Source organism: Paramisgurnus dabryanus, chromosome 17 (assembly GCF_030506205.2).
Source record: "Paramisgurnus dabryanus chromosome 17, PD_genome_1.1, whole genome shotgun sequence".
Taxonomy (NCBI): Eukaryota; Metazoa; Chordata; class Actinopteri; order Cypriniformes; family Cobitidae; genus Paramisgurnus; species Paramisgurnus dabryanus.
In genome coordinates, this window is record NC_133353.1 from 36841623 (window position 1) to 36913711 (window position 72089).

Consider the following 72089-nt stretch of genomic DNA (forward strand, 5'->3'; position numbering starts at 1 on the left):
TAGCTGTAAACGTTTAATTCGTGAATCACTTTTTTTACAGATCAGGGATGTCACAATATCAGATTTAAGCTGTATGGTTATCACCGTCAGATCATGGTATAAATGCTTTACTTTTTTATTTTTTAACTGAATCACACAGGTGAGATTGCGTTAAATTCATTAATCATAGAGACCGATTTTTTTATTGCACATGTATGTCACACTGTACATGCCTGACACCCCTAATAAGACTAATGGGGCATACACACTTAACACAAATTCAACGATTTGCGCAAGTAGATTACATTCAAAGTTGATGCAAAGACACGAATGGACGCGAACAAGGCAAATACCAGAAAACGCACTATTCACCTCAAATGCGTTTTCACGCAAGTTGAAAATATTCAACTCAAGTGAAAAATTTGCATGACACAAAGTTAAATCACGCGAGCAATCTAAAGTGAGGAATGCAATGCATTATGATTGGTGTGTGTATGCAGCGTAACACAGTTTGCTAACCAGGCTTTCAGTAACAAATAATTACAAACTTTTGGACCAATGATATTTCACAGTGGGTGGGGCTAACCAGAATGACAGAATAGTTTCAGTTACAGAATACTTTGACAAAACTTTAGATTTTTAGAAGAATTAGTGCAACAAAGTCCTGATTTGTCCTTTTTCAAAGTCCTGAAAAAGACTTTAGAAACAGCGACAATGAGATAACGGTTTTAAAAAGTCTAAAAGTCATAATCTCACCTCTAACACGGTATGTGTGCCGTTTTAACTGCTGATATTTTAATTATACAGTGTAAACATGATTGTATTTATTTGAGTCATCTTCAGACCGAGCACAAATCAGTGTTTTTTTTTTCATATCCGATTAAAGCTAATAAACGACATTGTTTTGTGGGGAAATGATGCACATCACTTAAATGAGGTAAATTCTCAGTGTGGGCATGCATGACTACAGTCACATCAATCTCAATTGCTGTCATAGGCAAGTAAATTGAAAAGTAAAGAAAGTCATTTTGTACCCAATGGAAGTTTTCCTCAGTAAATTTTCTCGGATATTAAGAAGTAAATTAAGTCCTGGACCATTGCTTTGATAGACTACTATTAACCCAAACCTACTGCAACACACACACACACGCACGCACGCACACGCAACTGATAAAGTATCAGCATATATTCTGTGGTCTCTTATAGTGATGCACATTTCTCTATGTTTTGCATGTACAGCGGGGTGTGCAGGGTGTGTTTGTGGACACTGATTTAATCATCATCTGATTGTATTGTGTGGAATTTTAAAAGCATCTAAATGCTACCAAACGCTCTCAGCATGTTTTATACATTCATCAAATACTTTGGCTTCAAATCTACTTAATCCCGGCCTCAGGTCATTCAGAAATAACACTTTATTGGCAGAATCCATTAAGATTCTGATAAAAATGCTCATTTAAAATAAATCATTTCAGAAGCACATAGGGGCAGTTTCCCAGATAGGGTTTAGGTCAGGGGTCTCCAACCTTTTTGTGAGCAAGGCTACCACAATAGATAAAACAATGATGCCTATAGTCTACTGAAAAGTTTTTATTTTATTTTATTTTACTTGTTGATATGTTTTATCTTGTTTAAAATGTAACATACATAAAAGAAGCCAAGCTAATATAAAACATATGTAATATCCAGCCTGAAATGCTTAATGAAAGAGTTACCTAAATATACCCAAACATATTATTAATGTGATTATTTACTCATCACCATCATGTCATTATAAAGCAATGCTATCTTACTTTTTCTCATGAAGTTTGAAGAATCTTGACGCAGCTCTTTTCCACACAGCAGCTTATAGTGAACACATCTGAACTGAAAAAACAAAAACAAATGTGTTTTTAATAGTTGTGCATCGTAACTAATGACTTCTGCTGTCAGCATGATGAAACATAATGAAAATAAAACACAGTAACACTTTTGTCTTTTTGAGTGACAGTAACAAAAGCAGGTGTAAGAATGTGTCTGTGTTTCTATCACAGGTTCCTGACGTGGCCACAGGGTCTTCTGTTGAGGAGCGTCTCTTATAAAGATACGTGTGATCAATAAAAGGTGCTTTCCAGTTTCTCCTCAGGCTTTTCATTTCTCTTGTCGTCATGTGGAGATCTGAGTACATGCATACGCTCGGAGGAGGAGATTGGTACTGTGGGCCGTCTCCAACCCCTTTATCAATCAGGATTTTAATTATACACATCCTGGCTGACAGCTAGATTAGAAACCAATCGACGCTATCGGCCACTAAATCTAATTACTGTTTATTGACAGATAAGGACGTGCTCCTTTCTCTTCCCCAAATAAGATAAACCTCTGTGCCCCCCCTTTGTGGTGTAAAGAGGGTCTGACATGCTTACTGTCCATGAAAGGCCTTCTGCTGACCTGTCTGTTATTATGGGATAAACCGTTTTGGTGTCAGGTGCAGGGACTAGAAAAAGAGTCCACTTCTCTTAATATTATCAGTCATTTTAGCTGATACTGAAAAAATGCAGCATGAAGTTAAAACTCAATTGAACCTACTATTTAAATATTTGGCTTGTGATTAGTTGCCATAACTTATAAAATCAAGTTGAACTTGTTTAACTAAATTTTTTAAGTTAAAGTCAAATAAAAATATATGTTAAATATATGCTGCACATTTTTTTACAGTGTACAGTAAAGAGCTTAGTGTCCCATTGCGTAACACATTGTTATGTTGGTCAGAAGGAGGTGATCATAAATGATTAACACTGTTACCGTAATTTTGCATAGTAAACTATTTAGAAAATATCAGCATTAATTTCTGTAACTAGAACTGTCTGATCATTTCACTAGATAATAAACACTATGAAGTAATGTACGGTGAACACTGTTATCTCTTTGAAAGCATACTGTATGTACATGGCATAAATGATGATTTCGATGAGCTGGACTTTGGTGTAAAGGTTGGCACATTTCACAGTCTATATCACGATCTCGATTCAAACACCTACATGATCTTATTCCTAAATTATAACGATTTTTCTGTCTATTAAACCTTCGACATAAAGGTAACACTGAAAATGTCGCAGAGTCACAGCAGTCACCGTGTAAAGGGGGATTTTTAACAATGGGTTGCAATGGCGTTTGTTCATTGGTTCACTCGTTTAAACAACTCTTGTTCTTTGTGTTTTGCTTTCACAGATGCACAAGTGGTGCATTTACGCTGGCCGCATGTGTCGCGGCTGTCTGTCTGTATATTGCAAATACAAGTAGTTTGCTTTACTATATTTGCAAACTGTGTTAAAATTAACAACCAAGAAACCTTCTTGAAAATGTTTATTGTATTCTTGTTTTGTTTTAAGGAAAATTAAAAGTACTCTTGAGATAAATTATACCTGTCTAGGTGGGTCCTGGATTGAAAAAGTTTGGGAAACCCTGACGTATAAGTTATTATTTCTTTCTGCATTATATATTTTTAAAATAGTTTAATGATCACAGAAGTACTGAGATAATGGTTTACAGTTTACATATAAACACTAATGTCTACGATCGAGGGCAAACCCCTTCTTTCACACAGTAATAAAACATATATTTATGAGTCATTGAATCTTTCAGATGTATAAAAAAATATTTAAACCAATTATTAAAATAATTTTTAAAGAGATTTAAATTTTGTCAGTAAATTATGTTATTTTGTTTAGTTGGCATTCAGAATTGTGATAGAACTGTTTTTGTGATTCTCATTTATCCAGAATCATTCAGCCTTAGCATTGACGCTCACTGAGTCTTCCCCGCTCACTCACTCTATCATTGCCACATTTAACAACATGGACTGTTTAAAAAACCTGTGAAAGAGCCTCAGGTAAAACGGGACTAAATGATTGGATTATTGTCCTTCCATTTGGCGGCGAGATAATGGCTGAATGATAAACATTGCAGTGTATAGATTTCCTGTCAAGTCCCATGAAGCAGACATCCTCATTTCTCCAGAATCCCCCTCCCAATTTCTCCAAAACACAGTCAGAAAGACAGAGAGACACAAAGAGAGACAGATAGAGAGAGAGAGAGAGAGAGAGAGAGAGAGAGAGAGAGAGAGAGAGAGAGAGAGAGAGAGAGAGAGAGAGAGAGAGAGAGAGAGAGAGAGAGAGAGAGAGAGAGAGAGAGAGAGAGAGGAGCACACATGTACTTCAAACTCCATTCAAAGATTCAGAAGCACTTAAGCCCCGCTGTCCATTTTTGTTAAGTGAGTAAATGTGCAGCGAGAGGTGATCGCAGCGCAGGCCGCGCGGGTGCCCGCTAGCATTTTCCAAATGAAATTTGGGGGAATGGAGTGAACCGAGAGCAACCAAGTGCACGGCAGACCGGACGGTGTCTTATTTAGTTTAGAGATAGAAAGAAAAATGTTGGGTTTTGAATTATGCAATGTTCAGAGGCACAACTTTAGATTAATGCTTGATTCTTTTAGATCCGGGGACATATTTTACTGGGTTCGGTCTGTCTGCTCCTCACGATGTGAGTGACTTTAACTGGGTTTGCCATGATGTTGTAATTCATTTACAGAGCGGCCCGCGGCAGCAAGGGAAAATACGTGGCTATCAGAAAAAAACTGGAAGTCAGCGTCTGCACATAAGACCGAGAGCCCACCGAAAACCCTACTGTATGATGAATCTGTCTGTATTGGATGAACATGATGTAGGTTTATGGGAAGAGCCGCTCTCCACGTTTATTAACCCGAGTGTTTTTATATTCTCTGTGATTCTCTGTGACTCACGTGAAGCATCTGTAGTTTAGCGTTCAGTCGGAGGAAACGTCTCTTCTCTTTTCCTTCGATAACTCACAGTAGATTTATATCATAATTCAGATGCATTAGTTATAAACAGTCAATGTGATTGGTTAGAGATGTGTCTAGCGTGTCAAAACCACACATTTACATGTATGCAATTGGCACTCACTTTTGCCCAAAGCATCTCACAGTGCATTCAAGCTATACATGCGTGTTCACTGGGATCAAACTCATGACTTTTGAATTGCTAGTGCTGCAAAACTGAAGTCCTGTAGTTTAAATGGTTGAGAAGATATTAATAACTTTACCAATATGTAAAACTCAATGCAAACATTTTAAAGATCCTTAAAAAAAGATGTATTAACTCGCCACTACTACGGTATGATAAGTTTAGATTCTTTAAAGGTATTCTGTGGTATTGCTGTGATGCAGTTGCTAAGGTGTTGCTGATGGTTGCTAGGACATTAAGTCAGATGATCCCACTGTGATGCTCTGATCCCATGTAGAAAAATATGTGATTTTCTGAATGCTTTCATAATAATAAACATCAAATAATAACCTGCATCATTCATGTCCATAACACAAACAGTGCAGGTTATTTGTGTTATGGACATGAACTTCAGTTTTAACAATAAATATTGGTAAGCAACTAACTAGTGGATTAAAGAATACTCTTGACATGTGTTGCCTAAGGACTGTAATGTATTCTTTAACTTTTGTACAAAATCAGTTTACCATTTTCTGATTTGTCCTTAAATAAATAACTTGCTCTAAATGCCATTAGATTTAATACAATTGCAAATGATATTCTTGAAGTAATGTTTTGGTTTTAGTGATTAGTGGTTGGTTATTTATTTATTGGTGTTTAAGTTCTGGTGAATCAGTGCTCCCTCTAGTGGAGTCTGTCTGATTTACACTCTCAGAGCTTTCAGATGTCTTATTAATATGATTAATGAAAGTCAAATGTCTCTCTGGTCACTGGACAACCTCTCTTTTTTCTTTTTCTTGATACATAAAAACAACACATTTCTAAAGTCTCTGAGTAAGTTTAACAGCTGTTTTACTTTTGTTATAAGCAGCGACAACTTTACATCGTGATGTTACTGTAAGCAATGATGTGAGCAGTCATTTATAAACACACATCTCCACCATTCTTCAGTGTAATCCAAACCAACACTTCTACTAACTAGTCCTCGATTACATTCTTGTGTTTAGTCTCTCTATGGGCCAGTTGTTTAAAAGTAATCGTATCTAATTAGATCAAAATGTCAAAATAGTAAAAATTAATTCTGCATTTGGACTGGATCACAAAATACAATCTAGGTTTTGATCTGGATCAAATCAATACTTTGTGTTGTTCAATACTTTTTAGTAAGATTGTGATCTGTTTGATCCCAGCAGAAGGGTGGATTTCAGGAACAAAAATATCATAAAACTTTTAAAATACAACATTTCTATCATGTAACATTTATAAATATATTGATCACAAGCATCAAAAATCAAAGTAGTTTTAACAACCAGCATCTCTACAAATGTTAACTACAGGACATAAAGCCTCTTTATGACTTAAAATGCATGTGTTTGTGTATAATTTATATTTGTTTGTGTTTTTTGTGGGCCAGAATAAAAGACTGAATGTTGAATTTAAAAATAAAGAGTTAAAGGGAAAGTTGTGTTGTTTTATTGTCTCTTCAAGTGAAAACACTTAGTACTGACCAAACTACCTGCTGTTTTTTACATAACTAATAGTCAACACTGACATGTGATCCCATTTACAACACTAGTAATCCAGATTTGCTAATCTGAAAAAGTGTCTATGTGGATCAGGGTGATCCAATCCAATTTTAAACAGGAAAAAGTGAGATAGTTTAGACTAACTGATCCTCGATAGCAACCAATGGGGTTACCAAATCTGACTCATTTTGCTTCGGATTAAACTTTTTGAACAACTGTCCCTATTACTGTAGTATTACTGTCACACAGTTCCTGTTTCAAAATATACAGTCCTGGAAAGTCATTAAAATTATTACATTCGTTTCTTTACCTGTTGTTGTGGCCTGCTGTCTTAAATTAAAAGACGAATTAAAGATGTAGCGTTTCAACATGAGTATTTTAGTAAGCTAACATGAGTTAACAGGTTAGTGAAGTGGGTCACGCGCTTGAGTCATAGCCGCTGTCAGTGTGTGTGGAGCAGAACGAGTAAACTTTACTACACATTTACCCATCACGTGTTTACCACAGAAACATTCTTACTGTTTAACAGTTGACGCTTGACTAATCCAGCAGGTTATGTGCACGAGAGATGACGCCCTGAGGTAGAGATGAGAGGAGTTCTGCTTTAAAACACAAAGTTTCTCCGTGCTCGAGCCGAGGAGGTCCACACCACACAGTAGGAGGAGTCGCGCGCACACCTCAGTCTCTGTGAAACGCGCGCGTTCAGATGGAGATGGAGGCGCACCTGAGGATGAACTGCACGTGTCTGTGTCTGCAGGTACACATCATTTCTCAAATATTCTCTTCACTTCTCCTCTTGTCTGCTGTCTTCTCATCTGACTGTTACTAAATGTCTGTGTTGTGTGAAAGTTTTAACATTCACATCTTGCTTTATCAGTCTGTCATGTTGGTTAGTTAATTTGTTTAAGTTTGTTAATGACATAACTAAGCAAATTACACAGCGAATCAACCTCAAGGCCAACACACATCGTCAGTTTAACACACAAACCTGTCAAAACCTGTGTTAAGTTTAAAATTAGAAACACTTTGAGATTAATCGCGATTAATCGCATACAACATAAACGTTTGTTTTTGCATAATATATGTATGTGCACTGTGTGTAATTATTTTGTACACATGGATGTATGTATTTAATAAACATTTACATTGTAAATAGCTATATACATTTTTTAAGGCCTATATTTGTATTTATAATAATTACACAAAACACACACACAAATATATATTATGCAAACACAAACCTGTATTTTGTATACAATTAATTGCAATAAATCTTTTGACAGGCCTACTGTGAGGTCATCTTTATAAAAAAATATTCAATATAAGTAAATTACATCAATTAATGATGCATATATTCTTTCTCTGTCTTGGTTTATAATGGAAAGTTAGTGATCAATTCAGAAATCTTTGAGAAAGAAAAATGTGTAAGTTTGAAATAAAAAGCTTTAAAATTGTTTGACATATTAAATAGAAGGGATGAGAGTATGCAATAATATATAATAAATACTGTAAATAAACATACACGTTATATAGATGTATAAAAGAGCACTTTAATGTTTTGTTATTATAATGGAAAGAATAAGCAGTGGTAGATTGACTGTATATCTGTATATGTTGAATCATTATTTTAACTCTTCTCATGGGTCTCCTGAGATATTAGATGTGTCTATAATGCCGTCTAAATTAAATCTCGAAACATCTCATCATTTAACACGAGCACAATATCAGCGCTTGATATCAAATCCTCTGTAACATAAGACCAGACTTTAATAAGAATTCCACAGGGATTGTACACAAACGCTATGGATTAAACTTGTGGATGAATGACCTTTAATTCAGTGTTTTTCATTAAATTATAGTATGTTCCTCAATTCCAGAGATATCAAATGTCTATTCCATATCAACCACATAATGATATAGTGGAGAAAAAACTCCTTTGTATTTTTACAGACAGTTTTGTTTTATTGCTGTGTTGCACTGCTCTTATTATTTGTCTGTACATTTACAGGCATCTATATATTTAGCTGCAAGTCAGACAAATGAGAATATTTATTATGCTTACAGAGAAGTTAACGCTGGTGATTTCCTTGTCATTGTTTCAGACATTTTTCTGTTTAAGGAATTTTTTTAAAGAAAATATGATTTAAAGTTGATCAAATGTTAATATATGAGGAGATCTTATATGTAAGGTTTATATTTGAGGGATACAGTAACACCCGAGTGAATCCTGTGATGATCAATAGGGATTGTAGGATTTTTTAGTATTGATTATGGAAACGTGAGCCGTTAAATAGAGCAGGGTGGGGTTTCCATCCGTCAAGACTGTGTAGAAGTCCAGGAGCTTCTGGTGTGTTCTGTCATTTGTCCACCAACACAACGAACAGTCTTAAAATCTCAGGAAGATTTATTACACATTTTTTTGTAGCTGCCCACAGCTTCTCATTGTGTGTTTCTGTTCAGTACGGCCACTTGTCATGCTTGCAGTTTTGTGAGTCTGCTCAGATTGTCTGCTGTTACACGCTTATAAAATGCAATACAGTAACACTGCGAGTGTGAAACGATATCTGCATTCCCTGCATTCTTCATGGCTTGATCAACACTGTTCACACACAGACATCTATTTTCTGCTGCTTTACACCCTGATGGACTTACCACTTGAAACACTTCGGCTCTTGCTGTCAAATGTTCACACTGGACGCTTTTTAATAGACCACTAAAAATTTTGAAGCAAATCTTTATTTTAGGGGAAAAGTGTTTCACTACTCTAACCATAACATCAGGTCTGATTTGTAAAATTCACATTTTCCTTTTTTACATTTCTTCACATTAAAGGAAAGATTGTTCATTTTAATCAACACACACAATAAATATATTTAATTGAAGATATCTAACATAATAAAAAAGAAATTGTAAAAATGCGTAAAATTACCAAAAACTGAATGCTGACAGTAACTAAATTAATACTAATAAAATGTTTTGTGTTAAAGATGGACTGGAATTATTATAAGGTGCTTACAGAAAAATGTTAACAAAGAAAACAATTAGAAAGACATTTTATACAATAAATAACTGAGCATATTTTTTTCAGACTGTTGTTACAAATAAAATTCCTGATTAAATTAAAATAAAAATATGTGGGAAAAATAATACCAAGATTTCTTTAAATAAATATCTGTTTGGTCATATATTATATATATATTTTTATAAAATAAGATTTCTTCAGTCTGTTAAAGACCAGCTGTTGTGTGTGTGTGTGTGTGTGAGTCTATGTGTGTGTGGCAAAGTGTGCGATCGTCTGTGGGAGTATTTCAGCTTATCTTGTGTCAGCCCCGCCCCCACTCACATCCCCTCCCCCTCTCCAGCATAGCCCCACCCCCTCTGTGTCCTAAGCCACACCCCTCCGAGGCAGCAGCCAACAGCAGCTGTTCCATATTCATCAAGTCCTCCAGTCTTAAAGAGCCCGACACTGAGCATGCAAACACTCATTTCTGCCTCTGCGCTGCTGGTAGCACGCTTGTCCTGCTCTCTCTCTCTCTCTCTATCTCCTCCTCTCTCTCTCCCCCTCTCTTCCCCCCCACTGTCAAACACGTGCACACACACGCACACACACATGTGTACCTGAGCTGTCGGAGGGGCTTTCGCCGCAACTTTTCTGAAGGTGCGCGCTTGTGGTTTTTGGGGGAGAGGCGGGTGCCTGGCGTTCCTCTTTCCTTCTCTTTCTCCTGGAATGCTAAAACTGGGCTGATGGACATTTCCGAACTTTGCATCCCTGATCCTCTCAGCTATCATAACCAGTAGGTGCACCTTTCTCTTTTCACATCCTAACCCATTGTCTTTATTTCTTTTCTTTCAAACCTATTGAGATATGAAATATGCTTTCGTTGTGCTGTGCTGAACTTTTCCTGCTAGTTTAGAAACGAGATGCATTTTCTGCTGCATGGATTCACTTGAACTTTTCAGCACAAGTTTTGTGTTTCTATTGTTGTAAGTTCATCAGAATGAGATTTAAAGCACAATTTTTGTGTGCGCTGTTCTGCATGAAGCATGCGTCCTGTCAGCTGAACGCTCCTCTATAGAGCCGTTTACAGTGTTGTCTGTGTAAGCGTGTTTGTGTGTTTTGAAACAAGTTCTTAAGGTTTCTGGCTTCATGCAGGACAAAAGAGTTTGTTTATTAAACATGAAGTTGTTTTGGAGACTGAAGTGTCCCTCAGAGGAGCATCTGAAGGGGACGGGGGTCCCGGGGCTGTGTATAAAACACTCTTAGTCCCAAATGAGATCTCAGCACACATTACCAGACACAAGAATAAATTAAAAAATGAAAGTTTACAGAAGTTTTTCTTCTTATCAGAATGATTCTACAATTCATTGTGTAATGACGTTTGCATTTAAATCAGGATATTTTTTTGGTAAACATTTTATTGCAATTATAATTACATGAAAGTTTTATTTATGTTTGAGATCAAATTTAGTCATTTATTAGGGGGGTTTGTTTGTTGTTTTTGTTTGAACACCTGCTTTAATTTCAAACAATAACTCTTAAATATTAAAAGTTCATTCAGGTAAATAGTTAAGAAACATTTGGTGTGGCAGAGTTAAGGACTGATATGATGTGCGATCGATTAATTGATGGATTTTTAATATGGATTTTTTCCTTAACTATAACTAACGTGTAATGTTACACCAGTAATATTAGCAGACATGTCCTGAAATGCACTAAAATACTGTGTGGGACACACAGTGTGTGTGTGTTTGGTGTTTGTAGTACATTTTAGATTTAAACGCACAGACATTATAATGTGTTTGTAGTTTTATGTTAAGCAGGATTAGATGGGTTCAATACGGCTCAGCTCCTCTGACACCGGCATGCATGCGTGACCACAATGTCAGTGTCCTGTAAAATTACTGTTTAAAATATTACACAGTTGTGCATGTTTCTGTGGAGTAACAAATGATTTATTATTTTTAAATTATTAGATTTAATCTAAATTGGTAATTTTATTTTTTAACTGTTACTTAATTCTAAAGCTTCTCTCTTTATAGATATAAATGCAGTTTAATTGCCTGTTGTTGACTTTAAATAATACAGAAAATCTAAACTGAAGGATTCTTCTTTTGATTTATCAGATTCCTTCTGTTATTAAAATAGCATTTGCTATATATTTATAATATATGATTTGCTGTCAGTTTATAAGTACATATCTGTAAGTCCTTAACCGTGAATCTGTTCTTAATTATATATAAAAATAAAATAAAAATTGCATGCATTTTCTATTGTGCACTTCTCCTGTTTATAGTGAAATTAAAGAGGAAAATATTTAACCACACTTTATTATCTTATTATGACACTAAAAAAAGAAAGTATTGTTTTTGTGGAGGCAGCTTTTCTGTAGTTTTGTGTCTTCCATTTTCTCAAAATATATGAATTGTGGTGATTTAGGTGTGTGGATTTTTTTTGAAATAATTTGTAAAATGATAAGAATCAAGTCTAGTATGTGATGAACAGCAGTGTTTTATTTGGGCTGGTTTGTGATATATTTCATGGCTGATGGGACTGTGTGTCTATCATGACCTCAGATGCTCCGCTGCTCAGACTTACGGCAACAGTAAATGTTTACCAGCAGCACATTGGTGCTGTTTACGTGATGTTCTGCTGAAATTTGTGCGTCTGATGTGCATTAATGCGTGTGTGTGTGTGTGTGTGTGTGTGTGTGTGTGTGTGTGTGTGTGTGTGTGTAGAGGCATTGAGAAATGCAGTGATACAGTGGGTCACGTTCCCTCCTCCTCCTCCTCACTGGGACATTCAATATGACCGGAAGCAAAGATTGACTAGACGTACAGTATTCCGTCTTCTCCCGGCTCCATTTATAGTTCTCGCTCACAGTTTTCTTCTTTATGGAGATGACAGGTCGATTGTGTTTTTATGCAGAAAACCTCTATAAGCACCCACGGACAAATTACATTTCCAAATTGTTTGACTTCATTACCGAGTTGGCGAACGGAGCGCGTGCGGCCCGTATCTTTCGCATTTCTTTGCCGCCGTTTTCCTCCTTCCGTTTTATCGTATTAGCTTGAGAAAAGAGCAGCTATGGGAATTGCATTAGTGTATCTTAAGTTAAAAGCTCGGCGCTCTTTGAGCAAGTGTCTCAGTGCTGCGGGCTTAATCAGATTTTTGCTGTCTGTGAAGAGATTCTATCGCGGGTAACCAAAGCGGCCGCCTCTGACACTATCCAGATGGGATCAGCTTACAGTAATTTGGTTTCAGAAAACATTACTCACACAGATCCATGGCTGTGGTCAGCCCACATATTCATGAGCTCTGAAGAGGGTTTCGGTTCTCACCGGTAGCCTTTCGATGACCGTCGCCAGACGCCTGACCTTCGTGCCCAGAAGTTTTCAATTCTCTTTCAGAATGCTGCACATTTTTTAAAGCAAACAATTAACCTGGAGACCGCCGGGCCATCCAGAGCTTCTTTTCAATGAGCAATAAATACAGCACAGTGTCTTGCAGTGTAAATGCTTTCACCTGCGGGACAAACTGGGCTGTTTTGAACGTGTTTAGTGCAGTTCTGAGTACAGTGCTTGTCACAATGCTTTCCAGATGTGTGTTTATTACAAAACACCATGGGTCTTCTTTGTGTGTGTGGTCATTGTTTGACATCAAGTCATCTGCATTCAAACAACTTCATATCTGGAGAAATTATAAAAAAAGAAATCACAAATAAAATGAATTTTTTTATTTGCAGAGTGTGTGTGAGTCTCAAAGTGTCTTGACCGTAGGGTCACTTTCAGCCATCTCACACCCCGCGGCAGCGACTAAACCGCCCAATGTCGCCCATCATTCCCGCAATTTTCACTGAGGTAACCTTGGCCCCCGCACTGCACCATGACAGCAGGTTTAAAAATAAACGGAGCTGTGTTAGCGTGCAATCCTTTGATGCAGACCGCATGAGGGGCCGGTGAAGGTGTGGTTTAGACGAGACCCCAGATGATTTCAACTTAAACTGATATGAGGGCTAAACTTTACATTCATGCCATCCAAAAGAAAAGTCTCACGTAATGCTGCATATGCAGTTCAATGCAAACATGCATCTCGCACCGTTAGCTTGCCGTTCGCTCTTTATTTGCATGTGTGACAAACAGAGATGTATAGTAACGAAGTAGAACTACTTCACTACTGTACTTAAGTACTAAAAGACAGTATCTGTAGTCTACTGAAGTATTTTTTTTTTCTCCTACTTCCACTTTTACTTCAGTACATTTTTTCTTTGAGTTTAATACTTTTACTCCAATACATTTTTTATGTGCTGCATAGTTACTCGTTACTCTCAAATGTTACGAATCATGGTCACATGGTGGTCTGAACCAATTGGAGATAGTAAAGGGCGACCCCTCCCAACCTCTCACTCACAAATATGAGCCAGGGTTGTTGACAAATGTGAAGCGAAGAGAGAACCAAAGTGCGCGAGAAAGACAGAGAGAGAGAGAATGCGCAAGAAAGGGCGAGTGTGCGCGAAAGAAGGAAACCTAAATTCAATGAAACACCTTGTACCTTTACCTATTACCATTTTATCGACTAATATTTCATTAATTCTGAATTCTCTATCGCCATATCAGTTAAATTAATCTGAATTATCTGAACATTCATGTCCTTGTACTCCTGCTACAGCCAAAGGAATTGTAAGTGTCCTTTAGCTTAAACATTTGAAATAATATAAACAATATTATATTCAAACTTTTGACTGTTTTCTTTAATAACTACATTACACAATACTTGTACTTTTACTTTCAGTACTTGAGTAGTATATTTTAAAATAAACTACTTGCAATACTTAAGTACAAAGCATGTTTAATACTTTAGTACTTCCACTTAAGTGCTGTGCTTAAAGAGCACTTCAACTTCTACTCAAGTCACTTTTTTGACAGAGCACTTGTACTTTTACTCAAGTCTGGGTCGCTAGTACTTTATACATCTCTGGTGACAAACAGCGAGTAAAGGATCCTGATATGCTCGATAATCAAATGTCGTGGGGGGGAAATGCTAAGTCTGCTAATTTACACTTTAGAGAAAGGGGAAGAAATAACGTCAGGCAGAATGTCGGCGGGGCGACACGCCGGCGTTTATCAGAGAATGGTATTGGTATTGAGCGGGCAGTCGTTTGAAGGTTATGTTTCTGAGCAGTAATTGAAATCCAAAATAACATTAGGATCGATGGTTAGCTCTGTTTATTTATGAAATCAATATTGAAACGGTCTGTCACCATTGCTGCTCTGATTCCAACTGACAGCACTGTGTGTGCTTCATCCACGGCATGTTCATTATCTTCACTGTGTGGAATAACAGGACAATGCCAGGAACTGGGTGGGATTTGGGAGGAGAAATGATGGCGTTTGTTTTTAGTTTAGTTTGTTTACAGGTAAACACTATGACACACTGTTCGCAGACAGTGGGGGGGGGGGTGTAAACCTGGTATTATTTTGGCTATTAACATTAACTTGGTTTGTAGTTAGATGTAGTAAAAGTGTTACTTTATATTTTCATCTGTATGTTTAAAAAGACACAAATATATCCTCTACTTCAGAAACTTTCCTAAAGATGAAGTGTGTCATTTCTGCATCACCAAACACAACCGAAAAAAATCATTCAGTTTTTCAGGACACACTGCTTGTTTGCTATTGGTCAGACAGAATGACTTGCTGTGATACTATTGGTTGAGCCAGTGTTACTGTGTCAGGGTGACCAAAATGATCAAAGCAACAAAATAGTCACATGAATGACTCTGCATATTAAACTGGAAATTATTTTAACCCGTTCAAAATATGTTAATCATTTAAACGGTTAATTTCAATAACTCATTTTAAAAGCCACGTCTCAAAGAGTATTAAATAAATATTTTATTTGGTGCATAGAATTAAAAAGAATTCAATAACTCTATCTGTCATGTAATGAAAAGCATGTCTTGTTTACCTTAAATCACAGCGGTTTAAATGAGAGGAGCGCTGGGTTATAATCTAATATATTTATACTATAAGAGTAATCACATTTAGTTTGTTGTCTGGATGAAGTTATTTCAAGAAGTATAGCCTGAGTATGCAGGTGTGTGTTTGCTGTCAAGCGTTTTGACAATAGGATGTGTGGTTTCTGTTTTTATTCTAATGAGGAAGATTTATGCATCTACTGTACACACATTATAATGATGTCATGCCGTTTCTGTGTTTACTGTAACAATTTTAAAGAATATTATAAAGATTGTTATGTACAATATAAACATAGAATAAAATCTTTATTATTATTGTACACAGTACATCGAAATTGGGTGCAATCCTAAGGCACAGTATAAACACTTAACAAAAATTTAGCAATATAAGAAAACACATAGACTTGACATATTACACACTGACAGACATTCACAATATTGCACAATGCACATCATGATTTTGTAAAGTGTTGCACACTGAATTGTTTAGTTCAGTATTGCACGTTGTGATTTTGTAAAGTATTGCACATAAAAAATTGTCCAGTATTGCAAATCAAGAGTTTGTAAAGTGTTGCACACCGAATTGTGTACTTTAGGATTGCACATAATGACTTTGTAAAGTGTTGCACACTGAATTATTTAGTTCAGTATTGTACATTATGGTTTTGTGAAGTTTTGCACATTAAAATCTTTGGTCCAGCATTGCACATCATGATTTTGTAAAGTGTTGCACACCGAATTGTTTAGTCCAGCAATGCACATTATGAATGGTTTAGAACAGTACTGTATTGCACACTGAATCGTAAAGTAGTAATAGACATTATAAATGTCCTGTATATTTTAACTACACAACATCACATACTCATTAGACTCTCTGTCTTACATTAGGAACATATTTGATCCGGCAGCTAATTATTTAGCAAAAAAATGAAGAATATGCATTATTTCTAGTGTAAAGTGAGAAAGAAGGGGAGCGATTTAAAAAAAAGCATCCCAAGTGTGTTCCACACGAGCAATGAACTACTTTTTCATATGATGAACTGTTCAATTCAAGAGGGAGCATCACCGCTGGGCTTACACACTTTTACATATTAACTCTTTCATAACCAGACGCTTGGATTAACATCACAACCAGTGCTGAGAAACCGTACTTTAAAAGCTTCAGGCCAGTTTCACAGACAAGGCTTTGCTAAAGCTTTAGTTAATGTTTAAGTATTTTTTGTAAAATGTCTTACATGTCATACAAAATATCTTCCTGATGTGTAAATTAAGACAAATCAATGGCATTGTCATATTTTACGATCTGTCTGTGCAAGTTCCTTTCAATTGAGACAGCTCAAACGTGTGTTTAGCCTTAAGTCTTATCTGTGAAACCGAGATTAAAGTCTTTAAATATAGTCAAGCATTTTGAAAGAATCATTATTTAGTAGGAACAAGAAGTAGCAGTCATATAGTTTAGGTGTAATGATTCAGAAAGCAGTGTGAATGCTATAACAGACGCTGTAGTTGTTAAATGAGCGAGGTGTCATTGTTGAGTGAATTGTGAAGCTAACAGTTTTATATGTGAGGACCCATGGCTCTGTTCAGGACCGTTAGTGTCCTCGTCCTCCTCCTCCCCCCTACATCCTGAACTCAGGAAGGGCGCGCTGTGGATCGATAGATGCGATCTGTTTCTGGACCTGCAGTAGGACGTGGTGTGCTAAGGGTTGCTGTTGTTGTCGTGACTGATCTCATAGTTTTATAAAGCCTGCGGTGATGATGCAGGGCAGACGGGCTAAATTTAATCCTCAGTCAGGAGTTTAATTGCCGGTCCGAGTCGGTCCGGTCTCCCTCCCTTAAGTTACCAGCGAGTGCCTTCGCTCCACGTCGAATATTGATCTGTCTCTCTTTCACCTGCTTTTCTTTCCTCATTTTTCTTTCTTCATCTGAGAAAGTTTCTCACAGCGTCTCATCACTAAGAATAAAAGCAGCTCAATGTTTAAGATTATTTCTGCTAACACAGATTTATACTAGTCCTGTTATACTGGTCGAGTATTTCTGATGGGACAAATCACAATCTGTCTGAAAGAAAAGGTGACTATGAAATACTCCTGACACTATTTAAAATATAATTTTACTAGCTCTCATATCATAACTGTGCTTACAAATTTTGAAAAAAAAAAAAGATTTCAAATAAACTAGTGAATGCAGATGTTTTAAATAGTGAAAAACTTGAAAGCTACAGTATACATTTATAAACACACACTAGCTGTAAAACTACGGTCAGGAAAATAATGTCAACGTCATGAATTTGAAATAACAAAATATTGTTTAATGAAGTGATAACAGGGCATTGGGTCTGGTCTGTCATCTTTTTCTTTCAAACGATCTCTCAGTTCATCTCTTATTGGCTGAATTCCACCTCCATCATAAATCCACGTCAAATTCATCCTTCACTTTTTAACATAGTGCGCGTCTTCACCTCTCCTCTGCTCTCTGTTTATCTCAACGCTAATAAATGAGGACTGAACGTGGTGTGCAGATTAAAAGGGCTCCAGGGAGGGTGAGCGAGTGCTACTTACCCCTGATTCCTGGCTTCACACACATAAAACAGCCTCCGGGGTCGCCCCATATTCCCATGATAGCTGTTAACCCGAGGCCCTTTTTGGACAGACGTTTCCATGTGGACACTCGCCTGAAGCCCTCCTCATTTCATTTGCATTGGTGAAATAGTGCTCTCTCTACTCTAATGACACTGTGGTGTCCAACATACAAACTACTCATAAATAAACCCCAGCAACAAATACTACAAATGGAAAATAATGCACATTCTTTTTTTTTTAATAATGATTTATCAGGATATAGTGAACAGAGTAAAGCATGCAGTGAAATGAACAGACCTGCTGTTAGAATAAAGCAGTGTTTTTATGAACTTGACGTACAGGACTGACACAGTGTGACCGAACCGCTGGGCTCTCTAACAGGCCGCCCGACTGTGACCCGTGAGATCAGAGGAACACAAGAAGATGTCGGCAGTTAATTGAGTTCCTTCTCTTCTGTCTGTTCCTTTATCAGCTGCTCTCCCCTCCAACCCACCGGGTCATCTGATTCTGACCCTGTCTCTAACATACATCTTATATCACAGGATCAGTTACTTATAGTTTTTATATTTCTCACAATTTACATACATTGCAGGAAATTCAACAAAATGTTTTCAGAATTGGAAACCTGAATTGAATGCCAAACAAAGAAAAAAAATCTGTTATTAATGACAGACTTGATTTTAGTGTTGAAAGAGCATCAGGTTTTGAGTTACAAACAATAAATGCACAATGTAAGATACACAATTAAATCCAGACTCTCAATTTTTATTTGGAAGATGCACATTTTAATTAAATGGGTTAAATGGTATTCACTCTTGAAAGAAAGGCAAGATTGATGGACCATTTTTGGTAGAACCATTCACTCAATAAAGGAATTTTCAATTTTATAAAAAATCCCGATAATTTACTCACCCCCATGTCACCCAAGATATTTATGTCTTTTTGTGTTCAGTCACAAATAAGAATTTTTTTTGAGGAAGACATTCTAGGATTCCAGTTTCAATGCAGCTTGAAAGAGGTTTTAAACGATCCCAACCGTGGCATAAGGGTCATGTCTAGTGAAGCCATCATAATTTTCACCTAAAAAACCTTGCACTAGAAGTGTGATGCGCGAGTGTAACCTTACGAATTACGTAATCATGTTGAAAGGTCATGCATGCACAACTATCACTTTAGTATTTACAAGTGTGGATAAAGGGGAGTGTTTAGACGTTTTTTTATGTGGAAAGATAATAATTAATGTCTTTATCTCAGTTTATTGTTTAAAATGGTCCAAGTGTGCATTTCACATATGTAACACCTTTTAACCTGATTGTGTATTATCTACGGTCACGCTGACGCATCACATGGCTAGTGCAAGATGAGAAGTTGTGGTTAAAAAGTAAAAAAAAATATTTTATTTTTTTGTGAAAATGAGGATGGTTTTGCTAGATAAGACCCTTACGCCTTGGTTGGGATCGCCTTTGAAGCTGCACTGAAACTGTTAACTGTTGAGGTCCAATAAAGTCCTCTATGTGGAGAAAAATCCTGGAATGTTTTCCTCAAAAAACGTTATATCTTTTCAACTGAACAAAGAAAGACATAAACATCTTGGAGGACATGGGGGGGAGTAAATTATCTGGATTTTTTTATCAAAGTGGAGAAATCCTTTAAACTAAAGAATCTTTATTCACTACAAAGAACAGAAATGTTCTTCAGATGTTTAATGTTGTTTATGGAACCATTCAGCTAAAAATGGTTCTTCTGTGGCATCTTATTAATGTGAAGGGTTGCAGCCATAAACCAGTGTAGTTTTGTATTACACCTTTCAATAACAATTTCTGTTTCCTGAACAAGGGAAGACAAGTATGTGTGTGATAAGCAGTTTTGAAAATAGTCATTTTTGGTTGTGAAGTCTTGTTTTGCTGCTGCAGAAAGACACCTCACCTTTGAAGTCTGCAGTCTCTAGTGACCTACCTGCGATCTTATTAGGGAACATCCTTACAGAAATAGAAAGAGACTCAACTCAATGTTGCTATGCTAGTGGAGTATTTATAATATTTGAGAGAGTAAACAAACTGTTGCATGGATGTACCTGCCCGGGCCAATAACAGCAGTTTGTTAAATATCAGAGACTGAAGGGAAGGCAGACGGTTCAGGATAACTCAGTCTAGAGCTGCAATCATATTACAGCATCTGAAATTCTGTTAGTATGAGCGACTGCAATCAGATTACAGCCAAACCGAACATGATGCTTTGTGGGCACCACTCAGGATGAATTTCAATGGGGGCATCGTGAACAAAAGCAGGCGGTGAGAGAGATCAGCGGGACAAGAGAAGGGTTCTCGCCCCCGTCTGACACAGCGACAGGAGACCACGCACAACCTAAAATAAGCAACACTGCCCAATCAGTTCTCAGTGGGTGAAATCAAGTCCCGCCCTACATGTTTTCCTCATTTCAGAAGTCGTTTTACTCGTGTATATATATTACCATACAGAAAAGAAGACCATTGCTACTTCTGTTTCATGGCGACTTTAATATAAACATTTATGGCTGTCAGATATATATTATATAATGATTGACTTTAGTTGACTTTTTCATAATGAACTTTAGTTCACAATTATCTCAATCTCAAATCTATGAGTATCAGTTAAAATTGGTTTGATGTACTATAAGGTTTGTGAAAGTGAGTTTTAGTAAGCAAGTAGTTTAAGTATAAATAAAACATTGTTTTTGTCTGTTGTTTTGTAAAGAAAGTAATCAATAAGGAATCAGAAAGGATTAGTGGAATCTGTAAAGCTATAAGATTTCAATGCCTAGGCTACTAGGTCTGTGCAATTACTCGTTTTATCTATTTCTATTTTAAATTTTTCTACAAACTATTAAAAAACAAGATAATCGAGGTAAAGCAAGTATTGTGTGATTAAAATATAAATTGCGTGCTGCTGGAGTGATGTGTTTGCAAGGTACTTTGAAGGCACCACTGCTTTGACACATGTAGCCTATTGCAATACTTCCTTAATAAAAAGGTTAAATAAATGGATGTTTTTAAAATCACAGAGTAATTGTGTTAAATAATTGTGATTTTTACAAAATAATCATGATTATGAGTAAAAAATAATTAAATAAATAGCCCTGAAGTTTTAACAAAATAATTGCAATGAGTAAAAAAAATGTGATTATGAGTTTTTATTATTTTTATTATAATAAAATGAGTAAAAATTATAATAATAATAATAATAATAATAAAATAATAATTGTGATTATGAGTTTAACCAAAATAGTTGTGATTCTGAGTTCAAATAAATAAATAGCCGTGATTTATAAGTTTTAACAAAATAATTGCAGTTATGTGGAAAAAAAATGTGAATGAGTTTAACCAAAATAAGTGTGATTATGATTTTGCCCATAATCCAGCAGCCCTAATGCCTACTCATGTTTATGGCATAACAACATTATACACTATTTAAAATAAAATGCTTAAAAATATTTTCACAGTGATGCTACAGAAGAAGTTGAACCATTTTATTCCTTTTATCACTACAATGAATCGTTTATCAGAAAGGCTCTTCAGATGTTAAAGGTTCAGCTTAAAATGGTTTGTGAATCACCTTTATTTTTAAGCGTGTATGTGTTGTCACATGGACAGTATAAGATCAGACGGCAGTGAAATGTTTCATTGTGATTTTGCCGAGCACGTGTTTTATATATGAACACAGAGACCCTTCAGACATTTATGCAATTATTCTAAGTGTCACCTTCGCTATGACCTTTGACTCGGGGGTTAAGCTCTTCTTAAAGTTTAGAAATGGAGGCTAAATGGAATTGCCCTGAATGCTTATGTTTTTAATATATAGCTTTTAATAAATAAAAAAGGCGCATATGCGTTTAATCAGATGCTTTGAGCAGATTGCAGTAGAGTTCACTCTGACGATAATTGAATTGAGCACAATATATATAATGTACCACAATGTTTATCATCATGTATGCGAAAATGAAAGCATATACTGTACTGTAGCTCATCTGTCAATGGGAGGTGAATAATGAAAGTATACAGGGCTTGTGTTTTCACTTGCATATGTAAAAGCTCTATATGTGTCTGATAACATCTGACTGATCTCACAATGGATCTTCTCAGGGCTTTATTTCGTAAGGTCAGTGTTTTTTTACGATGGGCAGGTTTCAATATTTATTTTATCAGTTAACCTTTATATGAATTTCCAGAGGTTCTGGGACATGGTGCAGTGTTGAATATATATGACACAAGAGGAAGGAAATACTGCAAAAAGATTTAATTTGACACGCTGACCCCATCTCAGCGGGCACAGGCCTACAGGGTGAGGAAAATAAAGTTGACCTTCGACCCCTGGACTTGAACCCTGGGTTAACCACACTTACAATTAAATCAGTCAAAGAGAGAGAGGTTGTCTGAAGGAAGTCTGCAGACTCTCTGTCCGTCCATCTGTCTGTCTGAAAACTGACATAAAATCTGAATTTATCTTATTCTTTTTAAATGTTTAAAAGTCATTATTTTCACTATTCACTTTGTCATATTAAATATTGCAGTGTGTGTAAATATTTAGGTGTGACTACAATCCAGTATATCCACTATATAAGAGATCATTTTCTGCTTAATTTTTATACCCATGTCAGTTGTGTGGCAGGTGAGCAAAAAAGATGCATTGGGTTTTATCTGAACACAAAGTTTAAAAGGAGATTAGCGTGTTCATTTGGGAAGGTGGTGTCCTGTCAGTAAGTGAGTTTAGTGATGGTGGGTGAGATTGATGAATGGGTTTGGTCCAGGACTTCATGTGCCTTTCCCAGACACGTCCTGGTCAGGATTTTGGTGTCTTTTGGAAGTCGCATTGGTCGACTGCATACATCATCGAGGTTTAATATGTGACTTCTGGAGGACACAGCCAAAATCCTGGCTAGGATGTGTCCTGGGAACATGGCATGTATGGTCACTCTATGCTCAGCATCACCTGAAGTCCACAGAGAGAGAGAGATGACGGCTCAGCAACCAGGCCCGCTTCTTTCTTGGATATGCAAAGATGCCTGAGCGCTGTGCCAAAGATTTAAATGCAGTGGTGACACAAATGTGCTGTTCGCTCTTCACTCGTCCCCGGTTCAGTCGCAGCTGAGTCTTTGTGAAGGGTGGTGCTGATATCAGGAGAGGCTGAATGTATTGATTCATAGGGACATCACTTCACAGACATATGTAAATATTTCTATAATGGCTCTCACTATGTAATAAGAATATTTCAAACACAGCTGTGCCAAATCATTTTCTGTTCACGTATTAAAGTTGGATTTTCTATAAACAGTAGTACACTTTTATTGTGTATGCGTGCATTATCTACACAGTATAACTTCAAAAGTGAGTTGAGGAGTTGTTGATGGTGGTTTTTTAGATGTAGATGATTGTGAAGTCATATTGAATTTTAGCTGTGTTGTATAAATCTGTAAACTGGGACTCACTGGGCCCTCCAGCGATGGGTGTTGTTAGATTACTGGTGCAAAGTGTCTCTGCTTTCATTTCAGGTTGGCTGATGTGTGAACTGATAAAATGTTCTATAATCGCTTTATCCCACTCTCTTTCTGTGCATGTTAAGGACGTTTTACCTGATTTCTTTTAATATGTGTAAAATATTTATAAAAATTCCTTATGATTGTATTGTGCTTGTCACTGTCACTGTTATGCATCAGCACATCAAGACAAATTTCTTGTACATCCAAACCCACAGTAGTTGGCATTTAAGATAAACTTGAATCATGGATTTGACTCACATTAGATTTAAGAGCTACATAATCATCAGTAACAAAACGACTTAAACTTTGGACTATAGCTGGAGTTGTATGGACTACAGTGATGCTTTTGGTTGTTTTTGGAGATTACCCAGCAAGCAATTTGGGCTAAAACCAGGCTTAATTTGGGCTGTCAGTGAAAATCTAATAGACGTCTACCATAGCCCAAGAATAGACGATACGTATAAGTTTAAAACAAATGAAAGCAAACACCTTGAACACCTGTTGACTTTGCCTACATGTTGGAATATCATACATCTTCAAGTTATTTTGGCAAAAATGGCATGTAACCAAATTCAAGGCTATTTAGGGTAAAAGTGGGTTACTCATAGCCGGTCTATATCGGGTCTATAGTTAGCCGTCATTTCAATGTCTTGGTTTTTGCTTGCTGGGTAGCTATGGACTATAAATCACCGTATTTCATTTAAAGTCTGCGTAAAATTTGATATTTAATGTGTTCTCTCGGTTTGTCACATCACAGGAAAAATGTGTTAGTAACCACCCAGCCATCTTTAAAGTACAGCTACAACCTGAATGGATGCTCTTGATTGGTTTAGGGGCGGGGCCATGCTCGGTTGCTCCAGTGTGTCATCAAGTTACCGCTTTAGCCCCGCCCAAATAATCTTGAACAAAGAAATGTGGAAAAGCTTTTTAATGGCAATACATTTCCAACATTTATAATGTGTGCAGAAACAATTCTCTGAGAAACAGCAGCTAAAGGGGTAAAATCTTTCATTTTTAAGTTTCATACTCATTCACATCAAAAACAAAAAAATCCACTGATATCCAATTGAGAACTTGTGTTTGATCTTCAGTCTCTCTCTTTCTTTCTGTATGTTTTACAGGCTGCTCAACAGGATGGCCGTTGAAGAGCGGCACATGCCCTCCAGCTGCGGCTCTTATATAAAGACAGAACCGTCCAGTCCATCGTCTCTGGTCGATACAGCCAGTCATCCCAGTCCAGGAGCTCATTCTGACGCCAGCGGAGGCTACGGCAGCACCATTAACAGTCACTCGAACGGCCTGGACTCCCCGCCCATGTTCACGGCGGGCGGAGGGCTGGGCGCGGCGGGGAGCGCCTGCCGAAAACGTTACGAGGACTGTTCCAGCACTCTGCTTGATGACCCCGGGTCCATTAAATGCGAGTACATGCTCAACTCAATCCCTAAACGTCTGTGCCTGGTGTGTGGAGACATCGCGTCGGGCTATCACTATGGTGTGGCCTCTTGTGAGGCCTGCAAGGCTTTCTTCAAAAGAACAATACAAGGTATTTAGTACATCAGTTTAGATACAGCAAGAATCATTTACTATGACTCAAAGTTATGTTTAGAGATATAAAACACCCATACCCGACTAAAGCAGTGAGTTTGCTCGGGCAAGTTATAAAATAAATCTGTAGTCCATATCTGGTATGATAGACTGAATAGAGGATGTGAATATTGATTTTAAATCATGACATGAGCTTGGTGAGGTATAGTGTGGCGCCAGCAGTGACATGAAGATAATCAATCCTTTTGATCGGCCTGTATGAGAGCCATACGATAAGATGACCAGAAGCCTTTAATAGCTGTTATTATATCACTGTGGTTTAACAGCGGTTTTCACTACTGAACAGGAGTTTGATGCTGGAATAGGCAAAGCTTTTTATTAAAGACAATATATATCAACTTTAAAGCAATGTGAAACAGACGGCTTTGTTCAATTTATTTATCAGAAATAGATTCTATTACAATAACAAACCGAGGTAAATATAAACAGACGTGATCAGAATGTGTATCTATCCAAAGAAAATAAGTAATGAGTATTTCACAGATTTATCTCAAAACAATAAAAAATATTTAATATGTCTCAAACTAAACTGATTAACATTAAGTTCTTCCTCAAAAACACTGGACACCGGGTCCAGATGGATCCTTTCTTCCTAAAGTAAAGTGGATGGTCAGCCAATCAGATTAGAGCTTGCCAGATTAAGAAAGTGCTTTTGAGTTTTGGATGCAATATATTACAGTGATACTGCCAGCTGTTATACTGATGTTATTTACTGACAACAGTTTGTTTAAAGTTAAATCAACATTAAACATTAACAAGTCTTTATCTTTACTGAATAAAACTAAAATTATGCAAAGCATTCTGGGAAAAGGTTGATGAGGATTTCTGATTGGTATCAGTAGATGTCATTTTTAAGTAATCGAATGTCAGCGCATCGCTAGTTTTACTGAAAGCTCTGTTAATTATTTTACATAATTGTAAAGTTTAATAGACTTCAGAGCAAATGTATGTGAATGTCATTAAGTTAAAATGTGTTTATTATTATTGAATGGAGCTAGCAGATGAAAATACTTGCATGAATTAAAGGTGCCATAGAATGTAAAACTGTATTTATGTAGACATAGATGAATAATAAGAGTTCTGTAGATGATAATGACATATCACGAACCTCAAACTTGATTGTTTCCTCCTTCTTATGTAAACCTCTTGCATGCAAAAGACCGCTGGAAAACAGACCAATCACAACATAACACCAACTGTGATGTCACAGTCGAGATGTACGCCCCATCTTTAAATTAAGTACAATGTTGTTACATTGATAAAAACAAAGTTGTGACTGCTGAGTTAGCGCTATATGCTAGTTAATGCTATATGCTAGTTAATGCTATATGCTAGTTAATGCTATATGCTAGTTAATGCTATATGTTAGTTAATGCTATATGCTAGTTAATGTTATATGCTAGCGTTTAGGCTGAAGTTCTACTATTGACGTTACAGTTACGTTTTGCAGGTCCATACTGAAAAAAAACACAAACTTACCACTCAGAAACGTCCATTAACAATCTCCAAACAATTAAATATTCCTCAAAATCTGATACAGACTCAAACATAAGATCTGTTTACACACACACAGAGCTACTAAAGGAGAAACAGCCAATCAGAGCAGAGCTCAACATTATTATTCATGACCCTTTCAAATAAGATAATAATAGACCATTTCATTATAAAGACAAATCCTAGGGTTGTAAATGGAGATGAAAAACTGACTCTGGATCATTTTTGTACTTAATAAAGCCACAAACCTTCTGTGTAGATATCAGAGAACAATTTAACAGATTATTACAATGCATTCTTTGACATCTTTAAATAATATTTATGGACATGAATATGAGTGTAAGTTATGCATCACATGGACAGTTGAGTGAAGAGTAATGTTGGTTACATTGTTTCATCAATGATGACAGAGTAACAAATCCACTATTTGTGCTGTGATGTTGTTGACAAACAAACAGCAGTGAGTCAAAGGACATAGTTCAGCTTTAAAACACTGACAGACGCACAAAAACACACAAGATCAAAGACGCTTGATCAAACAAGCGCTCTTGAGCAGAACGACGGTCGGAACGATTAAGAGTAGAAGAGTTACACGAAAGAAAGAAAGAAAGATCATGGTAGACTCCGTTCCCTCCTCATCACTTTGTATTGTCAGATGGTAATTTCTCCCTCTATCGCTCGGCTCTTCCTCTTGGAGCGCTGCCTGTAATGGAGCTAATCTCGAAGCGTTTGTCCGAGCCACAGGAGTTTTGTCAATAACAATCAGCGTTCAGCTGGAGTAATTAAGGCCGAGCCTTTTCATTAGGCCAGGGGGAGGGGCTTGTCTCCGGGGACCACCGCCACAATTAGAAACGCAGGCACGCGTCGCCGGGTAATTTCGACCGAGGCAAGGAAGAAGGGATGAAATGAGGGAAAAAACTGAGGACTTTTTTAGATTAAACAGGGACCCTCTTTTCTTTTCAAAGAGAGGGACTAATGGCATAATAAGCAGTCACGAGTCTCCGGACGAACGAGGGAGGAATTTAGCCGAAAACATAAAAGAGAGAGAGCGGGATAATGACAACAGACAGACAATGAGCTTTTGAGAGAAGATAAAGAAATGAGCTATGAGAGATCAGATAAATAACAATCTGACTTCACCTTACTTTTGTTTTTACATTTGATATTACTTCATTAAAAAAAAAAACACTTCATCAAAACAGGATTTTAGTTTTACATGTCTTTCATGGTAAAAGAGAAACTTAAAAGTTCACCTTTAAAACCCATATCTTACATTAGAAACAAACTGGCAACTCTTGTTGTTTTACTCTCTTATTTTTAGTCCCATTCAAAGTCATCTCTTTATTTTGACCCCTTACCAAATATCTTAGTTTACCGTTTACTCCGGCGAAAAAGCAACACATATAGATGTTGTAAAAGTCAGATGTGGTTTTAATGAATGTCATCTGTGATCCGGACCTCCGTGATCTTCTGTGGTCCTTCTGAGCTTCATCTGCTGGTCATTTTCAACACAGCTGTGAAGCGATAGAAACCTCCGGCCTCTCGTTCTGATATGAAGTAATACAGCCTGACAGTAAACCTGTAAAAGTCCCTTTAGATTTCGATGAGGAAGACCTTCCATTGTACCGTAATTTACTTACTTGACCCGAGTCTCTCCCTGAACCATGGCCTGGCAGCAGTCCTGAAAAACCATCAAAGAAATTACAGCGGGAAAAAATCCTCATGCATCTTCTGTAATCCCAACAATTTTATTAAAAACATTTACTTTTATAAGAACACAAACTAAAATCATACACAGAGTGATTGCCTGATTCTCTTTCATATTTAATCAGTAAGCGTTGCTTTTGTTTGCAAATTTACATGTGACCTAAAAACTAGGGGTGTAAATCGGACACTTCATTACGATGAGATTCAATATCGGATTTCTCCGCCAGCTATGCAATATTTGCAGATACATCAAACACTTCTTTGATGCAATTACAATTTGATTAATTTATCGATATATTTATTCATTTATATGTGCCTAGTTAAGCTCTTACATTTTTAATAACTTACAAATGCAACCAAAATATATAACATGAACATTTAATTAAACTCTTTGAAAATGGCACAAACTCTGTCCCAAATGGAACATTTACAACAAACTAACAAAAATACATTTTATTTAAATAAAGAAAAATAAATAATGAGGAAAAAATGTCACATAAAATCAAGCTTCTGATGGCAACAGTCAAAGTCTTTCAGTTTTTTGTGCCATAATGTGCAATTGTCACAATCTCTGAGATAGTTTTAGAAAAAAAACCCTAACAGACAAAAATAAACGGAAGTGTGCGCTTTGGCGAAAATATGTCGATGGACGTTAAATCAAACAATAAGGACGTTGAGAAAAGTCAAAGTTAAGGTTCCTCATATCGATATTTAATGTGGCATCAATGCATCGTATTGTTAGAATTTTACTCGATATATCTATCTTTATTCATGTTTTTTACACCCCTAAAAACATACTGAATTTTAAAATCAAATCTTGTTTGCTTTGGCTACTGTACTGAAAGGAAAGCACAAAGATGTACCATATTATTTGTGAAAGAGCACCTATTTCATTGCTAAAAAACAAGGTGATTTTGTGTATTTGGTATAATACAATGTGTTCGCATGGTTTATGGTTAAAAAAAAACATTATTTTCCACATACATAAAGCACAAAGATCTGAAAAGCTCTGTGTTTGATTGGCCAGCTAATCTGTACATTGTGATTGGCCTGAATACCTCTGACATCAGATGGAAATGTGAGGCTACCATGTTTGAAAGATTTAGTCACAATGCAATGCTAACAGGAGTTAACTTACAGGTTGTGAATCCTAAGTGGGAGGAATTATGATAATGTTGGTCTTGTCTACATCACCAATGCCAGGAGGTAATCTGTTGCCTACCATCCGTGTGTTTGTTATAGTCCAAGAAAAGAAATTTACGTTGGAGACGATAACTTGCATCATCATTTACTTTGGGGTTTGTACCTTTTGCATATTGTTAACATGAACTAATACACACTTTCACACCAAAGGAAATGTAAAATCATGAATCAGACCATATAGCGGCTCTTTAAAGTATTCAGTATAGCTTCAATACGTCTGACATGTCCTGCCGGACGACTTCATATTTAGCTCATGCTTCGGTAAACCACAGCACTTAGGAGTGATGTTACTCTCGGTGAATCTATGTGCTTGACTTCACTTATGTGTTAGTCACAAACCCACAGTCTGATTCACATTGACTCTACATAGACCTGTCCATCAGTCCTTCATCATCATCATCTACATCACATCCACCATAACTTCCGTTTCTTCTACAGTACATCGTTTATAAAGATGTTCATCTGACCACATAAAGCACAAAGAAACACCTTGTGATTGGTGGCTTAACATGTCAATCAGACGCTTCAGTCTGTAAAATCAGGTTAACACTGAGCGTCAGCCAATCAGACGTCGTACAGTATCAACACTGTAGTATTCTGCTGTAATGACCTTACAGAGACATGACCAAACATTAGACATCCCAGAATAGGAAAGTTCAGTGTATATAAATATATATGAGGCATGAATGTGAATGAGTCTCTGTTATCTGGAAACACATAGGAAACATGTTTGATTAAAGATGTTTAGTTCCTCATGACAACAAATGGGAAAACAGGAAGGCAAGCAATCAGACTTTATCACATCCATTTTCACACCTTTATTTACTCCGACCCAAAGAGATCGACTACATTTGCATACTGATTTGGATAACCCAGATAAAAGGCAGAATTTCTAATTATTGAATATATCTTGGGACCCTCCACTCGATCTGTGAAATAATGTTAACATAATTGCATAAGTTGAGAATGGGGGGATGGAAGCGTTTGCTGAATATATTTCAAACCAATGGCTGGATTTGTTCCTTTTTGACCAGATGCTGAAAATAACCCAGCGTATATTTGCTCATTTACATGATTATAAACAAATTAAACTGACAGCAAAAATTAATCTTTCTACACTCTATCAAAGGATGTGTTCGTTTTTAACACATTGTTTTGTGACATGCTATTATGTCTTGATTTTGTTTTTAAATAAATAAGATTATTAAATGTTTTGTCCTTAACTAGACACAAAATGTGTTGTTTTGACACAACCGTTTTAAGAGTGTATATTTTACAACAGTGATGATGAAGATATTTTTATATTTTATTTGATGTATTATGTATTTTAATACATAATTCAAATCATAAATCAAATGTAATCTGTCAAAGTACTCTTTCAGAAGTTAGCAAATTGCAGGTTACTAAAACCTCATTCACACAGCACCCAGAAAATGTCCAAAAAAATTGTCAGAGAGGTTTCTGTGTGAACGCAACCACATCCTGGAAATGTTTGACGTATGCTTTAAATACTTCACGTGTCTTTAAGGGATCTGTACGGTGTGTGTGGGAATGCACACACAGATTCTGGAAAATCATTGCCAGTGTGAATGAACCATAAATCAAACGATGTATTTTCTGTGTATTGTCCATAATTTAAAGGCACACCGTGGAACTTTTTGGCCACTAGGGGGTGCTAGACATGTATTTTTTACGTCTAGCGCCCCTAGAGGTCACAAGCGCCGCAGCACTGTCACAAAGGAAAAGAAGGCAACTCTTTAGGTCACAAAGTGTGCCTTCCGGAATGTCATTTGAATATAATTTCGTGGTTTTTATTTTTTTCAAACGCCAAAAGATCGCCTAGCTCACGTTTACAAGCCAGTTGTAACGGTGGTCGCTTGTTTAAAGTTTATATAAAAAAAATTTGCCTTAAAGGGGAATCGAACCCGATATAATTGTCCCTTGTCCTTCTTTTTATACTCTCATTCTGGCGTAATAATCAAGCACTTTGCCACTGTAACATGGCTGCAAGAGGTGCAATGATATAACGCAGCGTCTGAAAATAGTCCCCTGCTATTGAAAGTTATCGAGAGAGAGAGAGAGAGAGAGAGAGGACATTACTCTTGTATCTCTTTATCATGCTTGATCATAATAGGGCGTACACACCCAACGCGAATTCAACGATTTGCCCTAGTAGATTACATACAGTAAATTTTTATGCAACTAAATCCCGCGAGTAATCTAGAGCGAGGACTGCGATCCTTTGCGTTTGGTGTGGGTGCAGCATAACTTTGTCAGATAGGTCATTGCTGTTTGAAAGAAGTTGAACACTGTTGTTAAATCCAAGTAAACAATATCCGTCATTTGACCGTTTAGGTTAACTGTAGACCTAATATAGTTCGGTTATGAGTAACCCACATGTAGCCGAAATAAACTTTTAGTGAAATGTTGTTTTTTCCAAAATAACTTGTGAGATGTCTGATATTCCATCATTTAAGCAAAATCAACAGTGATTACAAGCTTTTTGCTTTCATTTATTTATTAAATAAATTTTTTGGACTATGGTAAGAGATCTATTACATTTTAACTAACAGCGCAAATTTTGCCTTGTTTTAGCCTAGACGTCTGGGTTACTGTTAGACATCTTTAAAACGTAAAATTGCTTGCTAAGATACTGTTAGGTACTGTATGTGATCCTGCTGTCCTGTCCTCAGCTTTATCAATGAAAAAAAGCCTGAATAAATTCAGCGATCATATAGACATTCAGACCACACACTACACGGGAACATGAGCGCCGTCTGTCTACTGTCATTCTGCATTTACGCATCGCTCCTGCCATTATCCATACATGTCCTAATTGAAATCCCTCACTGCAGTTAAATGTACATGGACACAAGTAGAATGGAGGAGTATATCAAGTGCTCGGTCTATTGTTACTCTCACAATGCGGTGAAACGGCGCTTTTATAAATCAGCGATGAAGCTGAAGTGCTCTGCTTGAATAATGTATCAGTAGCTGAATATTCTCAATGTAAATACTGAATGTCAGAGCGCTTCTGCCGGTGGGTTATGTAAAGCAGCGAGTCCTCCGCCGGGTCAGGCGATTCGGTGCAAACACGCTCCCAATTTGTGAATCTAATTTCAGAAGGTGCGATGCGAACAACAGCATTCAAAGGCATGTCTCTCCTCAACTGGTTCTTGCTTGTCCTTTTCTGTAGTTTCTTACAACCAAAAACAGTTGATCAAACTGAGTCAAAGATGATTTTATAAATAAAATGATTTATAGAGCATTGCTTTGATAACTTTGATGGATTTAGTGCTGTGCTGTAAATGTCTATCTGAAGAACAGAGATTTGGTTTTCATTGAGCTGTTTTTGTTTTAGCAGAGTAGATGAGAATCGGAGTGAAAGTAACAAAGTGATTTTCTCCGAGCTCTGACTACATCTGCGTTTCAACATCTTAAGCACGCAACCCTTGACAGAGCTGACAAATATTGAATTATTTTGTCACCGTTTTGCGTGTGTAGGTCTAGAAAGCTGTTTTCAACCATGATAAGTAAATTCCTAAAGCTGTCATTTTTTTCTAAAAAAAATGTTGTTTCTGGTTTCAAGTGTTACAATATGGATCAATCTACAGGTTATTTAGTGCTCAAACACATCCTGAAGAAAACTAAATTGGGTTTAAATGTCAGGAGTTCATGTCAGGTAACACTTGTTACTTTTGTACCGCTAATACTGTTGCATTATGTTGAACATATATATTATTCTAATTTTAATTAAATTTTATAGTGTTCATACTGTTGAAAAAATGTTTTAGTCTTAACAATTTAAGTTTGTACTGTCAGGTTGCAATTGAAACATTTGATAAAACTGACATTAAAAATGAAAATAAACATAAACGACAAAATATGTTTGCAGTTACATATTAACAAGGTCGTGGTTATGTATATTTACTAAAAAACATGTGTAACACAAAAATCTATTTTGTTCTGTTGTGTTACTTTTGTCAAGAGTAACAATGCGCTACTTAAAGTAAAATTATATTGAAGGTGTTTAACATTTGTTCAAAATTCCACCTGGTAATGATAGACCACACTTGTGAGTTATTGACCACAGCAAAAATATATCTCTGTCTAACTAAAACATTACCTTTTTAAAAAATGGTACTTTCGCACCTCCTCTCCCCTAATGTAAAATCTTCTTTCTCTCATCAGGTAATATTGAATACAGCTGTCCGGCCACCAACGAGTGTGAGATCACCAAACGAAGACGCAAATCCTGTCAAGCGTGTCGCTTCATGAAGTGTCTTAAAGTGGGCATGTTAAAGGAAGGTGAGACGATCATCATACAGTAAACACACCTGTGAACATCGTCTATATCATTCCTGAAATCACATCATCTTAACACAGAGAGAATCATCCTGACATAAAATATGTTTTGGGATTTGGCATTACATCAGGTTATTCATCATTTGTGTATGTGTGTGTGTACAGAGAGAAATCCATTGATCTGTAGAGTTGATCTCAGGGTTTTCTCCAGTATGGTGTGTAATGGTGCCAGATAAAGACACAAGAGTGATGTTTGACTCGTAAATGTCTCTGGCTGACCCGTGGATGTTGGCAGGACCCCGCGATCCTCCCGGCTGTAAATAATTGTGCCTGTTGGGCAGAGAGACAGAAATATGCTGAATAGGTCGATCCGTGCGTCTGACTAATAGAAGTGTAACAGTATTCCAACTGGAAAGGCTTCTGTCCCACAGCTCTCGATCCCAAAGCTCAGCTCTCTCCGACGTACACTATTGATCCCATAAAGGTTTTCCGAACATCTCGCCTCTCTTCCTGTGATGCTTTTTCAACATCCTGCCATTTGGGAAATCAGCAACTATTTAACACACTGACAAATCCATTCTTTCTTTCTTTTTCTTTCTTTTTCTTTCATTCTTTCTTTCATTTTTTTTCTTTCTTTCTTTTTTTATTCGTTCTTTCTCTTTTCTTTTGTCTTTCATTTTTTCTTTCTCTGACTTTCTTTCATTATTTCTTTCTTTATTTTTTTCTGTTTCTTTCTTTATTTTTTCTTTATTTTTCTTTTTTTTTTTTTGTTAGTTCTTTCTTTATTTTTTCTTTCTTTTTCATTATTTCTTTCAGTTTCTTTCTTTCTGTTTCTCTCTTTCTATATTTTTATGCTTATGTTTTTATATGCTTGTTCTGTAGTATTTTATTATATAAACGGGGAATAACATGAGGTAGGAGTAAGGTCATATATGAAAAGTACTGGTTTGTAGTTCACCTAAAGCACAATACATCTGTACATCTCAAAGCTCTTGACTCTGTAACAGAATCTCTCAGCTCAGAGAGAATGAATCACATTACTAGCTGATGAAAAATTAATGCAAATATATTATCTGGAGGAATAAGAGCCCAGAAAATAGTCGGAGATTGTCATAAATGAATCACCTGTGCCCGGCTTAAGCAACGGATTGAATTGCAGTGACATCAGCGTCTCTCAGATCTTCATTCTTACTACATTTGTTCATTACACATACATGTTAACAATCTAAAAGATGTGAATGATATTCACCCGCAAACTAGAGCACATACAGTCAAATAAAGTTAAACAGATGAATCTTGTTTATTGCCCTGTGTCCACTGGAGCGTCTTTTTCTCTGTCCTTTTTCAGTGGCCTTTTTCAGTTGTATCTCATGGAAACACCTCCATTTAAAATAGTTGAAAAGGTTTTTTTTACTCAGCCGTCCATATAAATACAACACCAACCAAATGGTGCATCATACAATGACTGATAAACAAAACAAAAGTATCATAGCAACTATAGCTGTAATCACATTCAAATACTTCAAATGTTAATATTTTATCTTTTAAAATTATATTGAAAATATTCTACGATAATAATATAATAATATAATATATTACACAGTACTTAAACATCATCATGTTCTCTGTTAGTTAGTATAGTCACTTTATTCCTAAGATTTTCAGTTCTGTCTTAACCAGCATATCCAACACCCTCAAAAAGAGTTAATACATTGCTAAAATGAATATGCCGGCATGACAAGACATCTCGTTGCCCGTTTTGTGTCCCTTCTCAATGCAAGGTCGCCGTCTGTCTGCTTGCTAACTCTACGTGAGCGCCAAATCAATCAGGTTTTTCAAGGAGACAAGAGAATGACACACGGGGGTCACATCTGTTCACGTGACACTTCATCAGAGCCAATGAGAGAGCAGAGTGAAGGTCACATGATCAACTCCAGCAAACCTGATTAGACCTTTACAGGAAAGAGCAAACAAGAACTTTCTATTCTCATCACAGAATAAAGATCCATTATTAAGTGTTTAATAACCAATCCATTTCATATTTGCACCTCAATAAATGTAATAAAATTAAGCTTTTTTACTAATTTGACGTTAATCCTAGATTTTGATCAAAGTTCAGAAATACACGAGTTACACGAGTTTATCACTTATTTGTGGCAGAAAAAGACTTTAAGCTTGAAAGACTAAGATTAATTTCTTATATTTTAAATTAAACTTGGGTAATTATTACTTTTTGACAAATCAAAGACAACTGGAATGATTTCAGTGTGTGAGAGGATTGTAGAGATGTTGGCAGTATGTTTGTATTGTGCGATGTCCTGCAGGATTCTGGATCTGCTTCATTCCCTCAAAACAGGAAGTGATCAATAAAAAGATTCAAATGTCAGGGACTTCAGGTTTTCTCCTCTGATCAATGGAAGTGAATCAGAGCTGGGAAGAGAGGAACAGATACTGTCGAGAGATTACACTGACGTAATCTAATCATTCCTGTCGTTTATACTCGCATAATACTCACATATACAAACAGAAAAAAGCAATAAAATTTAAAAATAGAGATGCTCTGATTGATCTGCCATAGATCGATATCGGTCTATTATCGTGTCGGTACTTGCTAAATTTGCAGATTTTTTTTTCATCATAGGGCTCCTGAATGTGAGTGAAATTTGAGACCATTTATACGCAGTGCAAGCATTTTTACAACCCTTGCTCATTTGTGACCTGCAAATTTGTATTTTTCTCTTGGCTTACAGAGATCTGTGTATTAGCTATAAGGGTGCGCTCCACATGCAGCACATTGTGTCTTCATATCCCCATTAAATGAGTATATAACACATACTGTATATCTATAGCCAACATTGCATCTTCATGCGGAAAGTTTTTTTCATGCATTTGAATCTCGGGCATTGATATTGGCCGATCATGACAATAAGAAATCTGTACTCGGTTTCAGCTGCAAAAATCCTGATCAGATCATCCCTAAAAAAAGGTGTGCAATATAGCATAACTTTATTATGTGGTGATGTATATATTGTACAGCTTTAAGAGACTTTTATGGTTATTTTTGTATTTTTGTCCTTTTTAAAGTCATCCACTTTTATTAGTTATCTCAATATGTGTTTTAATTCATAATGAAGTCACAGGTTTAGATATGAAGATGTGATTTTTCCTTTAAGATAGACGACAGTGTGTTTGTTATCTGTTTCTGTCGGCTGTTTCTCTGGAGGTCCGGGCTGAACAGGTGAGAGGATTACAGCGGGTGTGAACATGTGTTTTCCAGCAGAAAGTACAGCGAGATCACTTCTGTATGAAGATGACACATTGTAAATCATTTCTACGGGGACACAGAGCCACTGACCGATCACAGTTTACAAGCTAAAGTGACTTTTCACACACCCAATTCAGAGAAATTGACTTTGGTAAGCTTGTGATTATGAAGACAAACATTAGAATAATGAAAATCAATATGACCAGGAACATGAGATATGAGTAAAATAAAGGTAGATTGGCTTTACAGTATTATGGTACATTGTCACGAAGCATTTGGCGGGATTGTGCCATGAGATTTTTCTTTGCTGTTGGCACATCTTTCAGAAAGTGTCATATAGCCACGCTTGAAGAAGCCCTGGCAAGTGTTTTTTTGGTTAGGTTTTGGCTTTGCGGACCCCTCGCCATTCCTGTACCCCGGGTTCCCTCATCACCACTCGTGAGGAAAAATGCCACGCACCCGATACAGTAGGTGCCAAACGGAGACTCTTTGAAATAGTGCCGACGGGAGACCGTTTCAGAAGGGGTCATCGGCAACCGCGAAAGGCCGAGTTCACCGTGGCCCTGTGAATTTCCTAGCTAAAAACGGGTCGGCTTAAGCCCCCTTAGGCACTGCCAACCATTCCAGCCACGCTGACACTTTCCCCTCACCCAGATGACAGGCACTCATAACAGGTGAGAGCACCAAAAATAAAGATCCCTGCCAAGTCCAGCGACCCACAAATGAACTACCGACAGGAGCGCGGTGCTCGAGAGGAGATTATTGTTTTGAGAGAGATAAAGGAGAGCGAACTCAGTTGACCCCCATGCGGTCACGGGTCCGAGGGCTAATCCACGTTTAAAAGCCGTCCGCTCTGGACCTAAGCTCTCTTTCGCCGCGCTCGCTTTGAACAAATGACATTGGAGATCTAATGGCTGTGAACCAGTGGCAGTCAGAAACACTCGCTTTCGTGTTTGTTTACCACTGTTGGGTTTCTTTAAACATGTTTCACACACAGTCTTGTATAAGCCACTTTTGAAATCTAAACCAGCTCCAAAAAAAAAACCTGGTTTTCAGTTTATTGTTGTTTTGGCAGTGAGTCTTTCCATGTTTAACAGGATATATAGGTAAAAAAAAAATGTTGAGGCAGGACTTGTTTTGTTTTTTATTTTTTAAGAATTTATTGTATTGTCAAAGTGCTCCATGTGGTTTAGCAGTGATGTAAAGTTATACTAAAGGAATGTGTCTATAAGAAGTCTTTGGTTTCGCTCTTCTTCTCTCGTCCTGACCCCGGGTGTGAGAGATATTAGATAGTGCCAAGCTTTAATTCCTGTCAGCATCTGTTTAATTATGGTACTTACTGCTCTAATTAAAACTGACACCTATGTAGCTCTGAATCCTCACACTGACTCTCTGATGCTTGACAGTGGCATGTGACATGGATCAAATTATCTGCTGTTTCTTAAGCCCAAATCCCACCGTGAATGAGAGCTTCAGTAAAATCTTAATGCAACAGATTGTGACCATATTACTTTCATCTTCACCGTGTACTGGCCTTAATCCACCACCACTGTTTTCTGCTTGTCAGGACGATAGGAAACGGCTGAACCAGCTCAGATCGGCAGAATATATAGACTGGTTTATACAGATTATTTTTAACAGGAACATCATGAAGTTTTTAGGGTTAAATTACAGATTAATGCCAGAATATCAACAATAATCCAGTAAAGGGCTTTTCACACTTGAAAGAGTTAACCCCGGGTTATTCTAAACCCCAGGTTAACAGAATCCTGGGTTATCTGTTTCACACTGCTCATACTTAACCAGGGGTTAAGAGATAACCCTGGGTATTCAAAAACAGACATTTCACACTTGCATTCCTAAACCCTAAGGTAACGTTTTCGTTAGAATATTTGCGGTGTCATCCGTTTAAATTATATTAGACCTTATTCCAATGGTCTGTTGAATGCCTTTTTCTGATTGGTTGGAAAATGTTCCATAGGTGTTGATTATTTTTCTGTAAACCGCACACCTAACTTAATGTCTTAAAAATAACCACCAGAGCAATGTTTGTGATAATCGTGGTATAAGAGGAATAATTAACTCCGGTGAATTATTTGAAAATAAAGCACACCCGTGGCGTGGTGTAACTCTACTTTGCGTCACCTTGGGCGTTCAGTATTTTCAAATAATTTAACATCCCGTCATCAATTATTCCTTACTTAAATCTTTGCATAATTAATTGCGTGGCCACTTGAGTGACGGCTGAAATGACACTTCTGTTACTAGAGTCAAACTAGGTGGGTGTGGTTTCAGCAATGAAAACATTGCTTTCACATTTTTGGTTATTCGCCAGTGGTGTGCTGTGACGCAATGCCAAGATGGCGGCGGCAGGCTTCGCCTACTATTGGCTTCAAAAAAAGCTCTTCACAAACCTATGGGTGACATCACGGACACTACGTCCACTACGTCCGTCTATGGTTGCTACTCATTGAGTCATAACATACTAATCCCGCTTCATTTCACACTGCATGCATTTTCAATGTGGGGTTAACCCCGCAAAAGCAGGGGTACCTCTGCTTCGGAGCAGGGTTTCATAACCCTAGGTTAATTACATGGATAATCCCGCTTCTAAATTACAAGTATGAAACGCTCCTTAATCAGGGTTAACAGCAGGGTTTAGAACAAAGATAACCCGGGGTTAAGTGCAGTGTGAAAAGCCCTTAAGAAAGAATGAGACTACGGTGTTTATTTGTGGGACTGATATTGTTTACATTGCTGTAATGATAGCATTGTTCATTCAAACAATCTGGGCCATTGTAGATAACTTGTATTTAAGATGCATTTAGTGAATGTGATCTTTAACGTTTTATCTCTCTCTCTCCACTGTCTCTGATTATCAATAAAAATATTCAAAGTGTAGTCGGAGAGAAATTAGATTTTACTGCGACTTAGCAACCATCAAATGATCTCCTGGAGTTTGTGAGGAAGAGAAGGACCACAGGGACCAGCGGGTAATTAGGTTAGTGGGTTGTCAGTGTCAGGAAATTGAAAGACAATCCTAATCAGATTCCTGTTTCTAGGGAATCAAATAATTTGTATAAGAAGAAGAAATCTCCTGATTCGGCTTCTAAAAAAGATAATGCAGTTTGTTGTCGCTGCTCTTTGTTGTGCTTTGTGCTCTCATATTTAATGATATAGACTTTGTAAGTGAAATCAAATGCAGTTAGCAGTTCATTTTTTATAAGTTGTCCATTACAGAAAAGTTTTTGGGCAGGTTAATGTTGCGGTCGAGTATACACCACCATTCTCTTTCATCTGCATTTTTTCTTCTCTTCTATTTTTCTTCGTCTCTCTGTTGTAAATTCAATCTCTTTACAGTACAGGTAAGCAGAATTATAGGCGTTTAAATCGCCGTAGTGGCACATGGTCTCTGTGATAGTGATGACGGCATTTAACTAGTTGAGAAGTTAAACCGGTTAGTTGATCTGTGGAATGATGAAATATCTGGAGTATGTGTCTATGATGGTCATTATTTAGCGTTTGTCTCTGGGTATATCCAGCCCATCGTCTGTCTGAAATAATTTAAATGAAACACAAATCATTTTCTCTCTGGCAAACTCATATTTACATTGACTGTGAATGAATAAACATGACAAACATTATAAGAGGATTGATGTAGTAATGTAAAAGCATTCTTATCATATAATTGGCTCATAAATAACAGATGTTGTTGTAAAAAGGCAGCGCAGGTTTATTGAGTGAATGTTATCTCAGACTGATACACATTTAATATAACTACAGAAGAGCTGCTTATAACACATCTGTGGGGTTTATCATTGTGTGCATTTACAAATACTGCATACAAGTCTGTTGCTCAACCTTCATGTTTGTCACATTTTTTTTGTTGCCATTTTTATATTTTATTTTACATAACAAATAAATGAAAATACAATACCCCATGTTGGCTCTTAGTTAATATTATAATATGAAGACATTGATAAAGTGCTGTAATGCAATTAAAGTGTGTGCTTTTTGACAGAAAAGTGAATTAATAAAAAGATTGGTGTGTGTGTGTGAGTTGATTGTGTTAAATATTCATCTGTTTAGATGTGTGTCAGGTCAGGTGTGTAGTATCACAGCAGTGTACAGTCACTCTTCACATATGGAGTCCTGACACCTTCATCACACACTGAGATATCAAGTGTAACGGCCAAACAACAACAAACATCACACTGATACTGATACTGCACCTGCACACCACTACACATCTTTGTGCTGTTGGCACTTTCATATGTGTAAATTTACTTAAGGAGAAATTGTTTATTTACACATTTATTGTGCGTGCGTGTGTGTGTTTGTGTGTCAAAAACTACAAAGTAAATACTGACTGAACCTCCACAGGAAATTAAATTCATTATTATAGATTAAAACCAAAAAGTATAAACACTTTTAAATAAATAAAACACATTATTGTTTGAGTATTGTAGTGTGTATTGTTCTGTTTGGGTGTTAAATGTGTATTTGTATTTGTTCAGGTGTTCGTCTTGATCGAGTACGAGGAGGCAGACAAAAATACAAACGACGAATGGATGCAGAAAACTCAGCGTACCTGGGGCTCACAATCCCACCACCAGCCAAAAAACCCTGTGAGAACACAAACACAAACACACATAAGCACACGTATAAACACACACAAATAAACAAACAAACGCACAGACACATGCATACACAAACACATTCACAGACACACACACACATATGTTTACATTTCTACATCAAGGCATACATTGCTTTCATGTCTGCTGTTTTATATAAAGTTAATTTTATTAATTTTCAAACACAATTTTTCTTTTAAAAAACTTTACATTTTCATATTTAAAAAACTTTTAAAAATGATAATTTATGAAGAACTTTCCATGTTTATAGTATTACATTTAGCTCACTATAAATATAGATTTTCTATAAAACTACATCTAAGTAATGATGATTTATCTAGATGAAAACTTACTGTACTGTACTTTATAATCAGATGAAAGTGTTTACACTCAAATGTGTATTTAATTAAAATGTTGATATAATAATATTTAGTCATTTTGTGATGCTAACGTAGGCATTTAATTTCAACACAATTTAAATGAACAAACACTTGTATATTCTGTCAAGCATAATAAATAATTCATGCAGATTTAAATCATAAGAGTAATGAATGTGATTATTGTTTCAACTCAATCTGTGACTCTTCTCATCTTCAGTGACGAAGATCGTGTCCCATCTGCTGGTGGCAGAACCGGAGAAGATTTACGCCATGCCGGACCCAACGATGCCTGAGAGTGACATTAAAGCCCTGACAACGCTCTGTGACCTGGCTGATCGCGAGCTGGTGGTCATCATCGGATGGGCCAAACACATCCCAGGTCAGTCCATGACATTTATGACCGTGAGCTTTAATATCTCATTAGTTTGATTTGATTTGAGTGAATGAAAACATCACCTACAGAGCTTGAATTAATATTTATAAAGAAATAAAATGATATCAAATGCTACCTTTCTGAAAAGTCATTAGAGACTCATTATACACAAACATATATGAACATATACACACATAAAAATTGTGCTTGTGGTTTAGTGTGTACATCTTGTCTCAGGGCATCTGTGTGACTGTGCTGTGTTTTAGGGTTGATAGTAATCATTAGATGGGTAAAATGTTATCTAGTTAGGAGATTAAGAGAACATTGACCCTCTTAATCACACACGCATGCACACACACACACACACGCGTGCGCGCCCAAATATGCATGCATACACACACACACACAGCAGTGCTGTATCAGCACAGAGAGCATTACAGCAAAGAGCTTACAGATCTCTGCATCACTAGTGACCCAAAAACACTCATACACATACACACACATATAAGCACACATATGCACACAATGAAAAAATACACACACACACACAAGGGTTTTTATGTCTTATTTTATTCTCAAACACTGTTAAGAACTTTAATGGTCAATGATAAATAATGACACATTCAGTTTAAATCTCATCTTATTTTCAGAGCACTTTTCACAATTCTGCATTGATGCAAAAGCAACTTTACAGAAAACACAGACAGTAGAAACATTCAGTAATGGAGAAATCATTTCAATCTTACACATTTACCCGATGCTTTTATCCAAATCACAGTGCATTACAAGGTATAGATGTTTTATAAGTGTGTGTTCCCCGTGCTGCTAATGCAATGCACTACACCTGAGCTATACAAGAACATGTTATGCTCTTCATTTAAACACACTGTATATGACAGCATTTTAATATAAGGACATGCAATAAATGTAAACAGCACATACAGTACTGTAGTGAGGTCTGATATTGCATTGATTCTCAACCAATGGAATCTTGTGTAAATCATGATTAGACCTTCACTCTTACTCTCTCTTGGATGTTTTACTGTATTACAGCATTTGATTACAGTTTTATGCACATTCAGCAGAAGATTGTGGTGGTATCACAGACATTATTAAGACATGTTCGTAGTATTATTGTTTATGATTCATCAGTGTATGTTATTCCAGACACTAAAAACATGTGTTGCGTTGTAAGGAATAATAGTAACAGCTTTCTCTGACTGACATGTCAAGGATGAAAATATTTATTTTACAGAAAATAAGTTTAGTCGGTAATAATCAGCACCAATGAATCTTTGACTGTAAGTTCAGGAACATGATGTATTATATCTGAAGTTATGTTGATTTCTTACAGTCTGTGCTCTTCAGTCCAGAGTCCAGTCATATATCTGTGGGTTTAACATCACATTAGAACAGCGTGCACAGACTCTGAGCTCAGTTGGCAGGGTTCAGTCTTCTCATATGGATCGTTCTGTTGATTAATTGATTAATAATCCTAGCGTTGAATATCTCTCTCTCTCTCTCTCTCTCTCTCTGTCTTTCTATCGCTCTCTCTCTATCGCTCTCTCTGATGTGGGCCACATGTTGACAGATTGGTTTTTTATGTGTGATAAATCTTTGACATATATGCACAGGCTTCTTGTTGTTGGTCAGATCACATTTCATTGCGTCTAAGTGCTGGAGTTCCCCTGCTCGCTCACTAACACTGCTGTGCTAATAAACCAAACTCTTACAGACTTAGAAAAGTCTACTTTAACTTTGAGATATTTCTCTGCCAAGAGGCATACAAGAAACATTTGCAACACAATTGTTCAGTTTTCTGACCTGAGCTTTATAAGCACCACTCGTTGAGTCATTCTGCTCAAACAAACAGAGAAATGTTTTAATGTGTTCACTGTAATCTGAACACTACAATGTATTCATCTAAAATGAGTGAAAAAAGTTTATTCAACTTTAAAGTTTAATGTGTGTTCAAAGATTTCACCGCTTTGAGTTGAACACAAACTCAAATATATTGTTTATAACTTCCAAATAGAGTTATTTAATACAACAGCCTCAACGTTAAATCAACACAATTGGTTGAGGAGGATTTTCAGTTCCCAGCATGCTTTGCATGAGCCTGCATTATGAGAGCATTGTTTGAAATGAAGTGATATTTGATATGGTTTCAATAAAGTAAAGTATGTGTTGTTGTATTATATAATGCCAGCAACGATTTTAGTTTCTTCACACTTACATACAGTTGAATCACATCGACTGTTTCTGTGAAATATGAAAATTAAACTTTTATTTGTAATTTATAAATATTATTTACTTAATTTATTCTGAGTTGATTACTTAAATCTTTTTAGGTAATCAGTTTCCACAAAAGTTTTGAGTACTCTTAACTATTCAAAGTTGTCAAAACTTCAAACTTTCCGTAGTAGTAAATAAACAAATATTTTATGATCAAAGTGAATTTGTAATGTATCTATTTACAGTTATTAAAAAAATTAGCTATTAAAACTGATAGTCTTTATGTTTATTTACTTAAAAAAACCAGAGTCAATCAGTTGAGTTAGTAGAACTTATGTGTGTTTTACATATTTGAAGCGTTTACACTCTTTAAACTCTTAAACTATTGTGTTATGAACATCAATGATCTCTCAAGTGATGCTGTTCATATATACTGAGATATTTTCAAGAAATGAAATCACTTCCCTGGATAGCTTTACAGTTAGTGTTTTGTGAATCTGTCTTTTTGATTAGTGCTTGTAGTTTTGCTACAACTACACACCTCAGGTGTCATGTGATGTTTGCTGGAGTGTGATGTCATCACAGGTCCTGATGATGGATATGTCTCTGTGTCAGGCTGATATCGCTGTATTTCTGTGCTGGTGTAATATCACTGTGGCTGATAAACTTCAATTCATCAGCAGACTTTATTAACTATAGACACTAGGCATCAGTATATTGAATTCAAGCACTGATGGTGGGTCACACATCATGATGGATGGAGCAATTCATGTGCTACCCATGCGTGAGATTCTCAAGGGCATCGGCAGGGCAGCGGGCGACCGGTGGGACAAAAATCTTCATGCTTAGTGTTTTGTGTCAGGACTAGTTATATTTACTACAGTAGTTTACTAGTCCATGCAGAAATATACTTACAGCTCACTGTGCTGTATGTAAGTGATGTAGTTTCAATGTTTCTGACAGAGACAATAGAGAAGATCTCAGAGCTCACCGATTCAACACAGGTTGTGTATCATGAGCTTTATAAACACATGATGCTCCTTCATTCATTTATTTATCACATTTATGTTATTTTGCTTTGGATTTGAGTTTGTTGACACCATCCCAGTAATATTCACCATCAAAAAGCGAGCGAGTTATTCCTGAAGGATGCTGTTTTCCAGGGTCAGTTTCATCAATACTACACAACTCCTCATTAACTGAAGGATCTGTTTAGCGGTGGAATTAAATGATGTGTAATTACGTGACTGATTAAACTTCACTTCTGGCTTGTCATTGAGTTAAACAGCTCATGTAACGCCCAGCGGTGTCTCACGAGAGGAGTAGGCAGTGATGCGCTCCGGTCAGGAGGTCAGGATAAGCAGATTCAGACAAGGGGATTACAGTATTTAACATTACTTAATGTCATATTCTTCACACTTCATTGACTAGATGATCTTCAACTCATATCATTAATAAAGTACAGATAGATCGTCATTTCAAGTCTACTTCAGAACCCGGCGCTCTGCTGTGAGATCCACAGCTTATATCAGCAACATGGCCTAAGATCTACACTATCAAACAAATAACACAAAAATCACAAGACTTAACTTAATATTGATTTCAGTTCTGTTTAAAGCTGTAAGAGTTTTGTTAAAGGAGTACTCCACTTTCATAATAATAAAATCCTGTTAATTTACCCCCATGTCTTTATTTGTTTAGTTGAGAAGAATTTTTTTGAGGAAAACATTCCAGGTTTTGCTTAATTTAATCGACTTTATTGGACCTCAACAGTTTACAGTTTAAATGCAGCTTCAAAGGGCTCTAAACAAGGCATAAGGGTCTTATCTAGCAAAACCATTGTCTTTTTTTGCAAGAAAAATAAAAAATGTGCACTTTTAAATCACAACTGCCGTGTGATGCACCAGCTCAACCTTATGTAATATGTAATCACATGGCAAGGTCAAGCGTTACATATTTCAAACGCACTTTGCGGACCATTTAAACAGTAAACTGACACAAAAACATGAATTAGTATCATAGATAGATAAGACACTTGAGATTGGTTGGGATTGTTTAGAGTCCTTTGAAACTTCATTGAAACTGTAAGATGTTGAGGTCCACTAAAGTCCACTATATGTAGAAAAGTCCTGGAATGTTTTCCTCAAAAAACTTCTCGACTGAACAAAGAAAGACATAAACATCTTGAATGACATGGGAGTGAGTACATTTTTGGGATTTCTTTTTTATGAAAGTGGAGTAATCCTTTAATAACATGCCAATGGATAAAATAGTATAAATTCATCAGAATGAATTCTGGGATTGTTTCAGCTGTGTTTGAAGCTGATTAAATTAAACGTCATTTGATTTCTTGAGGAGACAATGTGTATTGTGTACTGTTTCTTGTCTATTTCTGTTGGTGCGAGACTTGCTGGAAAAATCACATTAAGTGTGTATTATCTTTAAAGATGGGAATGAATGAATGTTGAACAGTAATGAAATAATTAAATGCTACACACATGTTGTAAACAGAAGTTAAGTGACTATAAAGACGTTTTTATCATAAATAAACTGTAGCACGACTATTAAGTGATCATCATCCCTGGACAATTTATTTTATCTTCACATCAGAATTTTGAGTCTGAACTCTTTGTTTTATAAAAGGAGATGTAAAACTGTTACCTGTATATGTGAGAGTTTTTCAGTTGTTTTCCTCAGTAGATGCTGCAGTGTCTCTTTATGTCTTTAGGGTTTTGTGTCAGGTACCTCTTATGTAGGCTATAATATAACAGATGACAAGCTCATTACATCTTAAAAGCCGCACCAATCATCAGGGTTTGTGAATAAAGTCTGTTTCTTCTGTCACATCAGATTTGATTTCCCATCACAGGTGATTGTTGATTAAAATTTGACTCAAACAACAGACTGTCAAGTAAGGAGGCCATGAAGTGTCAGAAATACATCCCGTCACCTCCGTTCCGGCCCTTATTGATCTCCCTTCACATTGTCAGGTGCCCTGTGGTCCTGATCACAATCTGTTAATTAATGTATCCTCCAGTATGCCCGGACGCTGTTCGCCCGCCTGATAAGGGAAATTAAACACTCAGCTTCCCCTTTTTCCTGCTTTCTTATTTTCCTTTCACTCTTTCTGTCTCTCGTCCCACAAACACTTCAAAGTGTCACCCGGTCGGCTGATAAACATCGCCTGCTCATCAATGAGGCCATTCATATGAAGAGGGGAAAGTTTGGGGTCAGGTGTGGTGGGGTGATCTGATCAATACTGTAATCTATCAGCTCTTTAATGGCGAGCGGGACAGATAGCGCTGCTTTACTGGACTTGTAAAGGAATGATTTTAATCATGGCAGTACGTTGATGACGTCTCGTATGATGTGCAAATGGGGGCAAGCAGATGAGGAGAGGCAGTCGTGAAGAGTTTATCGACAGCTGTCAGAGGACAGACAGAAGATGAATACTGAGCATGTGCGTGACATATTATCCTGTTTAAAAAACAATGCTGTACCGTGGTATTGACTTCGATAAAAATACAGTAATACCACAGTAAAATCTGTACACTGTACTGCACTTCACTGTAGTTAGAGGAATGTTTCTGTGAACGAGAAGTATTTTTTTATATAATTTTTAAGATTTGGCTTTATAAACTATTATGATCTTCTATGTTAAATCATTTAATGAGCAAATGTTATACACACAAATGTGTTTCTTTATTTATATAAACATTAGAATTTTGTTTTGTTTTCAGACCAAGTTTATAAATTCTACATTTAATAATCTTGAAATGTTAGTTTTCTCCCATTACATTCAGATAAGCTCACTATGAAACTGAATCTCTGGTTCTTTGCTCAGGTTTCTCCAGTTTGTCTCTGGGAGATCAGATGAGTTTACTGCAGAGCGCGTGGATGGAGATCCTGATCCTGAGCATCGTCTTCCGCTCGATGCCGTACGAGGATGAGCTGGTGTACGCTGAGGATTATGTGATGGATGAGGAACACTCGCGTCTCACCGGTCTGCTGGATCTTTACGTGTCAATCCTGCAGCTCGTGCGCAAGTATAAGAAACTGAAGGTGGAGAAAGAGGAGTTTGTCACGCTGAAGGCCATCGCGCTCGCCAACTCAGGTATATGCCTTGACTTTATAACATGTTGGTCAATTTAAGCAGAACAACAGCAGACACATCTGTCTCAAGTATTTCTGTCTGTATGTGTGTTCACAACAAAAACTCATGAAATAAGTTGTTTCATTTTATGATGACATCACATTGTAATGATGATCATCATCTTTTTATCATCCATTGTTTATCTAACATTCACCTTCTACCATGTTAACCAATACAAAGAAGATTTATTTCAGTTTATTTCAATTCAAATTTCCATTTGCAAACACTTGTGCATTCACGTGTTCATTAAGTGACTGTGTACAAGTTGATTTTATCACAACACACGTGCCTGTTGCTGCAAGGAGAGGTGCACTGCCAAAAATGACATTTTTCTTAGTATTTTTGTCTTGTTTTCAGTACAAATATCTAAAAATTCTTAAGTCAAGATGTATTTTGAGCAAAATGACCTAAGAAAATAATTCAAGTTTTTAGACAAAAAAATACAATTTAAGTGAATTTGTGCTTAAAATAAGAAAAAAATCTGCCAGATTTGGAGAGAAAATGTTTCTTTAATTAAGTGTTTAAGAAAAAAAAAAAAAACTTTTTAATTTTTTACCTCATTGGCAGATATTTTTTTTCCTAAGATTCAAATATAAGGATGGTGAAAAAATCATTACATTACCAAAGCACAAGAACATTACTGTAAACAGAGATATTTCCCCCAAAATATGCATGTTGAAAATATAAAGTAGCCTATATATAAGAATCTGTAAATAAGTCCATATAAACACAGTAACTTAAAAGTATTAAATCATTTAGAAATCATGAATAATGTTCATTGATCGCCACAGCGACAGCACACGAGATAAATGTAGCGTTTCATTAGCAGTAGCAGAGCTGTCAATCAAATGTGTTAAGAGTATAAGAGCGCCCGCACGCCAGTGTCTGTATCGACATCAGGATCAATGATGCTCGCCACCCGCTCGCGTCTCATTCAGAATATCTCTCTCTCTCTCTCTCTCTCTCTCTCTCTCTCTCTCTCTCTCTCTCTCTCTCTCTCTCTCTCTCTCTCTCTCTCTCTCTCTCTCCGGTTGTGAAATGAAAGTGCTGATGGAGGCGTTTGTCGCGCGTCAGGCGCGTCGCGTCAGTTTGATGTGTCTTGTGGGAGCGCCTTTGTGTGACAGCAGTGAGAATTCATCGCTATTGATTTTATAATGAGCGCTTTATCAATGACATCGACAGCCTGTGTGTTTCTGATGGATTACACCTAAAATCTTCACCACACGCGCGTGCACGTCTGTTTAATTCATGACGAGTCAGGACTGCCATTACACATATTGTGTAGTACAATGGATAATACATACAACATCAAACAATAGAGTAATAATCAAATAATAAATACTTAATATTGAATAATAAAACCATGGAAAATTATCTATGGTTAACATCTACAGTTGAAAACAAAAGGATTCAAGATTCAAGATTCAAATATCTTTATTAGTCCCCAAGGGGCAATTCAGTTTTACAGCCAACCCAACACAATAAATATAAAAATTTGTAAGTTAAAAAGTATACAAAAAAAGCAATCATACACACATACAACACAACACACATTCACATGCCGGTGACAGAACAGAGCAGTGTAATACAAAAACAACCTATAGGGCCTAGTTAAACCATTTCTACTGTAGTAAAACCCTGGTAATCTATAAACCAAATAAAGTTATTTTGTATATGATGTAAATAAGGATGTTGTACAGTCAGTCATGAAGAAATACTCCTGACAGGATCATTAGAAGCTCTTATCTACATAGATCAATAAATATCACATCTTGATGGAAATGTAATTGTTTTCATTTTATAAGTTGTGGAGTGATTCATGAGACTTTCAGTTACAGAATCACTTTGATGTCATCACATAAAAATAATATTTCACTCTCACAATCACATGTAATGTAAAACCCATCACATGGTAAAATTTAGCCAATTATAGGTTTCTATACCATATGAAAGCCCTTTTCAAAACTCTTTCTTTCAGAGCTTGTCTGTAACAAACGTTATGGTTATCTGAAGTCAGCTGATCGCTGTGATTTTCGCTACCAATTCTCACAAAATTTCGTTATAGTCAAGTAATTTTTTGATTCTTTTTCGTGATATTATCACGAATTTCTGGTTTTTTTCGTAATCGTATACACTGAAAAAAATGATTCATTGAATTGAATAAATTTTTTTAAGGTAAGTGGTTGCAATCGATTTATTTAAGCTACATTTAAACAAAAAAGATTAGTAAAGTAAAATAAAATATAAAACTTTTGTTTAAATGTAGCTTAAATAAATTGATTGCAACCACTTAACTTAAAAAAATTGAGTAAATTCAATGAATCATTTTTTTCGGTGTACATAATTCATGTGATTATAACGTATTGGTTACTCAACTGCTTTTTCCTATTTTTAACCCATTGTCGCTTCATTTTAGGGTTAGATTTGGTGCTTGCATTAGAATGTCACTGGTTTATACTATTTTTTCTGATTAATTTTTTTATATGTCGCCTGGTGTTAGGGTTAGAGTTGGGTTTGGATGTCATTTTATGTAAATCTAACCCTAAACCAAAGCGACAATAGGAAAAAACAGTAGAGTAACCAATACGTGATAATCACACGAAAACAGGAATTCATTATACAATCACAAAAAAAAGTCAGAATTTGTGATAATATCAGGAAAAAAGGAGAAAAAAATTATGTGACTATATAACGAAGCATCGTGAGACTGGGCTGGATTTTCAAGAACACAATTTTGAGAACAACAGGTTTAGTAACATAAGTTACATAAGTAAAAGCCACTTTACTGTGGTAAAAGACTTATTTTAGTCACTGTTCATGACAGAAGTAAAAGACAGAAAATGGCGACACCAAGGAACACACAACCCTTCTTTATTATGATATTATTCATTAATGTTCTTATTCTGTTATTATAAGTTACATACTCTATTAACAGTTAGAAAACGAAACATTTTCCAGTTCAAATAAATTTTTCTGAATGACAGAATTAGAGGATTACAAATGGTTTGAGAAAAGCATCTTTGTATAATTCAGATGAAGTTATCACTGTTTTGTCCTCAGTACAAGTGTCTTGTTTTGTCCTTCTGACAGACTCGATGCACATAGAGGACGTCGAGTCCGTTCAGAAGCTCCAGGACGCTCTTCATGAAGCCCTGCAGGATTACGAGAGCTGTCAACACGCAGAGGATCCTCGACGCGCAGGAAAGCTTCTCATGACGCTGCCTCTCCTGCGACAGACGGCCACCAAGGCCATTCAGCACTTCTACAGCATTAAGATGCAGGGCAAAGTGCCCATGCACAAACTCTTCCTGGAGATGCTGGAGGCCAAGGTCTGATTGGCCGGCCGCACTGTTGTCAGGTGACATCATCCAAGCATCAGCGAATGAGGTGTGGCAGAGACGTTCCGGCTGCGGAGGACAGATCGGTCGGTCCTCTGACGGACACGCAAGGGTGAAGACTTTCCGCTCGTCTCGCTGAGATGCGAAACGTTTTTAAAGACCTGAAAATAAATTGGTTCAAAGTATAATTATAAATGAAAAAAGAATTTAAATATCTATAACAAAAGCTATGTTCTTGTACAGTAATGCTTTTTTTGGTCCTGATATGTGATTATATATGATGGAAGAAGTGGATAGTCTCACTTAGATGCTCATTTTTGTTCCACTTTTTTAAAAATTCAACCCTCTGTAGAACCTCACATCATAGTTAAACTCTTCAGACATCACCAGGACTTGTAAATATTCACCAGGATCGGTGAAACGCTGGCCGGACTGCAGGCATTTGTCTCGTCCGGTTCTTCCCTGAATGTGAACTTGTTGACGTGTTTGAATATACCTCTTCCGAACGCTGATCCCGGACCGCCGCATCATTCTGGACAACATCTGTTACGTGCTCTTCCGATCGTCTATAGTCAGGACTTCAGTCAAGTCTTTATAAAATCAGCAATAAATCAAACTCAATTGTTTATCTGCAGATGGGCGAGAGGAGCGCCACTGCCCGTGTTGCACTCTACTTTTAATGCACTTGTTATTGTTGTGGTCTAATTTTGGCTCGTGACTCAATTTGGCAAATGTAAGAGTTGAGGGAGGTCCTGTTGGGTAAAGTGGCATTAGGTTTCAAAGGATTTACAATAAGTGACAACAGTCGATCAGACCGCACGTATGTCAAACGCTCTATTTTAGGCTCATTAAGCCACGGGCAGAGCCGGGCCGTACGGAGAGGAAACGTGTCGCCCATCATCCGCTCTGAACCTTTCAGAAGCTGCCAGGACTTTTATAGCCATGTACCCAAATGAAGGTGGATGACAGGTGCGGGTCTTTATCACCAGCTTTATTTTTAGATCGGGAAAGGTTTTTGACACAATAGCATTACTGCACCTCCTACTGAAATGGCCTCTGAAGTACAGTAGATGTCCATCTAAGAGCCTTTTTACACCTGCTCACTTCATGTGTTTTCTTTGATCGGATAGCTATCAAAAACCAAGTGTAAATAATGCCCCCAGAAATGTTGTCCAGATGGATTTAAAATCCGATCGCTCAAACCACTTCAGGGTGCATTTCAGTGTAAATACATATGGTTGATGAAGCCACATGGCAGATTGATATCCGATAACCAAGATGCATTGATGTGGCCGAATGTAAATGAAACGGTTTTAATAAATCAGGTCTTGTTTACATGAGAACGCTCAAGGGTGAAAACGTAAAAAAAAATTATCGGATGTGCCTTTCGTTTACACGGCGACGGCATTTTTGGGTCTAGAAATGCAAAAAATTCCCTCCAGAGTGAAAAACTTAAAAACGCTCTACCGTTGCATTCCTGTCTAAAGGGTAAAAACGCAAAAGTCTGCTTTTTTTATCAGAGAAGGTGCATTAATTACCTCCATCAAATTGTTGATACGCCAGTTTGTCGGAGGCAAACCAGAGGGCTTTGATCGAGAGACCTAGGAGAAAAAGGAAAAAGATTGGACGCAGGCACGTGGACTTGGTGTTGTTGTGTGTCAGTGCTCAGCCCAGTCTCATGAAAATTCATTTTATAGTCACGTTATTTATTTATTTATTTTTCGTGATATTATCACGAATTTCCACATTTTTTCGTGATCGTATAATGAATTCCTGTTTTTGTGTGATTATCACGTATTGGTTACTCAACTCTATTTTCCTATTTTCTTACCATTGTGGCTTTGGTTTAGGGTTAGATTTACATAAAATGACATCCCTACCCAAACCCAACTCTAACCCTAACACCAGGCAACATATAAAAAAATAAATCAGAAAAAATCTTATAAACCAATATATAAAGTCACATTATAATGCAAGCACCAAATCTAACCTTAAGCCGAAGCGACAATGGTTTAAAAATAGGAAAAGCAGTTGAGTAACCAATACATGTTAATCGCACGAAAACACGGATTCGTTATACGATCACGAAAAAAGAATCAAAAAATGATGTGACTTTATCACGAAACCTTGTGAGACTGGGTAGCAGTGCTTCACATTGCCACCTAGCCGCCTGGAGTGCATACTACATCAAATATCACACTCTTTTGTGTCACCATATGCACGCAGATTTCGCCCTCAAAACACTCGTATAAACGCGGACTAAAAAGAGATAATGTAACGCCACTTTCACGTTTTCTCTTCAGATCGTTTCCGTGTAAACGTAGCCTCAGATAGCGATCCGATCAGAAAAAACCCATGAAGTAAGCAGGTGTCAAAAAGCCCTAAATCTCCACTGAAGGTCCTGGCTGTGAGAAGCACCACATTCCATCTGTATCCGCTTTTGCTGTTTTCCATTCACCCTGAAAGTCTAAAATCCCAACCTTCTTCATGGAAATGTGCAATAGATGTATAGTCAGATATCCACCTGGTGCAGAAATGTTCCTGTCTTTTGTCATACACGTGAATGATGTTTCATGCTGGACTCACCTTTAAGCTAAACAAATGCAATAATAAGTTTCTACATTACACAATAACAAAGACAGGCATGTAAAACATGGTGTAATAAATGATCTGTTGATGTGTTTTTAATCCGCAAAACAAATGCTGTCATTATTGTTTTGTTTCGACGTCTCATATCGTACGTCTGACTTTGAACGTATTGCAGCATTTGCTTTGATAATCACAGTAATGTCTTTTCATTTCATTTGTTTTGCATGAGAAGATGTTGTTCATTCAGTTGTCCAGCAGTAGGAGATGGAGTGGATGGGGAGGTGACTTACACACTTAATGTGATGTGTCTGTCTGTGTGACGGAGGTCAGTTTTATATTATTCTGCTCATTCAATGACTTCCTAATGGAAGAGGGTCAGACTTCTTCCCATTAAACTTGAACCCATCACAGTGGTCGTGTTTGGAGCAGAACCATAATATGATACAGGGATTCACTTTTATATGCAGTGCAACCATGTGGATTAACATTAGGGATCAATTCTGACCAAAATCATGCCAGAGTAGCGCACCTTTACATCTCAATGTCAAATATTTCATTTCTTCCTCGCCAAGAACGAGACCTTAAAGATGCTCCCTCCAGGAATGTGAACACAAACGCATTTGTGCACATGTGTTCAGCTGAAATACAGACATCACATCTTCTATTTAAAATCTGCTGAGGTCAGTCAGTATATAACACATCATACACTTAGTTCATATATATATATATATATATTTACATATATGCAACATTCACTGTAGCTACCTCATCATTCATTCACTCCAGATCTGTTTATAGACTGTAAAGACTTCAATGGTCAGTCTGCTGTCAGCATGACGTTTGGTTGTGATAGGGTGAGGTTTGTAACACAATCTCTACTAGTACTGTTGATAACTAGGTTACTTATACACATCACTTTCTTAACATGTTTCAGGTGCTTTATCTACATTCATTTTACTGAAACTACAAATCTGTGTTAAATATTTCTTTATGCATCTCTACTGAACACTCAATGTTTTGAAAGAAATGCTTATTTGTATATTTTGTTAGTTATTTATTTGCTTATAAACCTTTTGAATTTAACATGACCGGGTCAGAATTGGTCCCACGATGTTCATATGTCAAAATGATGAAGACTTTTAAGTTTCTTGTAAAGATATTCATTGTGTAAATGGCCACACTGTATAAAAATATCTCATATTGTTCATTTAACAAGACCTGTGTCAAATTCTTTTATAATGTCCAAAAAGATAAAGTAACAAAGAAAATCTGAAGTATTGCTGGATTTTTCTTTATTTCACTAAAGTGAGCTGTTCATCTTTAATCATGTTAAAGTTGATGTGAAATAATGCATATTGTGTGAAGAGATTTGCGATATAGTTTAGGTCTTATAAATCAAGTGGGAATCATTCTTATATAAAAGATCAAAAAGTATAGAGAAAAAGACTATAGAGAAATAAAATAATAAAAAACTGTAAAATTAAAGATTACATGCTATTATTATTAAATAAATGTTATTATAGCAGATGTTCCATAACATTTACATTAGTGTTACTAACTGTAAAAATAATTGTCTATAGTTAGATTGTAATATATATCTTGTTATATTAGGAAAGTATCATTCAGAACAAAGATTTGAGATAAATTTAATTCATCAACAAAATGAAAATATTTTTACACAAGAACCATTTTGTGTGAAAAATACTTTTTTAATGAAATGATATTTAAAGGACACCTGTTATGCATAATCCACTTTTACAGGGTGTAAATGTGTGTTGGCAGTGTGTGAACACATCCATTCTTCCATGATTCTTTTTTTAATGTGATGTCATACTGATAAAGCCCCGCCCATGGCCACTGACTGACAGTCCTGCAGAGAGTTATGCTGTCCACTGTATCTCAATAGTGAGAATTTGTCTCAGACTACAGGAATTCGATCTATTTAAACTAAAGGTGTTGACTGTCTCTTTTGGTAAGGGAGTGAGGAGCTTGTAAAAATGTGCAAAATATTTATCCGTCAGTGTAGGCTGTTACAGTATCAAAGAAACACAGAGAGTCAGCACATGAATTCATTTGAACTATAGTGATGAGTACTAATAACTTATTCATCAAAGTGTGAAGAGCTATCAGTACGTATTGAAGGTCTCTCAGTGCTGATGTTAGTCATTGTGTGTCATTGTGAGTGATTGTGTTAGACCAGAGCTGCAGTATACACTTTACATACAGCAAGAGCTAAAATTACACTTAAGACTGAAAACAGAGAATCCAGAAATCCCACGAGAGCTGCTGGCACAAAAATCAAATGAACGACTTCCTCTTATAAAAATCCATCTGCTGTCCCGTGAGCTGCTGCTGCTGCTGTCTCATAGATTTCCATTCAGTGTTTCTGAGTGCTCGTGTAAAGTGCTTGAAATGTTGTTTTTTTTAACATATTTGTCATTGGACATCAGCCTAATACAGGTGGTATTTACAGTACATAGTGATGATGTCCAGACTTTTTTAACATTGATATTTGTACAGGACAAGGAATGCTAAAATTAAACAACATTTACAGGCAGTGTTATCTATTGCATACAGCTTGTGTGTCATAGACCAAATAGAGATGTGAACCAAAAACAGGATAATGATTGAGAGGTGATAGCTAAAATACACATGAACATTATTAGATTGTAAACGCTCATTAAAAGATGTTTGTTAAAACTGGACACATTAGTGTAAAACATCTCACCGCTGCTCTCAGCAGAATTGTACAAGATCGATCAATACTGAAGCAATAAGATGAATTGTTTTTGCTTATTGGGATATTGGATGCTGATGTATCAGGATAGCATGGAAGCAGAGGAATTCAGACTGGGTTGAGATGTTGATGTGTATGTAAGGTTCATGTGTCGTATGTCTGGAGGAAATGGTTCAGAGTAACATGAGATGGAGTCGACCTTTTCTTCATGCCAGCCAAAGGTTAGAAATCTCCACTGGCCTTTAAAGAAATGCACTCGTTTGCCATTACAGTGAAGATCTTTCTCATAACGGCAAGCAGACAGTCTCAAGAGAACATACAACATCAGTCTCTCTCTCTCGCTCTCTCTCTCTCGTTCTCTCTCAAAAGAAAATATTTTAAATGTATATGAACACAAACTAATAAAGAAACACATACAGTATGGACATTTTGTGCATTATAGTTTACAAAACTTCCCTACAAAATTGTTTAAAAATCTGTATGTGAAATGAACAGTATTGTCAGGCTTATTAAGCTTTAACAGCTTTTAAAACAAAACTATTTTTAATAGACACATAACATGAGACTGAGCAGAAACAAAAAGACCCAGATAAACATCCACTGGCCAGTGAGATGCTCACCATTATATAACAAAGACATTTAACTAGACATCCAACTCCAGACTAGACTCATGGGAAAGCTATTAAAAAGACAATGAACCTGCACAAAACACTAAACACACAAGACGACAGGGAAGGAAATAAGAAAGGTAAGAAGGGAGGGCAGGTGAAGGAAATAAACAAATAATTCAGTTATTAAAAAAGAAACAAATGGGTGTGGCCAAGACTCATGACACATACCGTAAAGACCATGAGCTGTGAGCTAAAACAAAACACAAAAGATATACACACAGATCACAGACCCTTACACCAAAAACAAAACTCCAACAAAAAAAAGTCTTTCATGAGTAATCGTGTTAATCTTATTAGTCTTATATTGTTTAAAATTGTGCATGTAATCTCAATATACTGTATATATATATATATATATATATATATATATATATACATCTCAAAATGATTTTAGGTAAAAGAGGATAACAGCGATGCATTCATTGTTCTAATATAAGACATCAAACCGTTTTCTTAATGCACTATCATCTAGATTAGCAGTCATAATTCACAGAGTGATATTGCAGTGATTTTGTATTTTAAATCTGACCTTTAAGCTTGATATATGGAAATTGACAGATCATATGTGATTCCAGGATTAAATGTCTTCTCGATCATATAGTTTATGTGTTCACTCACCGGCCGTCCTCACTGCACGCGTGAGAAAGGAACCTTGACCAGAAGGTAATTTACAGTGTTATGAGATGAGCACAAAACACGCTGTAAATAAATAAACGGGCCTGAGAGCAAATCTCCTTCCCCACACGTGCCACAATTTAACCCATTCTGTGTGAGTGCATACAGATACATCAGTCATTCAGGAAGAGAAAACTGAAACGAAGCCACGTGCCGCATGCGGCCCGGTCTTTCGTTTCAATACGGCCGTCTGTAGAAGATCACAGCCTTGAGTATCTGTCTGAAATGACCTTGTAGCTGAGGACAGGATGTACATATTCTTCACCATCACATCACCTGATTCAGAGGAACAAAGAAGATGTCAAAACATTTAGCACAATGTCAAGAGCGTTAATGCAATCCTCTAAAATTAAATGTATTCGTTATTCATTCACTTTTTTCTGTCAAAAATTTTGGTGGCACAAAGACACTTTCTTAATAAATATTTTTGTATAGCCTACACTAAAAATCTGCCAACCAGACGGACATTTGAGATGATTTTCTCTGATATATTTTTACTCTACTGAAATATAATTTCTGCTAAAAACAGTCAGGAGGATTTGCATTGTGATATATATCATCTCTCTCTCTCTCTCTCTCTGATGTGGATACATGAGACACGCAGTTATTTAAAGCAGCAATAGACAGTTAATGTTTGTAAACACAACACTTCGAGCAACACCCAAAATATTGAGCTATTTAATATGTATATGCAAACTTTAAGCACTGAACTTACTTACATGCATAAGTGTACAGATTAATAATACTAACTATCTCTTAATCTAAATTTTCTTCTTAGTACTTGGATTGTGAACTTGGCATTGAATTAGGATGAGATGTTGATGTGACTTGGTTGTAATAAATTGCATGAACTGGAAATAAAAGCATGCAAACATTGATTGTTTTATATGTTCTTTGTTCTGAGTTTGTGAAATAAACTTTTCTGTATTATACCCTTCTTATATTATTACTGTTAACCACAAAAACATCAAATAAAACTGGAACTGGAATTTAATTGCATTGAATTAAGAAACATAAGATCTTTTAGAGGTACTGTATGTTTTGGGGATTTGTTTCACAATGAACAGCAGTTGTTTGAAAAAGAGCTGCATGAAGATTCCACTGAGACAATCAGAAATATTATTTTTATTTCTTTATTTTTAAAAGAAATAGATGTTTTAATAGCATGCTTTCACTTAAACAAAACAGTCCTATTAATATCAGGCAATTCTTCTCTTTATTACCTGTAGGAACGCAAAGAGTTCAGTCAAGGTTGTGAAGTCCGGTGCATCTGTCAGCTCACTTTTACAATAGCCAAGAAAAAATCAGCTTGATACAGGCGAGGTGTTTTACGCTGTAAAGGGTGTAATGCAGTAAAGTGTCTTTCATGATATCAGTCTGCCACAGCACAATACAAAGACACAAAGAAAAGCTCGCTCGCATTTACACGCTGATCAATATCGCCTGCTTACGGCCGCTGCATGCCTGTAATGAATTGAGGTTGTTGAAGCTCACGTATTGGCAGGCATTTTGGGACGCTTTTCAAGAGAATTAGCACTGTCACCACATGGCTAATTGAGAATGTCTGGAGCATAGATTTCTAACAAAAATATCAATTAGACCAACAAAGTGAATCCAATGCATTTTCATGAAGTCGCTGCGGTTTAGGGTTCATCAGGTTGACGCTCTGCTCGTGTTGTGAGACAACAGAGGCCATGAAAGTGCTGGCAAAAAAATCACAACACTACACTTGTGTGGAAAATCCAATCAAATAACTAAAGATGCTCAATATTGTAGTTAAAGTGAAATACTTCATCATTTTGTCATCATTTATTCATCGTCATACAACAATACAAAAGTGACTGAGTCTGTCAGCATTCAATCCTTTGTGTTACACAGATAAAGGTCATGCAGGTGCAGAACAACGTTTGACTTTTTATAGATGAATTAACCCTTAAATTACACAGAGTATTCAGTGCTGCATGTGTTGTTGACTGATATAACAGAGTTCATCTGACAGCTAAAGCATCACACAAAGTCTATCTGAAGATAGAAACTTTACTGGCCTATGAACTCAAATACAAACCTTTATTGTGTTTCTCTCTGTGTGTGTGCGTGCGTGCGTGTGTGTGTGTGTGTGTGTGTGTGTGCGTGCATAAGTGCATGTGTGTTAGGGCTGTGAAACAGTAAAGCAGTCGGTCAGGACACTGAATAATCTTTCTTTATTATTGTAATTAGATTTCCATGAAGAACTAAATGAAGTTATTTTGCTTCGGGGGACTGTCGTCAGACAGTTTTCTCAGTGACACACATGGGGCAGTGCAGGCTGCTAAGTAAAGAAGAAATGACAACTATTTACAGCAGCACTGCTATCATTGTCTGTTACTCCTTTATAGCTCAGTGGTAGAGCATCGTGTTAGCAGCACAAAGAGTCCTGGGTTTGAATCCAGGGACCACACACACACATATGTATACTTTGTAATGCACTGTAAGTCGTTTTGGATAAAGCATCTGCCAAAAAAGGCATCAGTTGAGTTAACAGTAATAGATGAGTATTTACTGAAGTTAACTTGAACTGCTAGAGAACCGAGATCGGTTAAATGCTCCCAGACTCTTCATACAGACTCTGACACAATCTTCATATGTTTTAATGAGAAGAGCTCCATCTATAGACCACATGTTGAATTAAGTCATCATCTCTATACTGTACACTGCTATTACTATTATGATACTTTTATATAGCAAGGTGCTTCATAGATTACCGTGTCTACACCGTGGTATTTCTACCAAACCATCATAGTAACTTTTCTCAGATTGTAGCAGTGTGAGAACATAAAAAATGAAACACTGTTTGCATCTATACATGATAAAACTAGCAGAAGATGAATAGTAATATGCTACAGAATGCCTCAAATGTCTTCTTCCAGTTGTATGTCATTAACTTATACTTCATTATTAATAAGCTAAACTTTATAACATGACACATATGAACAATATGAATGATGTATATATAATTATTAAAACTATTAATTAAATAATCAAGTTTTAAAATTCTTCAATATATCACTTGTAAAGCTATCAGAAAATAGTGTAAAGTATGTTAGTTAGTTAGTGTGATGATTATTATTATTAGTACTTTTACTAGTATCCCCCAAACCCTATGAGCAGAGGGGTGTAATACTAATCTAACCCATCTGTCTGTAGTTGATGATGATGATGAGGTTTCAGGTGTTTGGTTGATCTCTGGCTGCATGACTCCACTGTTATAAAGAAATAATCAATATTTCATATGATGTCATGTTGAATGTATTTTACATATCAGTCAGTGAATAGAGATAATACATTTCTGTCCAGTTTGTGTATTGCTAATATGTTTTCTATATAATATTAAATCATGTTTGGTAAATAAAGTTTGAATCTTGATTACAGGACATAAGCTGCACTAAATGAACTGAGTAATTTAGTTTGTAATCTAGATTTTTCAGTGCTGTAAAAAGTGGACTGGGTTATTTGCGGTTGGTTGATTAATTGCTTAATTAATGATATTTTACAATGCAGTTTAAACTCTTGAGCATTTTAATGTTCTGTCCCGCACATAACACTCAATATTAATGAATAAAGATGAGACATTACTGTAGGCAATTCAATCATTATAACTGCTGATGTTTTATACCAGAACACATTAAAATCATACATAGAGTTCATATACATCCAGACTAAACATCAAACCAACTATTGTTTATGGGTATTAAATGATGCTAATGGTCATCAGATTCATCTTAAGTCAAGAATTAGACTACATCAGTGTCATGCCATTTATATTTCAACAAATGTGAATATTTTGAATTCAACATGAAACTTAAAATGTTCAAGATCAAGGTGTGCATGCCGTCTGTCTTGCACTACCTCGTTTTTTCTTTATTTTGCTCCTGGGGGCTTTCAATGTCCTTCTGCCCACATTTTACATAAATGTAAAGCAGGACTTGATTTATCCATCAGAAGTGATAGTCCTATAACCCATACAGTATGAAGATATAACAGGTTTGAATGGAAGTTACAGTTTTTGCCTATTGCTTACACACTTTTTATGTCATTATGTCAAAACTCTACACACAAGCCACACAGACAGAGCACTTGGAGATTAACAACTCACATCCATGCCAAAATGAAACACTGCAATCAAAACTTAGCACTCCTTTCTAAAAATGAAATTCTTGTAACAAAACCATACACACAAGCACCATTTGAATTACTCTTTCATATCACTAGCAACACACTGATCCGCTTTATATATAACACTGCAGTCTTTGTGGTTTTATTTTTATCATAATTTTCTTCGACTCAGTCTTTAGTAAAACTCAAAAGTAGATTTATTTAAAGATATATTTATTTGTTTACAGTTTTTACCAATTGCTTACACACGTTTTCAAAACTAAGTCTCCTTTTTTCAAAACTCTACACACAATTCTCAAAACTGCACACACAAAATGCAAAATAGCACATATCTCCTTCAAAATGCAACACTGCATTCAAAATGCCACAAACACGTGTCAAAATGAAGCATTTGCATCAAATGGCAAACACTTCTTTCAAAATAATAAATTTTTGGATATACCATCTAAACACTGCTGTTCTAAATTTAAAGCTCTTTGGTCTTTCATGGGCTTATATCTACATTTCAATACAATGTTCTACAGTGAAAGTAATCTGCCGAGAGGGGTAAAAAGTACACCGGAGACGCCAATGCAATGTAGAAACAGAAAATATTTATTAGTCCAAATATTACTGTTGTATACATTAGCATACAACAAAACTATAAACATGTAAACCAAAAGTATATTCTTTACAGTAGAATACACTAAATTGTGTGTGGGGTCCTGTTCCAGGAATTGGCAGGGGGGGGGGTGCAGATTGACAAAACAGTGACCTTTGACCTATTTATAGGCATATCTGATTGGTTAGTGATCAGTAAAGCATTTAGTGTTTGCACATGTGAGGAGTGTGTCTGTGTGACCTGGTGAATGAGTGTAGCATTTTGATTGGTTGTGTTTGGAAAAGGAAAGCAAGTGACTTCCTCATAGATCTTTGTGTTTAAGGTAAAGAGAATTGTGTGTAGTGTTTTGAAAAAAGTGTTTTATGCAATTGAAAACTGAGTCAAAGGCTGAGAAATAGCTTATGGTTTTGAAGATTTGGCATGTAGTTTTGCACTTTGAGTGAGAGGTTTTGAAAATCGTGTGACATGAAAAGATTTTGTGTGTAACCAATCGTAAAAAACTGTAAATTTATTCAGTAATCAAACAAGAGTTTTTACCCAAAAAAAAAACATTCTTAAAGGAATAAATAAAAATAGAACCACAAGTCGTCACATTTAGCCATAAAACAAAAGTAAAAAACAAAACAAATACTGGATAAACTGCTATTGTGGGGAAAAACACACTTGTTTTGTGTTTGTGTGCGCATGTATGTGTGTGGTGGGGGCCTGGGGGGTCCTTCTGTTCGGATCTGGCCACAAGACCTCGTCGACATCACAGGCGATGTCCTCGCGGGCTAGGCATCGGGGAAAATATCGTCTTGTGTGCCTAATCCACCCTTGGATGGATCCCACCTCAATGTCACCACATGCCTCTTCCATTGCTTGCAGAAGAGGCAAGCGGGCGTGTGGTTGCCGATCATAGACTTTCCACCGCCATGCTGAAAAGAATTCCTCGATTGCATTTAGAAAGGGACTGTAAGGCGGCACGTATAAAAGTGTGAAATTGTTATGGTTGGTGAACCAATCTTGGACCAGAGCAGCCCGGTGGAAACTAACATTATCTCAGATAACAACAAACCTGGGCTGCTGTGGTCTGTCCTGCACAACTGCATGTAGTGCATCTAGAAATGCAATGATCTGTCCTGTATTGTAGGGACCTAGAGTGGCATGATGATGCAGGACTCCTTGGACACTAATTGCAGCACACAAGGTGATATTTCCCCCACGTTGCCCAGGGACATTTACAATAGCCCTTTGTCCAACTATGTTACGGCCTCGACGCCTGGTTTTGGCCAGATTAAAGCCTGCCTCATCCACATAGATGAACTCATGTGGCTGTTCGGCAGCATCAAAATCCAGAACTGTCTGTAACAGAAAATATTTACAGTAATAGTGTTACTGAAAACACATACAGTAACTACAATGTCTACATTTTGACACAAGTAGGGGCTGAGTTGGATTAGTATAGACAAAAACTACAAGACACAGACAGAGCAGGTGGCAGCATAAACCCTCATTCCCACATCACAATATATAATATGTAAAGTAAAGTGACACATACCTGCACATAATCATGGCGCAGATCCTTGACCCTGACACAGTTCCCTTTTAAAATGGCACCCTGTACAGCTGCTTCATTCTGAAGTTATGTTTCTGTAGGATGCGACTTATTGTAGTAATGCTGACCCTGTTGATATTGTCGAATACCATTCCATCTGCTATTATGCGCTGTTGCAACTCACGAAGTCGGATTGTGTTATTTGCTTGAACCATTTGAATGATGGCAAGCTCTTGTTCTTGAGTAAAGAGCCGTCCCCTTCCACCTCGAGGAGGTAGCCCGACCATTCTGTAAAAAATGCCCTCACAAGATGTCATTGGTTAGGTTCTTTTTCACATACTGTATACTTTCAAACTGTACACAGTACTGTAACATTACAATGATACTCCTTTACATATACTTCACAGCACTACTCATTTTTGAATAGTACTGTACAGTAATACTGTAATATGATACAGAATCATGTGACACATACAGTAGGTACAGGAGTAGAAACTTGAAGATATACCTGTTCTCCAGTCGGAATGTTCTTAGTATTGACGCTACTGTGTTAGGGTGGACTCTTTGCCCAGCCTCCCTCATAGATAGGCCATGATTTATGACATGGTCCACCAGAGTAGCCCTGATGTCATCCGATACACGTCTCCGCACTGGTCCTCATCTTTGTCCTCTTCCACGTCCACGTCCAACTCCTCTCTCTCTTTGTCCTCCTCTTACTCTTACTCGCATTGCCTCCATGCTTGCAAAGTTCTCAGAATGTCTTACCTGAGGCCTATTTGTAGTGCTAAGACTCAGACCGATTGGTGTTCTGTTTTCTGTACAAGTGTATTCAGGTGTGTATGTAAGTGCCTATAATTGCCAGATGACTTTTGCATTTTGAACAGAGTGTTTTCCCAATGATAATAGGTGATTTCGTTTTTGAAAAATGTGTCTAATGTAAGAAAACGTGTGTAGTGTTTCACAATAAGTGTGCTACAGAATTGCAAACAAAGTGCAAAGTTGACAATGTGCAGTGCCGGCCTGAGCCTCTTGGGGGCCCTAAGCAGAATGTGTTTGGGGGCCCCCCTCCCACCACGCGGACACAAATGTCACGCTCTAATGTTACATTATAAATGAATAATAATTTAAATAATGAAAAAAATCTATACTTAAATAAAATACTTTATTCTTCAATGTGTCATGTCATATTAACAGGCTATGGAATGTTAACATTGGCCAACAAGAAAAACCTCATCTGCTGCATCATCAGCTGTGGAGACACTGACACTTGATGAAACATCAGGGGCGGGTGGAGTTGGTTGTGCTCCAAAGTACTTCAACAGTGTTCCTGAAAAAAATAGCATTGGATAAGTGCATAGTTGATCGAGCAGAATGAGTTTATTTTGCTTATTTTTCATTACTTACACAACAAGCAATAAATAAATAAATATAGGATAGCACTGTTACATCACTACCCACCATATAAATAAGATTGAAGTCCATTTTCATCACAGAAATCTCCCTACCCAACATGGTATTGGTATATATTCTCATAAAGTCCAATACCATCTCTTATTAAAGATCTTAGACAGAGAGCGCATGTGCTTTGCCTATGAAGCTGGAACGCTACCGATGTTGGAACGTTCACTTCAACACATACAGCAATGCTAGCTAGGGGTGTGATGGATCACAAAACTCACGGTTCGGATCACATTATGGTTTTTGAGGCACAGATCTGATCATTTTTCGGATCAGCAGAATAAGGGGTTGGAAAAACTAATAAAAAAATGAAGAAATTACTTACAAACATTTATAAAAAGAACAAAGTTGCCAGTAAGTAAGGGCTAAAATTAGCATTAGGAACAGAAATCAAATCAAATGAATCATAACACTTTATTGTATGAATTAAATATAATTATTCTTTTTTAGAGCTACAGAAGTGATTTTCTCTTTGTCTTGGAAGGTTTGATTAACATTAAAGTCGCCATGAAACGGAAGTAGCGATTGCCTTATTTTCCCCGTGGTGACGTATATCCGAATGAAACGGCTTTTGAGATGAAATAAGGCAGGGCTGGATTTGAATTTGTCCATCGAGATCTGATTGGATCGTTTGAAGTTGGGTCGTGTTGCTAATTGCTAATCACTGCGATCTTCTCCCGGACCCCGCCCACCTGCCATACTTTTGACCGGAAGTGAAGAGAGATCGTTTTGAGGAGGGGAGGAGATTTGCATTTTTGATTAAAGATTATGAGCACACACGAATTTTTAAAAAATAATGAAGCTCACAAATAAGTCATTTGTTAATAATACCACACTATTAAAAATACATATATAGTTTTTCATTTCAATTTCATTGCGACTTTAATGACACAGACTTAAGTAGGTTAATTAAGGTTACTGTCTCTTTAAGAGAAGCACGGACCTGGTTTCTGCCTAATCTATACATAAACCGTCTAAAGACATAAACAACTGTTTTTATTGGAAAAGAGTACTGTGGAGATCATTTTGTTTGTATGTGCCCTGTCAAGAACAGAAAGATTTTATGTGTGCCCTACTAAGTGCACTTATACGCGGCGCGCTCACACAGACGGAAATACAGACGGCGGAGCATAAAAACGTTATGTTCTTTTCAGTGCTCTATTCCTCAAATATATGTTAATGGACTACAGTATGACACAAAATAGCGTAACTCTCTCTAAAGTTTAAACATCAAGTGTTAGTGTTCTGATCTCTGAAGGGAGCTGGGCTGGACAATTTAAACCGCATGGCCTTGCAGAATACTGCTCACCTTAGCGCCTTTTTGCGGGATAAATTGTTTAAAATCACTTGAAATGTTAACTTTTGCAAGCCTTTGAAACACGTGCAAATGATAAACTTTCACTATTTAAGTGCATGCGAGCCGAACCGTGGGTCGATCACGGTCACAGATTAACGTCGATCTGTCACACCACTAACACAAATTAAACATACTGTATATAATCATGCAAACATACACTGTAAAAAAAATCCGTAGAAATTACAATGGTATTGCAGCTGGGTTGCCAGTAAATTACCGTAGATTTAAATGTATGTTATTTACTGGCAAGAGTTTGTTCAAAGTTAAATAAATGTTCAATATTAACAAGTCTTTATCTTTACAGAATAAAACTATACAATAACAGCCTCATGCAAAGCATTCTGGGAACCAGAAATCATCATCAACCTTTTTCTGTTTTTTGCTTCAGATTTTGTTTCCCAGAATGTTTGGCTTGAAGCTGTTTTTCTAGTTTTATTCTGTAAAGACAAAGACTTGTACATGTTTAATGTTCATTTAATTTTGAACAAAATGTTGCCAGTAAACAACATAAATTTAAATCTACGGTAATTTACCGGCAACCCAGCTGCAATTTCTACGGAATTTTTTTACAGTGTACCTTTATCTTGCTCTTTTTTTCTCATCCTCGGTCCTTTTCTTTGTTCTCTTTTCGGCCCCAGAGGGATATATCCTTTTTTTTAACATGTCAAATGGCTCATCATTGTTTACAGTGAGTGACGACGTTGTGCACTTGCGCGCCGACGCGCAGGTGGCGCAGGTGTCTATGTTGCGCCTGACTAAAACGCTAGCACTGCAGACACATGGTTTTCTGCAAATCAAAATTTTCTTGTCTTTAATTATTCATTTATAAATTCATATTCATTCATTCATCCATTTATATTACCTGTTTAAGTTATTTAATTGTATAAAAAAAATAAAAAAACGATTGGGGCGGGGGCCCGCTGGTGGCCAGCGGGGCCCTAAGCAGCCGCTTGGTTCGCTTATGCCTCGGGCCGGCCCTGACAATGTGTTTAAGCTATGGTTACACTGTGTTTAAGCATATGCTACAAGAAGTTTAGGTATTGAGGCTTTGGTCTAAGCATTCGGATTTAGTGTGTAAGCAATAGGCAAAAACTGTAAAATAGCACATACAGTAAGAGACACAAATAAGGTTTGTTATCCACACTCTCAGAAATAAAGGTACTGGGTCAGTACTCTTTCTATAAGATACACCTTTGTTCTCAGAAAGTGCATATTAGTAGCTACTTCAAATGTACATATTGGAAGTTCAAATATACATAGTTGTACCTGTATGGTAGATATTAGGACCTTTTAAATGGTACTGCCCTAGTGACAGCTTTTGTACCTTTATTTTTGACAGTGCACCCACAGTTTTAAACAATAAACACAAGACCAATTACATCAAACACTTAACCTACATGAATTACAAATGAGAATATCTGAGAAGTGAAGACATTCATAATACATCAGGGTGATATTCTGAGCTCTACCTGCACATTTACTTTTCAATTAGCCATGTGAAGATTTTCAGCAGTTTGGCAGAATGGTTTTATCGTCTGTTAATGGTGTTATAGTAACATCGCTGGAGTGATAAACCATCTGTCCTGACTCCCTCAGAGGAACAGCACAGTAAATGAAGTGAAAAACTTAAAGCAATTAATGTCACATTAATATAACCATAATAACACCGGACCTTGAAGCTCACATGAGCAAATTCAAATAAAAGTCAGAGATAAATCGTTGTAAGAGATGAACGCTGAAGAACATGAGATTTTATACAGGGTTTATGAAGATCACTGAAGCTCCAAATGCTCTAATATATATAATGATCAGAATCTGTGAAGAAAACATTTCAAGACTACAATCTTGATTTCTTATAAGACAACACAAGTGGATCCACGCAATGAAGTAATGGATTTTTTTTACTATTTCATTCACTAAGTGCCACACAGAATTGTGGGATATCACAGACGGTGATGGATGTATCTATGTTTCCTTCAGTAAACATGATGTGACACAAACACAGAAACATTAAACACTGATGCTGTATTCAGCAGATGGAGATTTCTCTGTTTTCTCTGTAAAAAAAATGATGTTTTGGATTTTCTTTAAATGCACCATTTTTGCATGATGTTTTTTAATTAAATTCAACTTGAGGAAAGTTAACAAAATAACAAGAAAAACACAATTATTATTAATTATTTGTGCTTATTTACTAAAGACCAGTTCACTTAACTTATAACGCTCATGAAGACTGTAGTCACATTGTTATATTCAATTAACTTCATGTAGGATACCAATGCATATTATAAGAAAGAGTATTAAAAAACTTCATGATGGCAGTCATTTAATAGACTTGCTTCACCACAGAAATACACAGCATTTTTTGATGTGGGTCTTTATTATTATAAGTATAATGTGTTGAACAGGGTTTATGTTTACAACACTGTAAAAAATGCATCATTTTTGTCAAAGCAACATAATTTGTTAAGTTAAAGTAACATAAAAATAAGTTAAAAAATGTAGCCATAATGTATTTTAAGAAATAACTGTTGTAAATATTGTGGTTTTTAAGTAAAAGCTATTTATCATTATATGTCACAGTTGTTGAGACAACCAATCACTTTTTACAGTGAGTGTGTGTGTGTGTGTGTGTGTGTGTGTGTGTGTGTGTGTGTGCGTGCGTGCGGGCGTGCGTGCGTGCGTGTGTGTGCGGGAGGTGCATGTTTCTATCAGTTGACCTGTTGTGTTGTGTTAATTTGGGTTCATCTTCAGTCGGCTCATATCTTAAGCAGTTGCTCCATTAGCATAGCGTGATGGATGCTCCTGAATCTCAGATAATGTCACTCTTTGCATTTTAAACTAACCACTGCTATCTTTTCTCATAGCAGACAATTAAACAACAGCGTATGAGGTATTTTCTTCTGTTTGTATGGCAAGACATCCACACACCTTATAGCTAAAGATTATTATCATTCGACTGATAATTTCAGAAGACAAATAAACATGAATGAACTCTGTATAGTGTGTATGAAGAGAGTCAGTAACTTTATATCTGCTCTTAGTCACATCCAGCTGAAGAGATGATTTAAACAAACACATTCATAACAATAATGATGACTGACATCAGAGCGATGGGGAAAATATTACAGCATTACATCTGTATGTGAGTTCAAATAAAACTTCAGCTAAACAAACATAAGAATTCTGTCATCATGTCATTACAAATAATTCAATCAGGTCCTTTTAGGAAGTTGTGTCACTCCTCTGCCATATTCGCAGCGCCTGCAGGTCTAAAACAAGACAAACAAGACCTGTTTATTCCACACATGCGCAAAGTCTCTTTGACAATTGACAGATAGCATAGCATAACAGATAGCATAAGCAGCAAAATTTGCTGCAGCTATGAATCAACATTATAAGCCAGCGTATTAATAATATCATGTATAGAAGAGGGTGCTAAGTTAGGCCAATGATGGCTGACTTCCCAAGTTGAAAAACCTACTGACTTTTAGCCAGGGGAAAAGTCCTAGGAGGAAAAGACCCCTGAGAGATCTATATATATATATGTAAACGGATAAGGAGATTAAGCGGTTTCTGCCGGTGGTTGTTGGTCAGGCATCAGCTGGGTATCGCGTTAAAGGACGGCCAGTAGATCAAAGGTGTGCCGACCTTCACATTTACCGGAACTAGGTCTGTTTGTCTCATTGTCCTCAGATTCGAGGACGAGACAGGGAGAGAGAAACAAAATCCTATAAGCGTAGGGGCCGTTCACATGTAAAGCAAGTGTCAAACAGTGATGTGGTTTAAATCAGCTTGGTTCCAGACAGGCTAACTATTGCAGCATAAGTATGTTACGCACAGTTGAGGATTTAGCAAATTGGGGGCCCAATGCGAAGGTATCTATGGTATCTATGGGTCCCCATCCGCTCTTTAAAAGAAAATGAACACATATTACATATTTACAAGAATCTAAATGCAATAAAATAATAATAATAATCATTTTTTAATACCAGGATGTCTGTAAGCTTGCCAAAGACTTTTAGTTCACATGAATCGCATTCATA

General features: G+C 36.6%; 1 protein-coding gene across 2 annotated transcripts; it reads left to right on the forward strand.

Moving 5' to 3' along the window:
- The first annotated feature begins 7111 nt into the window (after positions 1 to 7111).
- esrrb (estrogen-related receptor beta) lies at positions 7112 to 56272 on the forward strand. 2 transcript variants are annotated; one of them, XM_065288056.2, is made up of 7 exons: positions 7112 to 7259; positions 24693 to 25114; positions 33772 to 33888; positions 41668 to 41778; positions 42385 to 42546; positions 48620 to 48889; positions 52019 to 56272. In XM_065288056.2, the coding sequence occupies exons 2-7, from the start codon at positions 24706 to 24708 to the stop codon at positions 52261 to 52263; spliced, it is 1314 nt and encodes a 437-aa protein (XP_065144128.1). In that variant the 5' UTR covers positions 7112 to 7259; positions 24693 to 24705; the 3' UTR covers positions 52264 to 56272. The 2 variants fall into 2 exon arrangements, with proteins under 2 accessions (XP_065144128.1, XP_065144127.1); XM_065288055.2 differs by lacking the exon at positions 7112 to 7259 and adding an exon at positions 9987 to 10296.
- Positions 56273 to 72089: the final 15817 nt, after the last annotated feature.

Bases quoted from the DNA above. Each gene is read 5' to 3' on its own strand.
- esrrb (XM_065288055.2), top strand. From the start codon at position 10,247: ATGGACATTTCCGAACTTTGCATCCCTGATCCTCTCAGCTATCATAAC. The intron at 10,297-24,692 runs GTAGGTGCACCT...TATGTTTTACAG, and splicing joins CCTCTCAGCTATCATAACCA to GCTGCTCAACAGGATGGCCG. The intron at 48,890-52,018 runs GTATATGCCTTG...TCCTTCTGACAG, and splicing joins CATCGCGCTCGCCAACTCAG to ACTCGATGCACATAGAGGAC.